Below are 72,089 nucleotides of genomic sequence, written 5' to 3'. Positions count from 1 at the left end.
ACACTGATTTTCTTGTGCTCCCCTGATTTCTCCAGGCCTTCCCTGATTCCCCTTGCTGTGGTGAGCCTCCTGGTCCTTGCTGGGCCAGACTGTGACCCTCCTCGACCTTCTTCGTGGGTTGCCACTGCCAAGGCTTGTTGATGCTCCTGACGGGCAACGACCCTTTAGCACTCGGCATCCTTTGTGGGACATCTTGTATTTGGCTCCTGGTTGTCCTCGATGTCTTCTGGTCCCTGCAGCAGTAGAGCCAAGGTCTTCATCTTCACACCTGAGGCACCTGACATCGGTGGACATTCGTCTAACGAGCCCTTGGTCACTCCTGAGTGAACCAGACGGTGCCCTCTGCTTTCAGATTCCTTCCTTCAAGAATCAACCTGTGGGTTCTACCTGACACATTTCTTCTTTCCCTGGGATAGGTAGCTCTGGTACTTCAGTAGCCACTGGTGGGGTAGCTCTCCAACCTCCTATGTTCCAAAGGGTTTCCTCGTAATTCACTTGGAAGAGTCCTTAAACTTTAAAACTACAACCACAACTCTCCCATTGAATTGCAAGTACCATGAGGTTGTGTTCTCTCACTGCACCCATCCTCTGTGGGGTCCTTACTTTCCTTGGGTGGTTCCATGGGGTCCCAGCGCTTCGACATCCTCTAGACACTGTCTTGACTCGAGTCATGGTTCTTATACCACTATTTTAGTGTATGGTTTAGTCTCCCCCTGGAGCCCACTGTGTATTTGTCCTACTTATGATTTTTTTGTGCTACAGTGGAGTGTGATTTGTGTTTATCTGCGTGTAGCAGATACTGTGAGGTATTTAAGGTGTGTTATAATAATAAATATATATTCTTATAACTACTGTGTGGTTATCATTTCATTTAACCAATACAATAAGATTGCATTCTGGTAAAACAAGCTGCTTAACATTCCTTCAAGACTAAGCCTTAAGGCTGCTCTGCACAGCTACCACTTGGATAGCTTTCTAAGGTTATATTTGACCTCTTAAATCACCATAGGGGTTGTTTGGACTGGTGCAAGGTGCCCACTTTACCTAGTGGACATCATATACCAGACCAACGTCTCACAGTGTGGTACACTGGAGACTGTCATCTCCTCCCTTTCCCAGGGTAACTATGTGAGAAGTGGAAACAATTTAGAACATTGGTCACAGTATCCAGAGTAACATATATATTTATAAATATAAAAACAAGGCTTGGGGGTAAACTCTCCTCACGGATTTTGAGAACTTCGTGCACTCCCCAGAGGAGTGCAGAGTTCCTGAATTCCACCTTCCAGACTCAAAGCATTTTTTGTTTCCATTTGCACACTTGAGATTTATTTCAGCACTCACTCGCAAGGGACAAAATACTCTAGGGCCCCTAGGGCCACTAGCGAGCTCCTGCAAGACTTCAAACTCACTTGCACGGCTACTGATCACGATGACGGCAATGTTGTGCCAATCGCTGTCCCAAATGTATCCATCTCAGGTGGCTTTTGTGCTTGAGAAGCCTGTAGAGAGGCTTTCCAAGTGGACTTTTGTCTACAATAGATCATTCCTGTCTATCAGGCTCCTACCAGTGCATTGTCCATCTGCTGGTCACATTTCATTTGTATTTTGAACTAGAAGGATCATTCTCCTTGTCTGCTGCATAAATTCCATTAGATTTAAGGACTTTGCATTTGAGATTTAACAAGTAAGATCAAAAACTCTTGCATAAGGGTATTGTTTGTTTGATAGAGGGCATCCACCAGTATCTATTTGTACTTTAATTAGTTATTGTGGTGGGTGGCCTGTATTTTTTCAGTAGGGTCCTAGTCATATTTTACATTAAATTTTTCTTCTTTCATAAAGGTAAAATGTTCAATAGTTCAGTACATTTTCTCAATGGTTGTTGAATTTAAAATATTCATTGGTTTTACTATGTGGCTTAGTGTGCCAAAGGGCCATCCATTAGGTTCATGCCAGTGCTAATCATTAGTACATGATAGAACTGTTTCTGTGGTATATGTTGTTTTAAAACATCATTTAGGCTGGAATGGCATTAGATTAAATATACATTGTTGTTGGTTTTTCTTAGTTTTTCACTTTTTTGTGTACAAAAAGTGTATATGTGGGGTAATATTTGATGCCTTGGGAGGATCTTTATTGTACAAATGTATTAGCTCAGTTAATTTTTGTTTTTTCAGCATTACTGAATTAATGGCAGTGTTTTCCTCAGTGTTACCATGCCTTCTTTGTCTGTCCAGTTTGTGTGTGTGTTTGCCATAGGCCACCATTGTTGTCCATAGGCTTGAATGTGTTCTCTTTGTTCCCCATGCCTTTGTGATTACTGTTGTTGTTTGGCCATGTGGCTGGCAGTCCTTTTGTGCATTCAGCCAGTATGCTTTTGGCATAGGCCTCCATGCATTCTTTGTTCCAAATGTCTCCTTGCTCAGTGTTGTTTGAACATGTGGCACTGGCTCGCAGCCATTTTGTGCATTCAGCCAGGGTGCTTTCGCCACAGGCTTTCATGCCTTCTTTGTTCCCCATGCCTCCTTGCTCAGTGTTGTTGTTTGACCACATAGCACTGGCTATCAGCCATTTTGTGCATCCAGCCAGTGTACTTGTGCTATAGGCCGAGAAAGTAAAAGACACAAAATTGATGGCCGGAATGCAGAACAAATCAAAACATTCACCCCCAGTCAAGATCTGGGTTAAATTTATCAATCTTTTTCTCACCATGCGACCCCAGTTTAGATCTGACCATATGCAAATCAGTCTTGACCCTGTGCCTCATGGGGACAGTCCAGCCCGAACTGCCAATCCAGGTTCTCCATAGGCCAGTATGAGTTCTTTGTTCCCCATGCCTCCTTGCTCAGTGTGGTTGTTTGACCATGTGGGACTGATTGGCAGCCATTTTGGCATCCGTTCCCCATGCCTCCTTGCTCAGTGTTGTTGTTTGACAATGTGGCACTGTCTGGAAGCCATTTGGTCCATCCAGCCAGCATGCCTTTGCCATAGACTTGCATGGATGGATGTGACATCAGTGTAATAATATGCTTGAGGATCATTGTAGTATGTATATTAAGAATATGATTTTGACGAACAGTGCTTGTATATCACATGCAGTTTTTGCAGTTTTTCATTTTGCATCTCTCTGCCTCATAATAGGTTTTTTCTCATCCTCCCATAAAAACATTGGCAATTTTTGTAATTAAAGTTCATACTTTATATTTTTAATGTGTTATATTTAAAAAAGTTTGTTATTTTTTCTTATTTTTTTAAATGACATTTTAAATAAAATTCTAAACATTTTGATTTTTAATTATTTAGGTAATTGTTTTTTTTCATTTTGCCTCAGTCAATCCATTTATCCATCCATTTATCGGCCCATCCATTCATCCATCGAGCCATCCATCCATGCAGGCCTGCATCCATGCATTCATCCATCCACCATAAGTGTACAGTCGGGCAACAGCATTCAGGTTTTGTTTTTACTCATAACTTAAATTCCTCCTGGACACTCTGGCTGCGGTGCACTGAAGGCACATTAGCATCATACTTTTTTTAATGATTATTCCATTTCACCCTGTACCACATTCTCTGTCATACGCTCACAAACTTACTTGCATTTTTTAAATGATTATTATTCCATTTACCCATCCAGTTCCCAGAGTGCCACAGATGTCTCCGTTATTTACACAAAGAAAAGAGCTCGAGCTGTGTATTGTGTGCATTATCCTGATTGGGAATCACATTTTATGGTATGGTGTTGTGGTTTGACTTTAAAGTTGTTATTATTTATTACCTAAGTAACCAGCCACACTAATATTGCCTTTGTTTGTACTAACATCAAACTTTAACAATGTCAAGTTTCACTAAATGCTTTTCTTGCTTGTTTGCTTTTCGGTGCACAAGAGAAGAGACATCACCTGCAGTACTGACAAACGGAAGGCCTGTACAGTGACCTAACACGTCAGTCCTCCAATCTCTTCCATTTGTGCAGATTACTGCCACTTCCAACTGAGAGCTATAAGTTGGCACCAAAGAAAGTTGTTCAACAAAAGTGGTCAGTGAATAGAAGCAGCTTTCCACAAATGGCATGGCACTCGAAACCCTTTTCATACAATTTCAAGTGCCTGCTGCACAGGCCTCTGGGAGCAAAGCTGGGAGCAGCACTCCTTCATCAACAGCTCCCCTCCAACCTAAGCCCAGGACCATCTCTGTCAGTGAGCAGCCACAGCAATTATGGTGATGCCGACGAGCAGTGACGTTGAACTGGACTTGTCCCTTTCGCAAAGTAGTACCCAATCATTTCAGGAAACAGACCAAAGTGGACAGCAGTTGCAGCCAGTAATAGTAGATCTTCCTGCAGTTGGAGTAGTAGAAGAGGTTGAGCTTCCTGCAGATCTGGAACCTCCTCTTGTAAAATCATTGGCTCCCAGATCTTCAGCAAGGAAAAGAAAGGCTACTACTCTACCATCTTCGCCAATCACCACTCTGATGATGGTGAAACAGACTTGGAGTAGAGCCCAGCAGAGTCCAGGAGACGCCAGGTGAAGCAGTTCCTGAAAGCCTGCCTCACCTGGCTTAGAGTTATGTAAGGTGATATTGAGCAGGTGATAATGAGCAGGATGACGGCGACGAGCTAGTCATTGTGAAAGGTAACACAGAGGAGTCCGACATTGTTATTCAACATGCTCCGAGGGATGCGGCAGAGGTAGCACTAGCAACTCTCATATTTACAAAGCCCCAGCTAAAACCTGCGCCATCCCCTACCTGCAAAAAGTCAATCAACAACACGCCCACCTACCTCCAGTTCTTCTGAAGGCATTGGCAGTGGCACTGTAAAAAAGTACTTCTCCCCAGTGTGGGACTTTTTTACAGTAGAAAATAGGGGGAGAACATTGCAGTATGCACCATTTGCTACACAAATGTTCATCAAGGTAAGCCTGGTCCACCTCATGGCACTAGAGGCCAAACGAACCATATGAAAAAACTACGCAATCAAGTGGAAGGGGCACCTTAAAAAAATTACTTAATGTGGTCCTGACGGTGAGGAGAGCCGGGGAACTTCAGCTGCAAGTAAAATCACTGTGGGAGGTGATGAGAAAGAAGAGAGTGACATCCTCATGCAAATCAGCCCTGTCCCCAGCAGTACACCATCAGAGTCACCCATCTCATACACTTCACAATGGCACAAGAAGACTCAGATTGAGATGGAGACACCAAGATATACAATGAATGCCCCACCACGAAGCACATTGAATATCCCATCACCTACTTCTCAAAAGTCACATGTGTCAGTTGTCATCCTGGACATGATTACAAGAATGTTTAGGCAGGAGAGGCCCTATGATCTAAACCACCCAAGGACAGGTTTGTACAATTGGAAGCTGGATTTTGTTTTGCGCTGGACCTCCTTCTTTTTTCTTTTGTAGAAGAAGTAGGATTCTTAGAACTTGTGGCAGCCATCTGCCCAAAATGAACAGTTCCAAGTCGGACCTATTTTCCCAGAGTTGCTGCTCCAGCGCTGCAAAATGGTGCACTGGACAAGCTTTGCACCAAAGTGTTGTTCCCACTATCCACCGCTTTACAGACATATGCACCACTTGCCAGGTGACTGATTATATGTGCCTCACTGCACATTGGATCTCTTTTGCAGGGCTAATATAAAATATATCTACAAGTCTTGGCCCTGAAGAAAGTTTTAAGAGCGTTCATTGGCCTGCAACAGTTGGCATGTTCGCCATGGAGAATTACATACAGCTGTAACATCTTTGAGGAGTTTGACAGCTAGTTGTGTCTAAATGGCTGCGACCCAGAGGTTTCAGAATTGAATTTGTTGCACGGATAATGGCAGTAACATAGTCAAAGCCATTGTAGATGTGGCTATTTCAAGGTGCTGTGCCCATTGTATCAACTTGGTTGTGGAAGACTTTCCAAAAAAAGAAGACATAGTCAGCAACATACTAACCACCTGCAGAACAATCTGCACTCATTTCAGCCATTCTTCTAAAGACGTAAGCAGTTGTGGTTTATTCGGCGTGCTAATAGAGTACCAGTTAAAGCCCCAATACTGGAGATGATTTACAATGTTCGAGGTCTGAATGATGGGTGATCATTTTTTCCTGGAAGTGATTGGCCCTTTCACACTTAGACAAATTTACTTACAGGATACACTCCTTTTTTCTGGTTCTTCAGGACCAGAACAGTCACTCTAGTTAACAAACAAAAACCTTGTTCTTCAACAGCAGTGCATGGCATATCTTTCTTGCTTGGGTCATGACTGGGCTGGAGATACTCTGAGTCAGGAGAAGGGTGGAAGAACTCAAGGCGGGACGACCTCATCAACAGCTTGATGCACGAAGGTATCAACTTCAAAGGGAAACCATGACTCTGAGGCCTAATACTCAGCCATGTGGAATGGAGAGAGGTGCATTGATTTGTGAAATGCTGCTGAGTGTGCGAATGTTGCACTGGTGGCAAAAGTGAAACTCTGAATTTCTAGTGTTTTGCTCTGCCTCTGAGTCTTCTTGGTCCACTCTTCATGAAGCTTAACATCATTATGTCGTTCTCCCTGACTCTAAAATACAGTTTCTGTATTACAATCCAAAGGCCTTCTCATCTCCTGCATAAACGAAATGCAAAAGCTGAGCTCAACACCCCTGCTTACCTGCCTACCAGACCAGTCCAGATAGGGCGAGTCCACAAAATTCCACCAGGTCTGTCAAAGGGCAGACGTAGATGTTAAAAAGCTAAAGGCGGATCCCTGTGGGACTCCCGAGGTGAGTGTGAGGCAGACACTATGTTTGATGAGAAGACCTGAAAAGTGTGGTTCATCAGGAAGAAGGATAGCTATGCAAGCGTCGGACCTTGGAGGTCTAGTTGGGTCGGTCTTTCAGCAAGAATTTAATGGGACACTGTTTAGAATGCTGTGCTGAGATCTAATAAAATCAGTGCAGCTGTGCCACCTATATCCAGGAGCCACCTTAGATGTTCTGTAACTCCAAGAAGGTCAGACTCGGTGCTGTACCCAGCTCTGAAGTCTGACTGGGAGGGATGGAGAGCATCCTGGGTCTCCACAAATTAGGTAAGCTGGGCATTTACATGTTTTCCCAAGATCTTGTAGAGGATAGGTATCAATGAAATGGGCCTAAAATTGGACCAGTTGTCCAATTCCAAGTGGGGATTCTTTAGCAAGGGGAGAACCTTAGCATGCTTCCATGCTGTTGGAAGATGCCCCCTCATGTAAAGACAAGTTAAAAGGTTCTACCATCAGCTGCATGAGGTGCCTGCTCAATGCTCTGAATTTGGCCAGGGGGGGAGGGTCTAGCGGCAAGCCCAGTTTTATTAACTGCAGTATGTCCAGAACATGAGGATAATGCAATTGAGGGAGCAATCTAGTGGGCAGGCAGCCTGTCACTAAAGGATTTCTTTCGCAGGTAAAAGATAAAGTAAATTTGTATCTTGGACTATTACTTCCTGGCTGCGTATTCCCATATGTCAAAGTCAATTATTGTGATGCCATTAGGGTTAAGGGCATGTGGCACCACTTCCTGGAAAGAATAAGAGCCAAAGGTCATAATAGGTCACTTCCTGTGTCATTACGGTCAAGGGTGTGTGCTTTCAGTTAAGCTACTCCTGGCATTTTGGTTAATCGATGCCAATAAAGGTAAAGGTTACCCTTTTTAACTTTTGAAAAAATGTAATTTGAAAATGTCCCCTAAGCTCCCTTAAACAGGAGTTAGGCCTTAAAGAAATACATTTGTTGTGTTGTGTTTTTTGGCTATGCCCGCAGTGGTATTGCTATGGGCCCATAATTGAACATAGTGACATAGCTACTGAATTTTTAACAATTCACTTGCCTGTGCTAACAATAAGTGATTGACAGCAATTTCTAAGAAGCCCTTATAATATCTCCACATTTCCTATGATATTTTGCAGGTGTAATTTAATACTGACACAGCAGGTGCATTTATAAATCATCCCAAAATGCCAGTAAATCCATGTTGTTTACATAACACAAAATTAGGCAAACCTGGTGCATTTATTTAAAAAACAATTATCAGATATTTTTTAAAAATCTGCACAAGCACCCTGACAGTAGAGAGGATGAAGCATCATGAAGCATGCAGATAAAAACAATAAAACAATTACTAAGTTATTATTATGTATGTGAAATAGTAGTGAGACGATTCCTTTGATTGTAGACACTAAAAACACCACTGTACTGGCCTCTTTTGACATTAGGTCAAATATCTCATGGGAACAATGTTATAACTCATCTTAAAGGTTATTTCTATTCAAATGTGGCATGGTATTCACAAATGACACCTCATTTAACTATGCAGTCATCACATTAGAATTATATGTTGGTCAACATTTGTGAGAAAGTGGTTTATTTGTTGGGGTGGACTGGTGTTGGCCACAAGTCATAAAGTCACTATCTGGTTAGGCCAAAGGTTTCACTAATTTAAACCTTGGCTGAACCCCTGGTAGCTATGGCACAGAGTAGACAGGCTTAAATAAATGAAAATGTATAAAGCATTTAGATGTGCCAAAAAGATGAAAGCTTGCACACACAATACAATAATAATCTCACTCCAATGAGGCAACTGTGATTGAGCATGGGTCAGCTATATCAAGTAGATTGGACACGTTTGGACCTAGAAGTAGGGAAGTTTGAGAAACACTTCTAGGTCACAATCTGAAAAAGGACATTGTCATTTTTCTGAGTAAAATCTCTTCTCAAAGTGGAACGTACCTGAAATCAGTCTGAAGCCAGTTGGATACTTTTCATGGTCAGTCCACCTTGTAGATCCGAGGAAAACAAAGTTGTTGTCAGCTCCAATTATTCACAGGAATGTCACATTTGTGATATTCCTTGAGCAACCCAGGGTATCAGCCTCATGATCCTTAGATACCTTAATTTCCTTGAATTTCAAGAGGAAGGGGGTCCTTCTCACAGGTAACAAATACCAGGTGCAGCCGGTTTAGTCTGATTGGTATACTTTCACAGGTCTATCAGTGTTTTGAGGAAGTCTAGGTCGAGGTCCAGCTTTGTAGGATTCACCAGCCTGTGGGTGGGGGACACCATAAGACAGTCCTACATCCTCTATGACCAAGGGAGTGTAGGTTCTTAGGCCACCTTTGCTGTAATTCCTGCTCATTTTCCTACAAAGAGGCCCTAAATAAAATATGTTAGGACAAATGCAAGATGGTAAATCTCTTCAGCCACACTTGACTAGGGCCATGAGGTTGGGAGTGTTAGTGGGATGTAAACTATTAAAATTCTAGGAGCATATTCTCAAGGAGCTATCGCTGAGTTAAATGCACTTTAGCGCAGCCCAAGACTTCGATAAATTTATCACCCCATTCATAAACTGGTGCTAATAGCCCAGAGCACCAGTTTACCTGCGATAGCAGCCGCAAAAAACATCGCCACAGATGACCCTGGCAACTATCGCTAATGAGATGCAGAGTAGGTGTTCCCGTGCAAAAAGCCACAACAACACCACTCCACAACATTCGCAACGACCAGCCAGATCAGCGATAAGATCCCAAAATAGGCGATAAGGCACGTTAGCAGCAGGAAATTAACACCTGCTCTGACCTGGTGCAAAGTCGGACAACAACCGGCAAAAGACAAGGGAGCACAGCCCAGAGCCAAACATGAAGAACAACAGATGCACCCGGGATACTGAACATGCAGCCTGGAGCCCCAATAGGGCAACAACACCCACCACCACCACCCCCTGGACTCCCCCTGAACCACCCCGCCTCCTTCCCGGACCAACACTGAGGCAGCGCAGACAAAGACAGCGACTTGCTGAAAACACACCAACCTCACACACCCAACACCTGGTAATGTCATTGCCCACAACAGGCTCAAAAAGATAACTATCCTACGTATCCTGACCACCATTGCCCACAGGCCGATGGTACCAACACAGTGGACAACCAACATCCCTCAGCAGACAAAGCTGCTGGCTGTGCCGCACCTGTTGGCCGCTGGGACCTTCCAACCAACAACCGCCAGAGTCCGAGGAGTCTCACAGCCAGCCACATCCAAGCCCCCCAACTGTCTTGGATGCCATCATCAGCTTGGTACCACACTACCCATCCTTCCCCCACAGGTACAACTGTAGACCAAGCAAGGCATCAAAGCCACAGCTGAATTGTCTCATGTGTCAGGGGGCAATTGAATGCTATAATATCCTACTTGTGCCCCCTGGTCACACTGCACACAATATCCGCAACCGAAAGCACATGCATACCATCACTGTGCGGGCAATAGTGGACCACCCGGGAATCTCCACCAACCTCGATGCCAACCACCCATTCCGAGTGCATGAGTCCTACATCTTCCTACAGCCTATCATCACCCGGTGCTTCCTGGCTGGCACCTACGTAATGTGCTGCACGTTGGCAAGTACCAAATGAACACACCACACACCTCAACTCCACAACCATGCAACTCACAACACTGGGAATGCACACGTCACAAACTCACATACAACATGCCAAACAACATGCCCACCCACCAGACATGACAGCACAACTCACTCTGGCAAACTGGGCCAGCCATGCACATAAGCCATCAACTGCATGGCACCTCAGCCACAGGATAGCAGATTGTGGGAATAGGTGGGGACCAGGCATGTGCGAAGGAGGCAACTGACCAATGAATGACAATGTACACAATGCCAAGTGTGGTGTCGAAGCGATGGCCAGACTGCAGTATGCAGACCACACACATATCCATGTCGACATACACCGCTGGTGTATGCAGTGCAGTGGACAGTGGACTCAACCATGTGACCCCAGCCAGTGGAGAAGATCCCGGAAATGTAGCTTGTTACATCCCCCCTGTAAGCCTGAGCGGAATGGGCTGGCTAGGCATACACCAGGCACGTGTAGGGGTGTGAATAAAAAGCACTTAGCTCTGGGGTGGTCCTCTTCCGGAATGCCCAACGACTCTGCCAGGGCGGTGCCCCTCACACCGCCACGAGGCCGACACCGTTGCCATGAGCAGTGTTGCCTGCGTTCCTGTGCGCCTCCTGCCCACGGGCCGCAGGGCCCCGTACCAGTCCTGCCAGGCTCGGCGCACCCAGACCTCAATGGACACCTGCCGACACCGGCGTGTGTTGATGAGGGCCCATCACGTGCCGGTGCAAGCTCCAAGCCAGAGTGCCACGAAACTGGCAGCCTCCTCAGACCATCATGGCCTCCACGACACCGGCCTGCTGTACTCCCTTCTCGTTGAGGTACTCCACCTGCATGCACAGCGGTCTTGATTACACTATGGCAGAGAACATAAATTATGGTAGATTTTATCTCACTATACTCCCATCGATGTGGTGCCACCAAGTCTGTGCATAGCAGTCCATCCACAGGTGACCGTGGGCCCACGCAGACTACTGCCCTCAGGCCACGCTGTGTTCGAGTCGTTCGCACATGTGGGACTGAGTTTTGATTTGTCAATGGCAGAGTACATATCATTGCATGCAAGGAGAGGTGTAAGAAGATGACGCGTTTCAGTCCGGAGGGTAAACGGATCATCGTTATGGAGGCGATCAAACACTACAGACAACTGCCCTGGTGTCAATAACTCTGTGCATCGCAAAACAAAGACACATGGCTATGTGCCCTTGCTGACTGCTGCTGCAGGCGAGTAGGTCACACATTTGGGAATGAGTCTTGACCATACATTGTCTGAGTATGCACATTAATGCAAAGTTTACATCACTGTACTCCCTTCGATGTGGTGACCTCAAGTATGTGCCTGGCATCCCAACCACATGTGTCTGTTGGCCCTTGATGGCTACACCGTCGGCCTACACTGCGGTCCAGCAGGCCTCAAGCCAATCCAATCCAGTCCATACCAGGCAGGACACGTCATCACCGCTGACTGAACACCCGCTCAGCTCTGGTGCTTTTGCCTCCGTCAACCACAAGTCACACCCAAATGTCATGTCAATGTCGTGTGTTAGAGTTCCAGGAGGAGCTCGCTGAACCCCGTCTGGCCCGCGCTGACTGCTGCCTCAGGCCTCCACTGCAGTCGAGTAGGTCACGCTATTCAATTTCAGTCTCAAATTGTTTATGGTTGACTTGATGTCATTGTACAGGCCTCAACGCAGACTGCATCCCCTTTCAGCCCCGGTGCCACTAAGTCTGTTCCCTGAGACCCATGGACACTTTCTGGTTGAACTTTGGTGGCGACTGAGTCCATGGACTTGGGATTGTCGTCACCATCATGTCGGTGATACTGACTTTGTGGCTAAAATGATGCTGTGGCATTCCACTCGTCCATTTGCTGCTTCCGGACAGCTTCCATCCTCTGCATCATGCCCTGGAGGACACCTTCCACTGTACCACGCAACCCTCCACCACATACACCTCGGACATTGATGAGGACCCGCTCAGCTCACGTGGCCCATCTGACTGCACTGCAAGTCCCGTGGTGGGGTGCCTGAGCCGGCCGCAGTGCATTCGGGGCCACTAACTATGTGCTGGTCAGGTCCGGGACCCCTTCTTCTGAGATGTTGGATGGCCTCTGAGGCGATGGCCTTGGGGTCATCAACGTGAAGAACCAGAACCTTTTGGACCTGGCGGCGCAGGGTACGCCCTCTGTCTTCGGAGTTCACCTGCTTCGCTACACAGAGACACGGGACACTCTGTCGGCGTTAGAAGATTGGATTTATTTAGCTGCATCTAGTACAGTTATCCTAGAAGTACACAAAGTAGGTTCTCAGGAGACTGCCACTTCACTCTGTGGCGCATCAGATTAAATACTATACAATACATAATTATTAACAAGACACACGCCCCAAGCATAGAAGAAGAGAGCCAATAGGGTAAGTGGAAAAACAAAGCGGAACCAGTAAGAAAGGTTCGTAAATAGAAATATCAGATGACTCGAAGAGACCTCTCCTCCAACTGTGTTTGTCATCCCACCCCCGAACTAATTCATTAACAGATTATAACTAACTTGCAGGTGGTGAGATACGTTTGTGTGTATTGGAGGACAGTCATGACACAAGAGAATGCTAGCAGGAGACAGTGAAGGCCAGTCGATAAGATATGATCGGGAAAGAATAGTGTGAGCCTACAGATAGTTGAAACAGGGATTAGGAAAGCCAGACAAGGATTAGTGTACTCGGCTAGTCCAAACACCAGCTTCACAAATAAAGGCCGAGGACGTATTTCGACACCAAGCTACGGGAAAAGCAGAATAGACTTCGTACGCCGTGCTGCCTGAGTGATGGCAACACAAAATGGCGGCGGGTCACAAAATGGCGGGTCGATTCGATCGTGATCGAAAATCGAAGTTCCTCAGACCCTCCTTTTGCCAGAACTCAGGCAAGATAGACTCACGTTAATCTGAGTCCACATCAATAGCCATGAGATCATCAAGCTGTTGCTGTAACATCATCCTTATGTTTTCTGTTACTTGAGGTTTGGGTTTTGGGATGCACATGGTAGCACAAAGATCACAGATAGCGGGACCACAGTGCATACAAAGGCAACAAGAAAATTCAATAGTCAAGATTATTCCAAGGAATGTCAATGCTTTCCAACCCCATTTGGACAGTAGTCCCCAAAACCATTCCATTAAAGACCAATCTCCTTCGTCCTTATGAATAGACTCGGAGATTATGTGCAACTTGGAGATAGCTTGGTATACTGTTGGAGCGTCATTAGGAATGAAAATACAACAGCTTGACCTGATCAATTTACATACTCCACCACGATCGGCAAGAATAAAGTCTAAGGCAACTCGGTTTTGCAAGGTCATAAGTTCTGCCTGTAGTTCTGCCGTGATATTACTCAAGGCTCCTACAGTGATGTCTATTGTAGTCTCTACGACACGGACCAATTGCCTTATATTTCTGCTGTTGGTCATTGGACCCCAGAAGGGAAGAAAACCTTTAAGGAAATCTCCTCCTTCTTGTCCCGCGGTGTCTTGTGAATCAATAATTCCTCGGCTGAGACGAGTTTGGTGATAATTGGCAGAAGCAGTGTAAGTAGGAGGAAGAAGGAAAGCTATGTAGCAGGTACCAGAGAAATTCATGGGTAACCAAGTATAAGCTCTATCATAGCAAATTAAATAGGTGCCTTGAGATGGTACTAGAGGAGGCAAGTTTTGAGAGGAATAAATGTACGTGTAGGAGCAGTTACTCTTTAGTGCAGTATCAGAAGAGCGATCGTTTATTTTTAAGCAGAAGTTACCTTGATGCAGTATAGTCCAGATTGGTGAGGATTTCTCCTTTCCCATTTTATTATTAAGACTCGACATATATTGGGTGACGTTCCAATTGGTGTATGCTTTCCTTTCGTCGATGGAAATCTTGCTGTTCTCCATGATTTTAGCCATAACTACCATACCCTTAATCAAGGAACTATGACTAAAATCCGGATAATTAATTTGTGAAGCAACGGACCGTCTAAATTTGTTTTGATATGCATTGGAGAAAATGACAAAGAATGCCCAAGCAGAACCCTCATAAGAAAAAGGAAGAACTAGATATGGTATTCCTTTCTCAGTAGTATGTGGCATAAGCCCACATACCCAACAATCAGTTGTGTTAACCACTAATTGATACTGGTGCAATAGTTCGACAAAGGAATTGTTGTAATACTCGGTTCTTCTGACAAGTTCATGTGAAGGAAAAGTATGAAAGAGGTGTGGAGAGATAGTAGAAGAAGGCAAAGAGGAAGAAGGGGAGGTATTTCTTGGCTGCAACACATAAATTATCCAACCAATAATCGCCAAAGCAATACATAATCTTATAAAAACACATAGAGTTATACTATAATGACTGTACATTATTTTACAAGATGCTTTATTCATTTCATTTCTTCTCTCTTTATTACTTGGTGTAGTTTCCATTTTCACTAGTGGATGCTCACGGCAATCTTCCTCAATCACTGAAGTCACAATGCTCTACCGTCCTATGACACTGAGGATCCTGCAGACCTATTGTCACTACTCAGGTCGTGACCTAGACTCCTACCGTGACCCTGCAACCTAAACAGAACACTACACAAGGGAGAAGAAAGTCTTAATTGTTCTTTTGTCTGGGCCTGAGGTGGTAACACTCCTTCCCCAGAACATTCTGATCTCGAAACAATGTTCTTGGTTCAGTCGTATTCAAGCGACAATGCGATGGGATTGCTTCTCGTCGTCCTCTTTCTCAGACAATGTCCCATTCAGGTGTGCATCGCTAAAGGGTGCAAATCGTGGAACTGTTTCGCCTTCACAGTCACCAACCCCTCTACGAACCCACTGATCAAAAGGCAAAGGCAAAGGTACTTTCTTGCAATGCACACCGTGAATCCAATTTTTCTTTCCTTCAACTTTAACTGCTGTCCTTGTCGTTAGTAGGACCATTCGGGGCTCCCGCCATCTGGGTTCCAAATTCTTTTTCTTCTGAAAGTTTCGGGTGCGGACCCAGTCACCTGGTCGGATGGAATGACCTGGGTCTGTGGAAGCCTCCGGCAAAGCACTCTGAACCTGTCGATGACGGACATGCAATTTAGTTGTAAGGTCATGCAGATAGTCAATCAACATTGGATAGGGCAAGTCTGAGAACTTTTTAGGACGAGGTATTCCCCATACGTTGGCCGGACGGCCAAACACCACTTCGTAAGGGCTAAGTCCCAGACGAGAGTGTACTGCAGTTCTGGTGGATAGCAGAGCTAACGGCAAAGCATCAGGCCAATTAAGTCCTGTACTTGCTTGAATCTTCGCTAATTTCAACTTCAAGGTTCCATTATAACATTCTACTAATCCCGCTGACTGTGGGTGATTTGCCGCGTGGAACTTTTGCTTGATTCCAAGACCTGCACAAACTTTCTGCATGACTTGGTCAACAAATTCGCTCCCATTGTCACTCCAGACAATGCGCAGCAAACCAAACCTGGGAAAGAACTCTTTTAGAAGGATTTTAGCTGTGGATAAAGCTGTGTTATCTTTCAAAGGGTATGCTTCTATCCACCTCGAAAAGGCACATACTACCACCAGAACATATTTGAGGTTGTTGCATCGATCCATGTGAATGTAATCGATTTGCAACACCTCAAATGGATATGTCGGAGGAGCAAAATGACCTGCTGGAGTGGGGGTTCCCTTTCCTGGATTGTACATAAGACAAACAATACAATGCTTTACTACATTGTCTGCACATTTTGGGATATTCTCGTTTTGCCACACTGGGGCCAAAAGTTTACAAATGCCTTTTGCACTTAAGTGAGCTGGACCATGAGCCATAGTAACCACTGGGAGTACATAAGCATCCGGTAACAACCAACGTTGATGTTCGGAGAATTCTACCCAACAACCCATTTCATCTAACATTCCCGTACTTTCTCTCCACTTGCTCAACTCTCTTTCTGAAGGCTCTTTCTGAATCGCTTTCACGCTTTCCACTGTATTCTCACACATTCCTCTCTCTCTGACCCAATTCGCAGGACCTGCCATATACATTCGACTCGTTGAATCTCTCGCTGTTTTCTTTGCTATTTCATCAGCAAATGCATTTTCCCGTCCAACATCATCCGTAATCTTCTTGTGCGCACTGCACTTCACTATCGCTATTTGGATGGGTAAAGCAAGTGACTCAAGGAGATCAGTCACTAACTGGCCATGCTGTATCTTAGTGCCATGTGAAGTTAGGAAACCCCTCTCCCTCCAAAGACGCCCAAAATTTAACGCGACATCAAAGGCATACAGCCTGTCAGTGTACACGTTCACTCTTTTCCCTTTTGATAATACACAAGCTCTCGTCAGTGCTATCAACTCTGCTGCTTGCGCTGAATTGTGTCTAATGCAAGCAGTTTCCACAATCGTATGTAAGGTAGTTACAGCATAAGCTGAAACCGTATCTCCATTAGGCATCTTGAAACAAGAACCATCTACCCATAGAGTCCCATCCGGATTCTCTAACGGTGTGTCTCTCAGGTCAATTCTTCCTTTTGTCTCTTCCTCAGTACGGAAGAAACAATCATGCTGATCCTTAACACTCTCCTCATTTGGAAGGGGCAACAAAGTAGCTGGATTCAAGGTATTACATCGTTTGATGTTTACGTGACTAGCCAAGAGCGTCAGCTCATAACCAGTTAAACGTGCACTCGTGAGATGCTGTGTCTTCGTTCTGTTTAGCAAAGTATCCACTGCATGTGGCACCATGACAATGAGAGTGTTATCTAACACCATTCCAGCAGACTGTCGGATAGAAATTGCTGCGGCTGCTGTGGCTTTGAGACAACTGGGAAATGTCTTAGCTACAGGATCTAATGTGGCTGAAAAATAAGCACATAGCCGCTGTCTATCTCCAAATTGCTGCGTCAAGACTGACAACGCACAACCTTCTCTCTCGTGAACATACAGCGTAAAAGGCTTAGTGTAATCTGGGGTACCCAGTACAGGAGCAGAACACAGAGCAGTGCGTAAATCAGTGAAACTCCTTTGGCACTCATCAGTCCAAGGAAGGGGCTGAGGCGTAGCTTTTAAAGTGAGTGCCAACAAAGGTTTGGCAATCAATGAGAAGTTAGGGATCCACTGTTTACAATAAGAAGTGATACCCAGAAAGGCACGTACTTCCCTTTGTGTGGATGGTACAGACATTCGTGCAATCGCCTGAATTCGTTCTGGTGTCAATCGTCGTCCCTCCTTTGATAGGAGATGACCCAAGTAGGTAACCTCTCGACAAACATATTGCAGTTTGGAAGGTGAAACCTTGTGATTCAGCTTAAACAAGTGACGTAACAGTGCAACAGTGACATCTTTGCAGATATCTTCTGAATCAGCGGTGACTAACAAGTCGTCCATATATTGGATAAGAGCAGCACCAGACGGCAAGTGAAAAGTATCCAGATGACATTTCAAAGCTTGGCTGTAAATGGAGGGATTTTCACAGTATCCTTGGGGTGCGCGCTTAAACCGGAAGCTTCGGCCTCCAAGAGAGAAACCATAAATGTCCCTACTCTCTTCTGCAATAGGAAAACTGAAGAAGGCATTCTTTAGATCAATAACAGAAAACCAAGTCGCTGTGGAAGGTATCATAGTCAACAAGGCAGTGATATCTGGAACAACAGGAAATTGTGGAATCACAATTTTGTTTACTTCTCGCAGATCAATCACAAACCGGTACACAGGAGGCTGAGAAGGATCAGTACGTTTAAGAACAGAAAGAATAGGACTATTGCATGTATTACCTCTCGTTACTTCAACCACACCCTTCCGAATTAAGTCATGAATGATTTCTAAAAGCGCTTTTTCACCTTCAGCAGAGATTCTATATTGTGGGATGCGTGGTAATTCAACATTGGGCTTGAGAGTGACAACATAAGGCGGTATCTCAAGACAACCCACATCGTTCGGACCCGTGGCCCAAAGTGCTGTTGGAAGAGAAAGCAACTCAGGAGGAAACTGATCTTTAGACAGATACATTGGGGAGATCTACTTCTGACCTAGAAAAAGATGTGCGCCTGAAGGAGAACAATATATTGTAGCATGCATTCTTTTCAATAGGTCTAGACCCAACAGATTCTCACCACAACCATTCGGCGCCAGCGAATCCTACAGAAACAATCCTTAAGCCAGACAAAGGTGCCCCAGGGAGTTTAGAATGAATAATAGAACTTCTCATTGCTCCAGTATCTAGAAGAAATGGCTCTGATACACCCATTGTAGTGACGTTGACATAAGGACCATTTTGATCCACTGGGATTGGCACAACTCCCTTACTTTGTCCATGGCTGTCCTAGTTAGCATGAAGACTCTCATTCTCACCTTCAACATAATGATCTTCATTATAATACTGAGTAGATCTCACATTCTGCTGATCAAAGTAGTTCATGGAATTGGGAGAAGGAAGGGCACGCTGTTCTTGAGTTAACATACCTCGACCTCTACCTCTGTTTGCTGACTGGAGGCCAGCACGACCTCGTGGAGCAGATAATGCTCCATTGCGCTGCAATAAAACCGGACAACTACTCTTAAAATGACCTTCCTCTCTACAATAGGCACATTGATTAGGACCTAACAAAGGTCGCGGAATGTATGGCTCAGGTTTCTGATACAATCTCTGAAACTGCGGCGGCTGCTGAGTCTGAGGCTGAACATAACGTGGAGGATAGGCTTGCTGCAAGAGAACCTTCGTTTTTAAATCTTTTGTCTTTTTCTCTTGCTTTTCTTTTTCTTCTTTATCCCTATTCTCGTAATATTGTGCAGTAGCCAATATTTGGGCAGAAGAAGAAACAGCCCAAGAACTTTCTGAATCTTTTAATTTGTGTGACAGCTCGGGAAGCAAATTGAATACAAATTTGTCCACGAATAATCGCTGTCCACCCTCGGTAGCCATGTCCGGACCACTGTGATCGATAAATGTCTCCTCAAAACGAGTAAAGAAATCAGAGACACTTTCATCTTTCTTTTGTTTGCATGCTGCTAGCTTATCCCAATTCACTCTCAATGCAGGCATCATAGTTTTCATTAACGTAATGATTCTACCAGGAAGTTCCAAGATCAAAGCGTCAGGCTTTGCGCCACCCACTTGGTCTATATCTGTATCAGCTATAACATTCCAAGTAGCACCTAGTTCCTGTGCGTGATCCTCTCTACGAATCTTAGCCCATATTGTCTGTGGGACTACATTACCCATCAGCATATCAATATCTGCTAGATTCATAATACAAGCATCAATTGTCTGCGATAATTCTTTGTAATAACCTGCAGGGTTCTTACGAGGATCTGGTAGAGTCTGCTTAAGGGCCAAAACTTCAGACCTTTTCCAAGGCACATGTACCCATATACGGTGAAAATGAGCAGGAATAGCAGGGTTAGCACCTACAGCTGCAACTGCCTCCTTCCATACTGGAGGAACCTCCTTCATAGGATAATTTTTCGACGTCAGTTTAACCGACGGATCGGAATCAAGAAAGATCTGAGAGAACAATAAGGATCTATAAGAGATGAGTGTCCTTACAGCTTCCTCGACTTTGGAACCTACAATAAGTCCTTTTTCAAAATCGGCTTGAACATCTAGCAAATCTTGTGAGATCGGACTCGAACTCACATCTTCCCATTCTTTAATAAGAATATCGCACATTACATTAAAGACATACCTTTGCGTAGGCGCATTCCATTGCAAAAAGGTAGGCATAATATCAGACACACTATATTGTGGACCCTTCTTGATCCATCTTCGTGCAAGAGAATCTAGCTTCTCTTGTTCCTCAAAATCTGGAAACTGACTACGAGATTGTCTTCGAGCAAAAGCCGGAGACGCATTAAAAGCTCCAAAGAAAGGAGATAGAATACTAGTAACAGAATCTGTGAGACGCTTACGCACAGACGGTGAATTAGACATTAGAACTGGAGACAGAGTATTAGGAGAACTAACAGGAGAAGAACTAGAAATTACAGGAGGAGCAGAAGGCAAAGGAGAGCTAAGATCAGGAGATGAAGGCAAAGAAGTTGAGACTAATGGTAAAACCGGCAAGGGCGGTAATACTGGAGGAGGCAAATGCTGAAGAGCCGGAACTGGCGGAGGTACCACTAGCAGCTGAGCAGGCTGTAATGGCTGAGGTACATTGGCATTTTGCCCATAGGGCGGAGGCAACCTCAATAAATGGGACATTTGGGGATCTTCTTCTATATCTTTCTTATTATCAGAAGGTGAAACAGGCAACACTGGATAGCATTTATCTATCGACATACGATGTTGTCTTTCTGAAAATTCAGTTGCATTGTCAATTTCATCATTTTTGAACTGTTGGGCAGCTTGTATAATCGTCATACCCTGTGCTTTCCTAGCTCGTTTTGCTTGTTTGATTTCTTTCTGCTTGGCTTCCTTACGCCAAAGCCGAAGAGAGTCAAACAATGCCGGCCGGGCTTTTCTTTTGAAGAAAACTGTTTCTAAATTATCTAACACATCAGGGTCAAAACTACCATTTTCTGGCCATTTAAGTACACCATCTTTCTTTGTGTATCGAGTCCATGTCTCGTTAAAGGCAATGGGGCCGATACCATGTTTCGAGTAGAGCTCATATGTGGGAGTTCCAACCGAAGGAATCGGACAAGAGTCCTCAAGTCGGGAGTCCCTCTTACAACCAAGACAACAAATTCTTCCAAACTTAGTCAGACCAGGCATTTCGCAATGTCTCTGGACTGTTCACAAACTTCAAGGGAGTAAAACTCAGTTTACACAGCACAAATGCACTTACCCTCGACTTTAGTCCTTGCAATGACTAAATCTAAGAAACCTACATCAAACAAAGAACCAAAATTGTGGGCGCGACACACGAAAATACTTAACTTAACTAAGGACGTCTTCTTCCACCAACAGAGGCCCGTCTATCGTCTCGCTTTACCATACATCATCAAAGGAATGGGCCAAAGCAGGGCGGCAGTCAGGGCAGCGGTCGCCAGTAGCCGTCAGGAAGGAGTAACCGCACTGCAAAAGACCTTCGGACCACTTTCGACATACAGGGGTCGCTTAGTGTGGCTCGCGAACCCTCCGGAATTTACTTGCGAGGTTCCTCACGACCTTCGAGCAGAACCGGTACCACTGAAGCCGCCCTTCGTTGGGCACCAATTGAAGAACCAGAACCTTTTGGACCTGGCGGCGCAGGGTACGCCCTCTGTCTTCGGAGTTCACCTGCTTCGCTACACAGAGACACGGGACACTCTGTCAGCGTTAGAAGATTGGATTTATTTAGCTGCAGCTAGTACAGTTATCCTAGAAGTACACAAAGTAGGTTCTCAGGAGACTGCCACTTCACTCTGTGGCGCATCAGATTAAATACTATACAATACATAATTATTAACAAGACACACGCCCCAAGCACAGAAGAAGAGAGCCAATAGGGTAAGTGGAAAAACAAAGCAGAACCAGTAAGAAAGGTTCGTAAATAGAAATATCAGTTGACTCGAAGAGACCTCTCCTCCAACTGTGTTTGTCATACCACCCCGAACTAATTCATTAACAGATTATAACTAACTTGCAGGTGGTGAGATACGTTTGTGTGTATTGGAGGACAGTCATGACACAAGAGAATGCTAGCAGGAGACAGTGAAGGCCAGTCGATAAGATATGATCGGGAAAGAATAGTGTGAGCCTACAGATAGTTGAAACAGGGATTAGGAAAGCCAGACAAGGATTAGTGTACTCGGCTAGTCCAAACACCAGCTTCACAAATAAAGGCCGAGGACGTATTTCGACACCAAGCAATGGGAAAAGCAGAATAGACTTTGTTTGCCGTGCTGCCTGAGTGATGGCAACACAAAATGGTGGCGGGTCACAAAATGGCGGGTCGATTCGATCGTGATCGAAAATCGAAGTTCCTCAAACGCCATGTGTCTGTGGCCCTGCGCTGTCCTCTGCCTCCTGCCTCAATTGCCGCCCACCAAGGCTCACACATCAAATTGAGTCCTGACCAGCCCGGACGTCGTATCACCACAGGAGGCACACGCCACCACTGCCAGGACAAACTCCAACCACCAACTGCCAGTGTTGAAACGGTCGTACTGGCAGACTGAGGGAGTTGCCCGCACCTGTTGTGGATGCCATCTTCTGCCTGATCCCCTGCTCAGCGCTCCAGGTGCCACTAGCTCTGTGCACCATGAATCGTCATTTATTACTGTTTCGTTCATGTGCTGTGAAGAGCTCACACAGCAATGTCACCTCAGGTAGTGTGGGAGAACTGGGACGGCGATGAGGAAGATGATGCAGGTGTGACCCCCCCCACTGCAGCTGCATCATGAATGTCCAGAAGGGACACAATCCTAGACATTTTCTTCACATGAGCACGCTCAGCTCTTGGGACCCAACCGCAGCACACTGCAACTCACGGACACTTCTGTTTGTATGTTGGGTGACCTCTGTTTTTGCTCTGGCTCCCTCCATGTTGCTCAGCAGTTGACTCTGTTATGCAGGTGTTTTCTGTTTCCATTGCACTGGTGTCCACTGTTCAAGTTGTTGCCAGCACCAAGCACTCCGTGCGGGCTGCCTTGTACTCACCCCACACACATCCAGCACAGGCGTCACTGTACATGTGGTCCTGCCAATAAAAGGGCCTGGCGCACGTGCCCGTAGCAAGTTTAACATGATATCCGCGTGTGTCCCTGTCATCTTGTTTTATGCATGAGGGCCCTGGGCCCTAGGACATTACATTGTGCTGTGTACAGTGGATGCAGACATGTCACCGCAGGTAGTGGGTTAGAGCTTGGACATGTAGCTTTGACGTCACCCACACAATTCATAAGGGAAGTGGACTGTGCCATCATATGCAGAGCCAACGTGGGTGTGTGACTGATATGTGCATGCCCCTGGATGTGGTTCTGTACTGGAAATGTGCATCTGCATGTGTCTCTATGGCAGTGTGGGTTTCCTTTGTGGGGTGTAGGTGGTCCCTGAAGGGTAATAGACACCCACGTATGTGATCTAGTTCGCCTTCCATGGGTTCTGATTTCACCCGCACCTGTTGGGCCACCTCCTTTTGGCATTCTGACACCTGGCATTGGGGTGCCATGTGTGGGTCGGTGAAGTGTTGTGAGCCTGACATGCTTGTGGGTGCTTCATGCTGTGTGGTCTGTTGCAGGGGCTGGGTTCTCCTCTAAGTTGCTTGGCTGCCCTGGTTCTGGTGGTGGGTTGTTTGAGATGTCCATAGGCTGTTGTAGGGCGTCGGTGTTGAAGGTGTAGTGGTCCTCTCCGGCATCACTGATGTGTGGTCTTCTGTGGTCTGCTGGAGGTTTTGTGTGTCCCTCTGCAATGTGAAGGGGAGATGCATGTTGACATTGTGTTGACATGTGCACTGGCGCATTGGTCTTGTTTACATGCAGACTGTATGACAATGTACATTGTGACTGTTTTGGAGGTGCAGGATTTAGATGCGGGACGGTGTACATTTGGACTACATGGCGGGTGTGAGGTTTTATGCGTACATTTCCATTTCACAGTTTAAAACTCTGTCAGATGTAGTGGGCCTGTTTCTGCGCGTGTGTGGAGCCACTTGTGTCCTCTGTTCTGCAGTGTCGGGGTTGCACATTGTAACACATTGTCGTCAATGTGGATGTGCTGTAATTGCTATGTGTGTGTGCTGCAGTGTGCCACGGGATGAGGGACATGATCCAGGGTCATTGTGGGTGTGCAGTGTGCTCTGTTTATTTGTGCATGTGTGCCATTGTGCCCATCTCCCCCGTCCCCCCGTCCCTGGTCTTTACTCACACTGTTGATGTTGTGTCAGATCCTCCCGAGCTGTGTCCGCACTCCCGACTCCTTGCACAGTCCCCGCACTGTTGACTGTGGCCTCCGTTTCCTCCAGCTCCTCCTGTGGCGCAGGACTCCCACCTTCTGTCGCCATTGCTGCCTTCCTGTTAGCAGCGGCTTTGTGCCTGGTTTAGATTTTCACGTCATGCCAGCGCCTCTTGGCCTCCTCCATAGGCCTCCTCGACACTCCGGCTGCATTCAAGGTAGTCTGATTGTGGGTCAGTTGCTTGTTGTGTTCTGTCACCTCTGTGACGCTGGTCTTGTTTTCCTGCGGACTGCACCCGTCTTCTCCTTGGCCTTCCCCGACCCCATTGTTCCTTGCTGGTGGTCTGTGGGGCTGGTGGGGTTTGCGTTGGCCTCTGTGCTCGGTCAGGGTGCATCCATGTTGCTACCCACTTTGGCTTCTTTCTGGTGTGTTGTTTTTGTTGCTTTTATAGTGCATTTTCCCGCCAGATGCGTGGGTTTTGCAGGGCTGCCGCTGGTTTTCGCTGCTTTTTGTTTCGCGATTGGCCTCATCGCAGCTTTTTTGGCGTTCATGTTTCGCATTTTGGCAGTGTGGCGTTGATTTTAGCGTGGTCAGGTGACTCGTTATCTGGTGACTAGTGCACGGTACCGCCGTGTTGTAAATACCTGGTTAACACGGCTTAAATTTCCCGCGATGGACTGCAAATAATTAGGTTTCCTGGCAGCTCAGGAACTTTCTAAAAGTTACTTTTCCTTACTATTGATTTAATTGGGTTTTAATAACTATTAGAAATAACGGTTTAGATATTTTCCTAGCTGGTCTTATTCCTGAGATACCATATGTCCATTATTAGCATTTTAATCTCTACTCTGGTTTTCTACAGCTAGACATGCCACAGTGAACGAAGATGTTCAGTGTTGGGACATGGTAACATACATTTTCCACACAACCACATTTTAAATGCTGTGCACGCTACCTTGCAGGCTACACGACATACATAGGTGTGACTAACTAAAATTTCAATGAGAAGTTTTTACATGTAAAAAAAGGGTTATTTTAATGGATCGCACTGCAGGTTTAATCTGCTTCTGTCAGGCTACAATGGTAGGTCTGAAGGGATGTTTTCCCTGTCATAATGTGATCTGCAGTCCATAGGTGACAATTAACTTTCCATTCCATGGGTGTAGTTTTTGCACCATATACTATGGATTTATACAAGAATTAAAATTGTCAATCATGGATTAGACAACATGTTTTAGGAGACAGAGCACTTAAACTGGGCACTTGGGTCTTGACAGCAGTGCCACAGTGTGTAGAGTCTAAAAACTAGCAACAATAGGGGTGACCCCATAAAAAGGGGCATTTCCTCACAACATTATATTAAAAAAATAACAATAAGTACCAATAAAAAATGCAAGCAAACCTTAATATAATTACTCTGATACTGAAAACTGCCATTCTGACTGGAATAGCCATATGAAATGTGTTGATTTAGTATTAATTGTGCTCACATTTGCTAATGTAATGCATTATTGTTAAATTCAATAAGAAGTGTACTGTACTACTTTTAAGTAATCTTGCTTCATAAGCACAGACTAATGAAACACAGACACTTTTCTTGTAACACGCATACTTTACTCCGTGGGCATTTTATATTGTACAATAACATCACTCCAATGGTTGAGAGTCAGCAGTTTTTAATCTCCTTACCAAGGACATCCGCAGAACTAATTAAAATACAGCCTTCTGAAATGACATTTACAAACCGCTGGCTGTGATAAAAATATTGTTATTGAGCGGACTAATAAGTAGATTACTGACAACGTAATTGGCAGACTTTAGCACTTTGTGTTTAGTTATTGGTTTCTTTGTATAGGCATGTCAAATGTTGTTCTTAAACTCTATTAGAAGCCTAACAATCTAGCATTTAAAACGAACATTATAGATTGTAAACTCTTACTGTGGTATGGCTGTTTGTGTTGATTTTTATAGCAGCCAAAAACATAGTTTGCACTACAGAGTTAGGCAAATAAGGTACTATAGTATTTTTTCTTTGCCACGCATGATCATATGTTTTGCAGTTTACTGCTGGGCCTATGCAGAAAAGACGGAGCATTGGTTTTCGCTGTAGAATACTCATACATGCAAAAAAAAGAGCAGAATAGCACCATCTTATCACGCAAAAAGCACCTCAGTATAAATCAGCATCACCTGGGACATTTATGTGTTCTGCCCAAATACTCCACTATCTCCACCGAGTGCTAATTTTTTTTTTAAATAACGTCATAGAATATTGTTAGGTTGCACGTAATTGTTTGTGCTCTGAGGCAGCAAAATAGAGAAATTCCTTTGACATGCAAGGAAAACAGTCCCCATGCATTTGGGATATTTTTTTTTTGCTTTTTCACAAAATGGGGGTTTGTTTCTGAAAAGCAAAACAAGTTTCGAAAGCTTTATTCGACAGCATGTCATAAAAGCAAATACATCCTAACAGTTTCATAAATACTAAGATAAAATAGTTTAAAAATGCATTAAATCATTATGCTGGCGAATACATCAGATAAAAACATCATCGATGAATAAGAGATCATAATGATCAACATTAAATATAATCAATAGACATTTCTTGGTAGCAAAAACACTCATTAATCAGCTTCAGAGGATTTCAAAGTACGAAGGCGCAATATCCAAGCCCACCCCAAAAATTTAGCAACGGCAATTACCAAGCAGGGGGAGCAATCAGATTCGAAAATTCTTAAAGCTTCCTTATAGCTACGTGTACCCAAATTTAGGCATGCTGGTTTTATCCATCTGCGGCGGGGGACAACATAAAGCGGACACACAAACAACAAATGGCCGGCATCCTCAATCAAGTCTGGACAATGATGACATTTATTGTTCATTGGGAATGACCATTTGTGGGTAAAAGCTTTTACAGGGAGAGACCCTACTCTGAACTGGAAATACAATTTCCTGTCCATAGGGCTCTCTATAATGTCCCAATATGCCTCATAAGATGGTAAAAATTTTTGAATGCTGAACATGCTATATCATCATGGATATCCGCTAGGTACTCAGCTATATATCATAAGTGCACCAACCGCATCGACGGCTGCCCCTTTGGCACAGAGATGCCCATCAGGAGGTAGATATTTCTCAATAGGGGGTGTGTGGCACGAGTTCTTACTTTGACTCAGCTCGATGTCCGGCCTGCCACCTAGGCCTACATGATGCCCAGTGATTGAAAACTGAGACATTTTAAAGATATGTTCCACCCCTTTAGTCCACCCAGATCTTAAGCATTTAAACAGCTGGTTAATGGACCTTTACCATGAGTCAGTTTCATAACCTGAGGTTCACCCACGGAAATGTTCTGGTAATTGGACTGAGTATCTTTACTCCTAGTGTCTGCCTTTTAAGATAAGGCCACTGTGGTGCAGCTAGGGTAGCACTGGGTTGTTTAAATGTGGACATTTGTGGACACACATATGCGCGCTGCCAGGTTGAGACTACTGTTGCACACAGCTCGGTAATTGCACACAGTTAACATGAGGAACCCTGCCAGGTTAGGTGCCAACGAGAAGTACAGCTTAATATATTAGTTGGCATTAAAATAGAGGTCAGTAGGCTTTGCTGGAAAATCTTAGTGTCACTGTATTATACACATAGGTGAAATCTTTCTTAAAGTGCAGTTGTGCTCCACTTAGGCCTACACAGTCCAGCAAGGTGTATACATATACATCTTATGTGTTGTCCAATTGTCATAAAACTCTGGCTTAGCCCAGAATCAGATTTCATGCTTTTTCGTACTCCTGCTGGGCCAAGTTAATTACCCTGAACCCCAACTGAATAAACAAAGGTCTCCCCACACAAAGGGAGAAATTATCAGTGATTGACTCAGGTCTGAGGAAAATATGCATCTGCTAATTAGCTGTCACACTGCATATGTGTTGGAACAGCCCAGGCCCACTAAACAAAGGAGGAAGTCCTGACATTGGGAGCCACAACAGGAGGAGATGTTTTAGAGGGAAGGTATCTGTCAGTAATGTCAGCTAGGTTTGGAGTTGAGGCCCTCATAGGAGCTCTTCACATGGAAAACTTGGCAACTATATTGAATTGTTCCAGAATGCTGTTCAGGATGGTTGGACAGGACTGGAGGGATGATATAGCATCGGTGGTTTGGCAAGGAAGGCCTGGCATCTGGACCTTTTTCGTACACTTAAAAGCCCCACCAAAGGGAGAGACAGTAAATAATACCCAGGACATGAATGGCAACAACACCAGAATCATTGTCAGTTGGAAGGCCAAGGCACCTGTTGGCTCTAATGGTCTAAGTGCTCAATTTACAGCTGTCTCCTAGGACTAGAAGGTTCTTTCCGGGGTTAGTATCACTGGCCTCCTAATGTCCCCTGAGGACAGGTTGGGGGAAACGTGCTTCACTGACCCCCAGATGTCATGCAAGATTTCCAGGAGGCCATGAGGTTTGTGAAGGGCAAAGAAAATAAGAAGGCTGATGCAAAGAGCCAGTGTACACTGCTCCCCACTAAGTGCGCCCTTTTTGAGGCTAGGAGTCCTATTGAGTAAAATGATGCCAATATGCGGAAAATCAACCAAAAGGGGGGCAAGTTACATGCATTTAAAGATTACCCATTTTAGCATGCCCTGAATATTATTACCTCAAGAGCAGGGAAGTGCACCTGCTGGCTCCTGTGCAGGAAAAGGAGCAATGTTGGCAGGGCAGGGCAGGGAGCCAGCTAGGCAGCGTGGGAGTGGGCTCCTCACACTGACTGAATGTGAACTAAAGTATGTGGGTGCCCCGGTCCTACCCAATCCATTAAAAAAGGAGAAAATACTGAAAAATGATGTATGAGGCAGGACGTATAGGCAAAGCTACTGGCGCTGTTGGTCAAATCATGATCAACTTTTCTCGATTTAATCAGAAATCATAAAAGTATACATTTTATGAAAAGCACCAATAAACAATCCTAACCAATATAACATCAGTCTGTAAAATATATTTTTTCGTGCACTGCAAAACGTTATGCATATCATTTGCAACAGAGTATCAGACTGGCTGGGAACGTAACATTTGCAGATACAAAAAAACAGGATATCATTGTTTAAAATTCAGGTTTATAAAATCAGTATAATATAACGTTTCCTTCTATCCTTAAAAAGGTTGAAAACGATCACGGTATGTAAAGTGCTCTGAGTAGAAGTTTTATCACACAAGCCTTTCGATAGAGTTTTAGACCAGTCACTCGGAGCCAGAAATGTCACCAGGCGGTGAAAAGTATTTAATCTGAAGCGGGTCAGGACAGAATTATGTTGAGAATTATGAACCAACTTTAAATATGGTTGCAAGAAACAAAATGACGAGAGTCAATTGATTCCTAAGAACTCTCTGTTTGTTTAGTTTGATCGATAATCTCGCTTCCTCAAACAGTTCAAATCTTTCCTTGATACAGTCTGCAATGTTTCTGGCAGTCAAGAAATTCTGGGTGCCCCAGATCGTAGCAAACAAGGCATTTGGAGAAATGCTGTCAACATGAGGCAGTCCTGGTTCACCTTACTTGATTGAAAAGAGTGTCAAAACTGGTCCACGCTTTGTGCCACAGCAGGATGGGACAAGTTCATGCTATGTCAGCTAAAAATAACATCCCCAATTCTGAGTGGTAAACCTGAGACAAGCAGTTCTGGGGTACTGACAATGATGCTCTAAAAAAGAATTCTACACAATTTGGAGGTGATTGCTTTCACAAAGACCCCTAGCTCAGGCCCCATACAATGCTGTAGATACACACTTAGGGCCTGGTTTAGATCTTGGCGGATGGGTTACTCAGCCACATGAAATGAAATAACAGCATTTGTAGAGCACACAGCTACCTCTGGAGAGGGGCCATCGGGAAGATTAAGTGAGCTATTGCCCAGAGTCACATGGTTTGAACCATGAACCCCGTGGTCCAGAGTCAGGCACCCTGGACGCTGTGCCACACCACTTTCATTTGTTCACCTCAATGACAGATATCTCATCCACCGAAGTGTAAATCCCATTATATCTAATGGGATTTATGTTTCAGCAGACAGAATGCCTGTCACCGTTGTGACCGAGTAACCCGTCCACCAAGGTCTAAATCAGGCCCTTAGTCTTGTATATTGTTAAAATTTAATTGACCGGTTTTTTACCAAATTTGTGTGAAAAATTAGACAAAGCAGCAGCTGATTTTACCAAGTTATACATCCTAGTATTAATGGCAACCTACCATAACCCGCTCTGTGAAAACATAACCCACAGATATGAAAATGAAGTAACAACACTTAACTTGGCATTATTAATAAATAGATTGCAGACCCATGGGGGTCATAAGCATGGCATTGTCTGCATAGAGGTGGGCCGGAACTGGACGCTGCACAATTTGGGGTGGTCCTTACACCTTTTACCCAGCAGAATTCCCAAGATGTTAATGTATGGGGTAAACAAAAAGGGGTCATGAATGCATCCCTGTCACACCCCCTCTCCATAGCGAACAATGACATACATTCGACCTTCAGGCCATACAGGACTCTAGCTGTGCTTCCTGAATACAGGTCCATTGGAAAAAAAATTACAGCATGATCTGCTCAAAAATCTTCTAAAATGGACCACAGTTTAACATGAATAACGCAATAACATGTGGTTGATAGGTCTGCAAACACTAGGAACAAATTGCCTTTTCTGACCATTGTGCATTTGCCAATTAACAGGCTCAAATTTAAACACTCAATGGTCTCTAGGCATTTGCAGAAGCCGTATTAAATGTCCAAAAGTATCTCTTCACTTCCGGCCCACCCCTCCAACCTGTATAATTTAATACCTACTCACAACCTTTACCAGAAAGTCAAGTAAGGATTCTTGTGATCACTTTTATTGTAGTTCGGAATGATTAAGGACTCCAGTCAAGTACACAACAGCACTTCAACAGCACATGCTCCTATCACCACAGTTAAAATAGGCCCCATAACAAAATCTTCTCTTTGTAGAGGCCCACTGGAATTCCATCCAGGCCAGGGGCCTTGCCCTCCTTCCTGAGCATCAGAGCCCTATTTACCTCAGCAAGGGAGAAACTCAGATAAGTAGCCGATTCCACCACAGAAAGTGGTAGGGAAACCGCCTGCCAAAGTGACAGCGAACTGCGGTTAGAATAAAGTTTTGCATAATATGCCACCCACTCTGCTTCAGTGATAGCAATGTCAAGTGTGGTTCCCCCTCATCTCTCAGGAATAGGAAGTTAAGAACATGCCAGAAGGCTATACTATCTCTAACTGGGCTGGCGTCAATAAGTGACTCCCAAGTTTCAGCCTTTAAATAATTTTCCTTTCCTTTAATACCAATCTTTATTCTTATTTATGCATGTGCCCCTCTCTGGCATACCTAAACTTTATGTAGGGCAGTTTTAAGGTTCTTATGTGCCTTGGAACAGTGGGAATCAACCCATCCCCACTTAGAAGGTTTTGGCAGGGGGTTCTCATCCAGCAAAAGATTTTTGATCCCTCTAGAGATGTTAACAAAGGCACTCAAAATGGCATAAGGGTTAGTTTCTTTATCCAGGCAATTATAATAATCTTCTACCTGTTTCATAACCAATTTACTCAAAAAGTCAGTCGAGTTAATCTTCGACCAATATATTGAAAGACCATTTCTTGAAGATACTTTAATGATTCCTATATGTACATTAGCCATAGGCAGGTGGTTTGGCTAAGAGCTAAAATTTAGGCAAACACTCTGAGGATAAGGGTCCCTAAGGGCATTCAAATGCGTGGTAAAGTTGAAAAGAAAATGCCGTCCTCTAAAAAATGATCAAATATACTCAATTAACACATGCTTTATTTATTTTTTCGGAGTTTTATATAGAGCAAACCTGACCCGAAGGTATCAGGTATCAGAGAGATTTGCATGAGCACCAGTTGCTTTACACGAGGACACATACATTTTTTTGCCTTGAATCTCAGAATGTTGCGCGTCATTGCTGTGACTCGAACCCGGTTCCCCAGATTTGAGTTTGACCGCCCTAGCCGTTAGGCAACAACCTCTTACATTATTACCCCTACCATTAAACTTACAGTTAAAAGGAGCCACGGGGTACTTAGTTCATTAGCAAATGCCAGGTCATACTTATACACCATTTCATTTAGTTGATCCCCATATTCAGTGTGATTAACATATGTTTGATCTTGATCTCATATGGCTGTCATACCACATACCTTTTTTAAGGCATGGGACACAAACATATATAAAAAATCTCCAGCCAATATCATTATGTACTCCTTCTTCCTCCTACAGCACAAAGACATAAGATCATTTTCAACTGGCCTAGTACAATCAACATTTACCAGGTAGATGCATTATTATAAAACTTAACCAGACCAAGTTAAATTTGTGTAATAGATCCATTGCGATCATTTGATAAAAACTAGTAGAGGACCAGGTAGTTATCCTGGGATGTGGCAAGTAATTGGAAATCTAAATACTCAGGCTGCCTTTTGCTCTACCAGCACTACATACCACTGACGGTTGGCGGAAGGTTTTGGATCCATTGACATGAAAGGGTCAACTGCCCAGGTCTCCAGTACACACAAGATATGACAGTTGGATACAAAAGTTGTCCAATCTGGGTTTGCAACTCTACCACATAGACCTGCCGCATTCCAAAAGCGTGCACTATAAATTATGGTCTATAAAGTCTGCATCTTCCAAGGTGCCCGAAAAACAGCTCAGCGTATTACTAGAAAAAGGTATGCAAATAGACCAAGCCTCTAAACAATGTGTAGGACCCTCTACTAAAGATATATGATCATAATTTAGAGTGAGTTAATCTACCCCCTCAAGTTTCTCCAATGAGGAGACACAATAGTGGACTGCTGTAGGGGGGGTAATTATCCTGAAATTGCACAGATGATGGTCTTAGTAAGACACTATGGTGAGTGATGAGGGTGCAGGACAATAAAAATACGAAAGCACTAGTACAGAAACATAGTGAGATGAGAGTAGTGGATCACCCATTTGCTGTGGAATTGTCTCCATTAGGCTCAGTGATCTAAAACTCAAAACCATATATTCTCCTGGGAACCTTTTTAAACTCCTGCCAACCCAGCTCACTGTTTTCACCATCTTAATATCATCAAAAGCAGCCACCTTAGCCCTATTCTAGTAAACGCCCAATTTCAGGCTTTATTTCTTAGAGACTGCCAAGACTCAATAGATGTAGAAGTTAAGGGGAGGCCACTAGTTTATATGACAACATAGGTTTTAACTTCAGGGGGTGGATCAAGAAAACCTAGAGCACCAGAGGGTCTGGGCTCTATCACCTCCCTATTACTACATGTAGTAGGCGATGGGGGCAGAGACATATTGTGTGAAGCAGACAGATGACCAAAACCATTTGCAGAAATCTGTTCTACACTGCAGTGAGGAGAGATAGTGGGTGGAAGAGACATGACATTTCCTAATAACAAGTGTGAGTTGGCATTTAAATTAGCATTAGCATTAGAATTAGCTTTCAGTAAGTCTAGGCAACTAGTGGATGTAGTTTCCACATGCATCAATCTTTCCGCCAAAGAAACAGGAGCAGGCTTAACAAAAACTTCAAGAGCCTGTACAGTGTTGAGTAGCATTTTAACGTCATACTGCATCATCCCAGCAGTTGTTAATCTCATTTTTGCCCCTGCGGAGTTAGATTTCAGTTTGGAAGACAGTGCTGCCGAGATTTTGATGTCCCCCAATGTTGTGTCAGGAAGTTTAGAACGTGGTTCTGTGGTGTTCATGAGCTTCAAGGGAAGATATGGTATCGGTAATAGCTGGACCACTTGCAGCTCAGGCAGCTGAAACCTGGCCACTCTCAGCATGGCCAAGACTGCAAACAGGGCTCACTGTAACACAGTTAGTGGAAGAATCCTGCGAGAGAGCACTATTCACAGCAGTCAGGTCGAGCTGGTAAGAACTGATTTTCTCTTCCACTGCAGAAATCTCTTTGTTTAAAGCCCCTATAGCACCAGCTATATAACTTAAGATAGAAGAGTGAGTCTCACAGGATTAGATCTGTTTTGCCACAGCTGACAAATGCTTCCTCTTCCCCATGATGAGGTACAGAAAAGTAAAATGTCCCGAACAACAAGACTATGGGGCAGATTTACAAGAAAGTGATGCATCTGTACAGATGCGTCACTTTCCCTGCGCCACCCTTAGAAACACTTGCGCCACCATAGATGCACCATATTTACAATATGGCGCACTATGGTGCAAGGATTGACAGATGGATCAGAATTTCTGACGCATCTGTTGGCGGAAAAGTCATGAATTTGCTGGAGTCGTGTTGCAGGCATGACGCAACTCCAGGAATGCGTGTTGAGGCCTATTCCCACTACACTGCGTCACTACTTACGCCTGCTTGAAGCAGGCGTAAGGTTTTGACGCAGTAGCATCCTAAAAGTGGCGCCGTGAAATATTGTAGATTTCACGGAGTCACTTTTACGAGGCCTTCCTGCGTGGGAACGCCCACCCTGCATACATTATACCTGATGCAGGTATAATGCGACGCAGGGCTTTACAACGGGACGCATCTCCCTAGATGTACCACGTTGTAAATAGGCCGCATTGTTTGCGCCGCTGTTGTGTCAAAAAGTGACGCAACTGCAGCGCAAAAGTCACGCAAGGGGCTTGTAAATCTGCTCCTAAGAGAATAGGCCAAGCCTAGCCTCCTCTAGGCTCTGACAGGCGCAGATGGGCCCACCCATTGGCCCAGGCGTTGCCCAAGCCAGCCCACACGCGTCCAAAATGGTAAGACGCCCAGGTCCACTATAAAGCACTTGCGGTCAATCACAGGTGTAGGTGATGTTATGGGCCGCCTTTCAGCCCGCTGGACAATGAAGTCATCATCAGCCCTCAAGACCAATGTTGCCGCTCCCACGTGGCGTGACTCCCAGACATGCTATATAGTGCTTACATTCGATCACAGATGTAGGCGATGTCAGGACCCACCTCTCAGCCTGTTGGGCATTGTAGGTCATATCAGCATTCAAGACCAATATTGCCACTATCGCATGGGGGACACCCAGGCATGCTATATAGCGCTTATAGTCACAGGTGTAGGCGAGGTCAGGGGCCTCCTTCTCAGCCCCCCCGGACAATGTAGTCTATATCAGCACTCAAGACCAATCTGGGTGCTCCCGGGCGGCGTGACTCCCAGACGCGCTATACAGGACTTATGGTCATTCACAGATGTAGGCAATGTCAGAGGCTGCCTCTCAGCCCACTGGGCAATGTAGACTGTATAGGTGCTCAAGACCAATGCAGCTGCCCAGTTATTAATAAAATATACTTGTTATGTTGAGTACGACTAAATAATACCCTGTAAGGGCCTTTGTTTATGTTCCTTTTCTTCCTTGTAGGTAAAGGGGCACCACCAACCTACATAGACAATGTTGTGATGAGACTGCAGGGTGTGCAGCAGCTCCTCAGGAGGAATTAGGATAACATTGTGACCCTATGTTTCCTGGGTCATAAAATAGCTCGTAGAGCTTGAATATTTTCACACAGGTTCTTGAGTTTAGGAATCCCTAGTGTCCGGTCCTAATAATGCTTTTATGTTGCCCGAGTGTATAAAAGAAAGACTCAGACACATTGCATTCATTGTCAAATTTAAAGTAAAATAATTATAATTTTTGATAAACATTGCAATGGTTTAATGAACAATAATGAATGTGTTTTACCGTGCAGGTATTTGTTCCTCTAAGGTGGTGTCTCCTTGATATAAGCAATAGGGGTGTCCTGTATATTGATGTTCTACTTCACAAGGCCAATAGGCCCCTTAAATTTAGAGCTTGCATCTGGTATAGGTGGCATTAATTATGATTATGGGGTTCAGGTTCCAATATGTTGTCAAAAGCAGGCCTGGGCATAGTTCGCGGAGTTTACTACGGGGAACTTCACGAAGTTACAAAAAAAATCTGCGAAGTTCCATGAGTGGCAAAGTGCAGTGCGAACTGCAGTTTGTGCTGGTATTCTTGCAGTTTGTGTAGAAATTCCACGCGAGCGGCAGCTCGTGCTAGCGAACGTACCGTTCGCGATCGCAATCTTACAGTTCGCGATCGCGAGCGGGGAAATAACTCTGCTGCACATCGCGAAGCGGAGTTTTCTGCACTCCCACGAACCCCGCGGAGTGCACAAAACTCCGCAAACTCCACGAAAGGAGCGAAGTTCATCACCCAGGCCTAGTCAAAAGTGATGCTAGAATGTCACCAAAGGTATTTCCATCTGCCTGATGCATATATTTATGCATTAATGCATAGTATTTAGTATTTGTGTGTGCAATATATATGTATATATATATATATATATATATATATATATATATATATATATATATATATATATATATATATATATATATATATATATATATACGTTTTCACCAAGTACTCACAGGTACCGTTGCACTCCCGTCAGGAAAAAATCACCGCACAGAGTCCATCCGTCATTCAGTGAAAATAATCGTTTATTCTTTTCTTTTTATCAGTTTCCAGCCAGCAAATACCCTACGCGTTTCAGCGATACACTCGCCTTGGTCACGGGTAAACAAAACATTTTGCCAAGTGGTTTTTAACACGTTACGTATAACGTACCAACATAAATAACGGACTGTCATCCATAAGGTTAGGCTCCAGTAAATCGGCGGCCATCTTAAAGCAGTATTCTCTAACCAATAAAGTTTCTAACAAATCAAGTTTTTGATACAACATTGAGGGTAATAGTGTTAACAATAGAAATCTATTGCATCAAACTCTAAGAATTCTAAAATTAGAAATCTTGAACACAAATAATGTTATCCATCACCCCTACGAACATGGATATTATTAACAGTTACTGTTGAGAAGACGGAACGGAATGCGCCCCATTTCTTCACACTCAAGCACCCGTAAAATTATCTCTGCGTGTATTGTCAACAATAAGAGGAGAATTAATCAATTATATGAAGATGATCTGTTTGCATTTTCACAAAAAGGAAAGCATTGATTGTCCATGTGGACTATAATATATAAACTTTACTTTCGTACTTACCTGTATGAATTTACTATGATTTCACCCACTGGGGTTTAATGATGCTGCGAATAATTATATGTTTTTAATTGAAGAGAGGTCCCTTCCTAGATTACCCACTTGGGTAGAATAGCAGTATTCGAACATGTGACGTGACATGGATAGACGTTGTTATGAAATCAAGTTATGACAATCTGATCTTGAATGTGCACAGAATAATTACAAGGGTTGTAACATTATTCAGCCAATTGAGGATAATATAATTGATTAATTCTCCTCTTATTGTTGACAATACACGCAGAGATAATTTTACGGGTGCTTGAGTGTGAAGAAGCAGGTGAGGTCCTGGTGAGTCCTCCCATCGTGGATCGCTCGCTGCCTTGGCTACCTGCACTTGCTGCCCACCAAGGGCTGGCTCTGGAACCCGAGGCCGGACGCTGGGTGACAGCCTGGTATGAGCCGTGTCCCTGGTTCGGCGACGCCGCCTGGCTGCCTTGACCCTGCTGAAGGAATCTCATCACCATCCTTCGCAACTCGGGTTCGGCCGTGCCCCTCCCCCCAAGAGCTTCAACCATGATCCTGGCCCGCGCTTGCTCCCTGGCTGCCTCAAACCTATGGTGAAGAGTCCTCACATCCTTGGCAGCCCGGGAACGGTCATGCTCCACCCCTAAGGAGCTTCAGCTTCAACTGCAATGACACTGGATGGCAGCTGGGAGTCCGCAGTAGCCAGCTCCTGCTTTTGCCCAGAGGTGGGGTGGTCTCACATCTCTATCATCACGGGAAAGACTGGGCTCCTCCCCCCAGGAGTTTTCAACCGGAGGCTCTTCACTCTTTATTTACCGGCCACCACAATGTTTTCTCGACCGTTGGCATGGGGAATCGGACGGCCTGCTGAGCGCACCATCAACTGCAGGCAAGCGCAGGCTTCACACGTCTGGGTTGAACGCGTCTAACTCCTGCTGGGAGGCTGGCCCGATGAGCGGGGAGCTCACACCCTGCAAAGAGAGCCGTATTGTTAGCGCTGCACCGTTGTCAATATCGCGACCCAGCACTCACTTAGAGGAGGCTCGCGTGAGATATGACTCCTCCTGCCCCCATTAGTAGTCACACAATTTGGTTGTGAATCATATCAAAGTGAGCGCCGGTCCACACCAAACAAATTATGTACATATGAGTTTTTTGCGGGCTGGCACTGTTACTCCTTTAATTTTTTTTTATTACTCTCTCCTCCACTTTACCATACAAAATGGCAGCAGAATTTAAAAACATGGAGAAAAGACCACTCAGGGAAGGATCCTAGAAGACAGAGCCCTGTGACCCATCCCTATTAGATGAGATTGAATGGGACAATCAAAACAACAACACAATTTGAAACTATAACAGGATCCCCCCCCCCAGGACATCCCATTAATAGAAAGTGCCATAGGACTAAATATAAGCTATCTTCTACAGTAAATGGTGCGGCCATCTTGGACTGACCCACTCTCTATGGGTTGACCCCTAGAGGATTCAACGTCCCGACTCTTCTCTCCACAAATGCGCAGTTGAGAGATTTTCTTCTTACCAATATCTACCTCAACTACACTGTTCTTGCTTTATGACCCCTTTGCAGACCTGAGCCAGTCATACTCTACCCCCATTTGCCTCCCTACATCCCATGACCAGATACCTAACCTCACCTACTCATACATTCACCCCTCACTCATCAGTAATCTATCCATTCCCACTCCCTCCCCTACAGAATATTCCCCATCAATGCAACAGGACCAGACACCCTCATCCCCCATATGCTAGCTGCCCCCCTCATGTCACGCCCTACACTAATCTATTCCTTCCCATCACCCCCTTCACAGAACATTCCCCATCAAAGACATAATTCCACAACCATGCCTCTCCCAAACCCTACCTCCTCTGAACTGCACTCCGCTCCCATACTCTACCCTCCTCCCCCACCGCAACATCCTTTCACCCTATATCAACCTACCTCACGTAGTCCCCAGTACATGCCCTACCCACAATAACAGTGACAATTATATGATGGAACGCCTAGGACAACATACTCACACCATTAATTACCCCCTGACCCCACAAAAAAGCAGCCAAATGCTTTAAACATAAACTGTTAAATTCACACCCCGAAACACTAATCTCAGACCCATACTGGTCAACAAACAAAGTTTACTTATCTAATGACTTCATCTTCTACACTAAGCAAAGAGCCCAATGAAGGAAAGCGTTCCTCGCCATGCTCTTGATCTCTTCCACCATAAAAACTGCACATGGGTTCATGATCTCCATTATCCCCTCCCCAATTTACAAAGCCTCAGCAACAATCACCATTCATCATAATGGTATTGTCCGCATACAATCCTCGGACCATAGCCTAAACCTCCTAGACAACATTTTTCCGCTCATCAAGAATAAAGTAGCAAGACCCCATCCCCCCTCCCCTGCCGATCTCAATCTCAGTATGCCTACTAACTTCCCGCCTAAATACCCTCAAGACATCTCCCTCATATGACCCAATTGCCACAAACACCTATCTCAGACCCATCAGACACCCCTAACTCCAACTCTACCCCAACACCCTTAACATTCCCTCTACATTCAACACTCACTCAACTACACCACACTTACATCTGCCTCACTCCCAGAGAGATTATATACACTCTCTCAAGCACTCCTCCACCCCTAACACCATCAATACCGACACTGTCCCAACCACACCACCCATCCACCCATCTCTCACCCCTTTACCTCCTGACACTCAACCCCACACCCCTCTCCTGACAACCACACGACCTGCCCACACTACAACGACTCTGATTGCAATTCCCCCCTATCCTCATACATGGTCTAAGCACACCTCCCTTACCCACAATCCAAACATTATATGTGTCACCACTCATACCAGACCCCAGACTTGACGAGATATTACTATCACTAAAAGTCAAAGATGACATCCAAAACCTACATGACCGGATTCTACATGAACCCAAAGTCAAACGTGCTGAACAAGAATCTAACATCAACCTCCACAGTGACCACTCCTTACTCATTCAACAGTTAAACAAACGCACTTTTAACCATCAGCCCCTAACCTGGAAAACAGTACCCTACACCAATGCCTTAACCCGTCTGATCTGAAGGATTAATCATTTGTCGACTAAAGATATATTCTCCCTACTCCACTACAATGACTTCCCGCAGCTTATCCTCAGCACAGAGCACACAGTTAACTTACTTACACATTCCCTAATCCAAACCATCCCCTCCAATACTCACAGAGTTACAAAACACAATTCAAGAGGCATAGTTCACCATAACCTTATGCGAGTCCCCCTCACACAAAAACCCAGCTCAACCTCCAGTAAAGCTTGTCTTAAGTGCATACTTCTAAACTGTAGATCGGTCTCAAAACATGCAACCGAACCGATATAGCTGACCTCATACTCACCCATGAACCTGATCTACTAATACTGTACGGAAATCCTGGTTAAACAGGTCATCCACGCCCATCATCGATATACTGGTAACCCCCAACCATGTTATCACCAGACTTGATAGAAACGACAGGCCAGGGGGTGGTATAGCCTGCAAACATCAATGCAATCTATCAGTGAACCAATCTCACTCACCTGCACTATCCTCCTGTGAATACCTCTGTCTAGATATCACGAGCAACAACAACCAGTGTGTTCGCTTCACACTTTTTACCACCCACCAGGAGATAATCTCACCTTCATAGAGCAACTCATGGATATTATTTCTACAAATGCTGGACAACAAAATACTCAAATATTCCTCAGAGACCTCAATCTCCACTGGAATGACCTTAATGACCCAGCGGTCAATAGCCTTAAAGCTTTCCTCTCAGACCTTGACCTCACCCAAATGTGTAACAGCCCCACACATGATAAAGGCTCAATACTAGATTTAGTCATTTCCAAGGCAGATACCATACAGCTGGAAACGATCCTCCCATGTGATTGGTCTGACCACCACATCATCACATTCCTCATCAATGAACCAGTAAAATTACTCTCTGTCCAACCCACGAGAACTAAAATATGGAAGAGAAACCTAAAAAAGTTTGGTGCAGATTTAGCGAACCTCCAGCCCAAACATCTTACTCCCCCCTGAAGGCCTAGCAGATGTTCAAGATCTGACCAAACACTACTTTCACTCCATAAACCTGGTTCTAGACACAGTCGCTCATTTACAATGGAAGAGATGCTCCATAAAAGACTCTAAACAATGGTACAATGGCAGACTCAATTAGGACAGAAGATCCCTTAGATTAATTGAACGACGTTGGAGATCATCTCCTTCTTCCGAACACCTCACACTCCCAAGAACCATGAGAAATTCCTACTATAAAAAGATCAGACATGCAAAAGCAGTCTTTTTCAGTAATCAACTAGACCAAGCCAAGAACTGCCCAAAAAAACTATTCACACTAATCGAATCTCAATCAAAGGATACACCTCACCCCCCCCAAACTAACCCAAGCTGACTACCCAGCTGCGACAAATTTGTCTACTTCTTCACTATGAAGACATAAAACATAAAGACGGAATTGCTCAGTGACTTAATAACCCACAGTGACATCCACACGGAAAAAGCATCATCTCCCCAGGAGCCATACCTAAATGCTCACCAAAGCTTGACCTTAAAAACAATGCCTCCTGGTCCTCCTTCAACACTTACACCGATGAAAGCTATACTAAAAATACTCATGTCTCTCAATCCCTCCAACCACTTCACAGACTCCTTCCCCTCAAACTACATGAAGGATTACATTCCCCTGCCCCTATGAGCCAAGATTATAAATACCTCTCTCCTGCAAAGTACTATCCCAGAATTCCTTCAAACTGGACAGGTATCCTCCATCCTAAGGAAACCGACAGCAGACCCCTCGGATTTAAATAATTACCGCCCAATTTCCGACATTCCCACACTGGCCAAACTCTTAGAAAAACGTGCTAACATATAGCTTAACAACCACATTGACCACCTCAACCTGCTTAACCAATACCAATATGGCTTTCGGGCAGGGCACAGTACGGAAACAGCCACGACCCACATAATAGATGATGCACTAAAAATCCTTGATCAGAATGAAGCCTGTTTGCGGTTCTTGCTAGACCTATCTTCGACTTTTGACACCGTCAAACATGACAACTTGCTAAAACTCCTGAAACAAAGAATGGGATTATCTGGTACTGTTCTAAACTGGTTCAGCTCCTTCCTGCAAAATAGATCCTAAAGATTCAAGGTTAACCAATCATTGTCCAAGACTGTCCCAGTCACTTTAGGAGTACCACAAGTTTCTTTTCTCGCGCCTAAACTTTTCAACGTCTTTATGGAACCGCTAACTGATATTCTCAGCTCCCCTAATGTCCACTATCACATGTACGCAGATGATACATAAATATATTTAAAAATCCACTCCTTAGAGGACATTAAATCTTTCAACCTAACGCTACAGAAAACCAAAACCTGCCTGGCCGAAAACCATTTTTAACTAAACACTCTCAAAACCAAATTCCTCCTAATTGCTCCCCCTAACCAATCGATCATCATCCAAGACTGGGTGATACACCTAACAGCCCTCAACTTCCAACCCCTCATCATAGACTCAGAAAAATCGTCGGGAGTTACTCTTGACAAAAGCCTAAACATACAGAAACACGTCAGCACCTCAACAAAAGGAGCACACTTTCAAATGAACACCTTGAGAAGACTCAAACCCTTCCCGCAAATGTCTTCACAGTGGCAGGTCAAGCACAAGTAATTCCAAGAGTGAAATAATGGAGCGCTTACCTTTGCGGTCTCCCTAGAGCAATGATTGCCCCCCCTAAAAGCTTCAATCAACACAGCAGCTAGACTCATCACTGGCTCAAAAAGAAACTGTCACATCTCCCCTGAATTTAGTGCCCTCAACTGGCTACCATTCAAAGCTAGGCAGACCCTCTAGAAGGTCCAGTAACCTTCTGCTGAAACCACAACGATTCGCCAAGAAGAAAACTTATAACCGTGCCTTCTCGGGTATAGCGCCCAAGATTTGGAATGAACTTCCTTCAGAAACCAGACTTAACCCATCTTTTATCTCCTTCAAAAAAGAAGTGAAATCTATTCTCTTATTGAAATTCACTTGAACTTGTATATAACTAATAATACAATTGTGTGTTTTCACTGAACTGTTTGTTACTTGAACTTCGTATATAACTAATAATACAATTGTATGCTTTCACCGAACTGTTTGTTTCCAATAAATGCCTGTAAAGTTCTCTGATACCCGCAAGGGTCTTGTTCACGCTCTATAAAACCTTCAAAATAAATAAATGCACCTGCTCAATCCAAGTAAAATCCAGTTGAAGATTGTCAGCTGGAGTTGTCCTTGTTATTGATGTTGCAGGTAGCCCTCCCAGCACTTTCTAAATGTTGCTCATCAGGGAGTCCACTCCTTATTCTTTTATACAGGCAAAATCCTTTTGTTGTGAAGTGTAGTGAGTGCAGCAGGTGCAGTCCTTAAGAGTGCAGTCCTCTCTTGTACAGTCAAAGGGTACGACAGGGCATTCCTTCTTCTTGAGATGTATCCTGTGGGTCTTTAAATGGTCCACAACAACAGACTAGGGTCCAGAAGTTCTGACTTGACTCTTAATGCTTTGGGACAACAATTCCCACAATGCACTTGGTCAAATCCTTTAATGTCCAGGTGAAGTTGGTCAGCTGGTCGTGTCTTGATGGAGTTGATGCAGGCAACTTCTTCAAGCTCTTTTGTACCAGTTGCTTTCAGGAAGTCCACTCCTTACTCCTTTTGATGCCAGGCAAAGTCGTCTTTTGTAAAGCAGGCATAGTCCTTATCAGTGTAGTCCTCCTATGGTGCATACCTGGAGTCAGTAGGGCAGTCCTTCTTCTCTTGCTATTTCCAGGAAGGGATCTGAGTTGCCTGGCGGCTCTACCATATAAATCCAGGTTGGGTTCTGGGCTGGCAAGATGGGGGGTAACCTTGACCAATATGACAGAGGGTGCCACCCTCGGTGGTGACCACTTACCCTGAAGTTTGGTATTTTGTTTTGTCCCAGAAAGCATTGTTCCACAAACATCACAATGGAGAAACCCCCCCTGGAGATTCAGGTCTAGCTAAGCCCACCCACAGGTGTGACTACCTTTCCCCCACACGCCTCTTCCAGCTCCTCTCCTATTTCAAGTACTGGACTGCAATCTGGCTGGGGTGCAGAAGTGGGAGTGGGCTTGGTTACTGTTCTCATTGTCTTTATCCTTTTGAAGAGCAGTTTGGCTACCAAGCAGCCTTCCTGTCCTGGCATCTGCTGCTGCAGATCCCCTCCCACCAGATGTCTCCTTTGTCTCAGCCCAGGCCACTTCATACCTCATTAAGGCAGCTTGACTCAGCTTGTCAGAGGCGGGCCAATCAGAAGATGCTGCCACAGAGCTAAATTGGGTAATTTGAGGAAAGCAGTTCTATAACTGCTTTCCTACAATAGTTATAATACATCTAACCTTGGCTAATTGTTGGATTCATTACAACTGTTATTTTGACACTTTAAATTAATATTTTAGCTCACTCCTATCAAATGATAGACTTTATTAATGGTAAATAAACTATTCCTATGTTAGCCTATGGAGCTAATGTGCTACAATGGGTAACAAGCATTGGAAATACAATAGGTCTCACAATTGCTTGAGTTAGACCTATTAGCGATGTAAATGACAATGACTTTTACCAATGTAGTATGGAGTGGATGCATGTGGTTCCAGCAATGATGTTAAGAGACCTCCAGAAATGTTTGTATTCTTTGCAAGCATTTGGTTTGACTCTTATTTCAAGTTTTAGTTGAAGGGTCTCTGGCAGAGAATAAACATCACACAGTTGCTGTAACCCATCACAGAGTATATCCCAGAACTGAGGCCTGACAACCAGCAGGTTCACAAGCAGAATGCCTCAATAATAATTACATTAATCCATAGCATCACACTTGCCGAAGCATAATAAAAAGAGAACCAAACTTTTATGTAAATTGTTCTATAGAACTTGCATCCAAGTGATGTCCAAACAAACTTAGAATCTAAAATCACAAGTGTTTGAACTGTTTTTACCAGCTTTGCCCGCACCAGAGGAAACCAGAGGACTCCAGAGCCCAAGAGGAACCGCGGCAGGAGCCGCGTCATCTTCGCGCCATTCGGCGCATAAAAGCTGCTTTCGCCTCCCGCAGCGCGAGAGTGTTTGAACTGTTTTTACCTGCTTTGCCCACACCAGAGGATCCCAGAGGACTCCAGAGCCCAGGGGGAACCGCGGCAGGAGCCGTGTCATCTTCGCGCCAGCCGGCGCATAAAAGCTACTTTCGCCTCCCGCAGTGTGGGACGCGCGCGGGGACACCTGGGTGAAGCCCGGGCCAAGGGCGGACCCGTCTGAGCCAGTCTGAGACTGAAAGAGACTAGACTGGGCCACCCCTCTTTGGTTTGCACAGTAAACTCTTGTTCTACATCAACGGACGATTATTGAAGTTTGTTATTCAGAGGTTAAGAATTAGAAATATGAGTAAACGGAAGGTGGGAGCGGGGCTTGTGGGCACGCTTGATGCCTTTCTTTCAAGGGCAGAATCTGCATTAATGCACAAAATCCAAATTAAAGAACGTAGGTTATCATTCAAACCACGAATGGCCCGTGGCGCCTCCAACCTTACTGCACCCACCTTCCAATTGCTTCCTAACTGCACTAATGTTATAGCAACACAGTTCAGCCAGCCGCCTACGCTGCAATCTGATTTAGTGTTAATTACTTCATCCATTTCATCCAATTTGGATTGCTCTACTATGTTATCCACGGTTACTACTAGGGGTAAGAAGCATATCGGGGCTGCAGGTAATGAACCACCTTCGAAAAAAAGGAAAGGCCGAGGACCATCGAAGCCGATTCCCCCATCTACAAGAGCAGCTAAAAATAAGTTAGTTACAAAAAATGTGAGCTCACTGTCTAATGTTAACCCCGTAACTGTCACATGCCCCCTTACTGTTGGCGCTACTGGTGCTTATTCACTATCTGTGTGTAATATGGATGAGCTTTGTGCGCAGATAGAACTAAAATTGTTAGCTTTGGTTGATCCCCTCCTTAAGAAGTTATCTTCGATTGAAAATAGACTTACAAAAATAGAGCAGGGCATTTTTAGTAGCCCACTCGATAATATTAATGAGCAGAGGTGCTTGGTACTACAACGCAATTGGTGAGGGGAAACGTCTTAGCTCCAAAGGGGCTTCAAGCAAATAGTCAGTGCCCGCCATTAGTAACTCCCACAGAGACAGTATTGACTACAGAGCCCACACAACCCATTAATGCTCCCCAACTGTTGACATGTACCTCACAGCCAGGGACGAGTGGTCCTAGGGGCCGGCATTTAGAGCCTCATGCTGCCCAAGTCCAGAATTACCATTCTTTTCTCCATCTCCCCCCTTACACAGTTGTTATGGGTAATGTCCCAACGCTTTCATCTGATGCACACGAGCATTGGTCCACATTAAGAAATAAGGCTCTACACTTGCTGGGTAACAGGATTGGCTACAAAGAACATTTTTTTCCAAATTTAAAATGGTTCATGGAGTTCCCTGAGTTGGGAAAACTGACAAGTCTCTACCAGTTGACTGTGTCGTTCTAAGTTTTAGGTCGCCAAGTCTGGTCGAGTATATACTTGAGAGGGCAGGGAACTGCTTTATGAAGGAGGATGACATAAACATCTTTCCACTGGGTTTTTTCTAACAACCAACCAATACGCTCAGGGGTAGTGAGATGAGGGGGTTATTTAGAACATACAGGCCACATGATTTCCTGGTGACCACTAGTAATTGATTTGAAATCTGATCCTCCTTAGAGAATATAGATTGACTGGGACTTACAGCTAATTCCCCACTAGTTGGAACATCAGTCTCCAGGCGTCAAATGAGGATAGTCTTAGGACTGCGTATTGTTGACTCTGCTGTAATATCTGTAGCAGCCTCTGGAAGGAAAGTTGTAAACGTTAGCAGTCATGATATAGAAGGAGGAGAATGCCAATATCAGATGAAGCCTAAACATGGGGTTGGTTAGAATATCCCCCTCCACTCACCTATTGAAAGTCCCTACACTATATCTTGTACGCCTAGGTTGGCAACAGAGGTGAATGTCCATGTAATTAATTCCCAAGAAATTATCAGTAACACACCACCCAAGGGCAACCAAAGCCACATATGACCATAGCTTCATGGAACTTTGCAGGTTTATCCTCCAAATCCATCTCACCTGAGTGGTCATCATACATTGATAGGTATGATTTCTGGTTATTCCAGGAGACCTGGTCCCTGGATCAAATCTATCACCATGGCTATTTACATTTTTCAAAAGCTGCTTTGGGTGGGCCAAGAGGGAGACCTATAGGTGACCTGACCTGTTGGGTTAGACAGCAAGTGGGCATATCGGTGAAGGAAGTATTCATTGATGGTCCAGAAATCTTCACCATACGGATTACTATGGAGCATGGGCCCAATGTCCTGATCTTCAATATCTATTCAAGACGCCAGCCGGGTGGCAGGGGTTCAAGTGTGGTTACTGCCCTCGATAGTTACCTGGGAACTTCGAGGGGCATTTGTAACTTAATAATCGCTGGTGATTTTAATTGTAGCTTTGAGCCCCTGGAGCATGAGGATGGAAACCTTAGTGTAGAGGAGGACGCAGAGTGGAACATCCTGCAACTAGAACTATGTCACATTAAAAAATGGACAGAGGCTGCACTACAGCTAAAAGGGCTGTGTCTGGAAAGGGGTTTGAGGGCAGCTAATGGGCGAAAATAGTCAGATAAGAAGGGGGCTCATACCTTTGATAACAGCTCTACTAGTAGCTGAATAGATTACATCCTTCTCAATGTAGAATATTGGTCATCTGTTTTGGACATGGAGGTGCAGGTACGGACCGAAAGTGATCATAATCCGTTGGTCCTTCAAGTGCAAGCTAGCGTTTTTTTTTTTAATCCTCAAACCAGGGCTGTCGAATATGATACGGCTGAGGTCATGCTTACTAATAATACGAGGAGAGTTCAATTGGCTAGGATTATCGAAAATTAGGGAGCCCTGGACCAAATGAAAGATCTGGTTGCTTGTGCGACCACTACTCTTCTTAACTGTGATTCCCAGAAGGATATTAATTTTATTTTCCCCCAGGTCCACAATGACTTGTTCAAGCAAATGAAACACTTTTTTATTAAAAGTAGTAAACCAATGAATAAACCTTATGTAAAGGCGGCTTCTTGGTATAATAGCTCATGTAGACAGGCCTACAAGACCTTATCCAGGGCTATTAGATCTAAGGACATGGGTGATATCAAAAAGGCTAGAGTAAGGTATAAGAAAGCACAGCAACAAGCAAAGAAGGAGTGGGACGAGAACTACTGGCAAGATTTGACCACAGCCAGTAAGGAGAAAAATATGATCCAATTCTGGAATCTTGTAAAATGGGGCAGTGGAGTATCAAATCAGACACCAACAAACCATGTTGCCCCAGAGCATTGGGTTCTACACTATGAGGCTCAGTTCACTGCCAATAGTGGTAGTGACGATATTCCCTTGCGGCCTATTCCAACAACCACTCTGTGCTTTACCAGTTTAGAGGTCGAATTAGTGTTAAAATCGATCCCAAGAGGCAGGGCCCCAATCCCTTGTTGTATACCCGCCGACCTGTTTGCTTATGGTAAAGATCATTGGGTATCTTACATAAAGTTACTGGCTAACGCTATTGCTAGTGGTGCTCCCATTCCTGAAACGTGGTCAGGTGCTGAAATCATACTAATCTATAAAAAGGGTGACCGCTCGCTACCAGGCAATTATTGGTCAATAAGCCTTATTGATTCAATTTAGAAGATAGTTGCCAGGCTTGTTCTTGGTAGAATCCAGACCTGGATAGACGAGACAGATATTTTGACTCCTCTTCAGGCAGGGTTCTGACCACATACAAGCACCCTTGACAAGGTTTTTAGATTTGTGCTTATCTACTGGTGGGTGGTTATTATAGGAGGGGGTGCTATTTATGCGGCTTTTATTGATTTAAAATCCGCATTTGACTTAGTCCCCCACACGAAAATGTGGAACGCCTTTGTGGACATGGGGATGCCACTGGAATTTGTGGCTATTTTAGTAAAATTACACAGTTCAAACTATGCACAGGTACGTTGAGGAAAGCAGGGAAACGTTACAGAGAGGTTTCCGGTTTCTAAGGGGGTACGCCAGGGGTGCGTTTTAGCCCTAACCCTGTTCTCTTTGTTCATAAACAGAATAGTTCAGTATTTTTCCACTCACCCCACAGATGCCTCTGTGTTGGCTGGTATGAAGATACCGCTGCTCCTGTTCGCGGACGACACCCTAATAATATCAAAGACTCAACAGGGCTTGCAGGCCGCCCTGTCCCGCTTCAAGGTGTTCTGCCGCGACCATGAACTAGTGGTAAATGTGGAGAAAATGAAGTTTATGGTGCCCCACAAATCTAAAGTCATAACTGGGAGAGTGTACATGAATAATGTCCCTCTGGAGCAGACCGATGTTTTTACTTACTTGGGCATAACTCTGGGCAGGAAATTAAATTGGAAGCCGCAGATCGACATGCTGGCCTTACAATTTGCACAATTAGCTGGTGTATTGACCAGAGAGTTGAGGCATTCTCAGACTTAACCCATTGTCCCAGCTTTCAGGATTTATAACTCCAAAAGCAGCACCTCAATTTTATACGGTGCTGAACTTTGGGGTTTTGAGGATCTGACCTCACTGGTAATAGCTCTAAATAAATGTGTTAGAACACTAACTGGCCTCCCGCAATCAACCCCACTCCTGCCACTTTATCTTGCCTTAGGCTGTTATAGTATTGAGGACTCAGCACGTGTCAGACCTGTAGCATTTTGCAGAAGGCTCCGGACTACTCCAGAGTTATCTCTGTATGCCAAGGCTCTTCTTGAAGTCCGGGGGTTGGGCCTCACATATAAGATCTCTTGGTTTAAAAACATCAAAACAACCGTGTTAATATGGGGATGAGCTTTTTGTGGGATGACCCTACAGCTAATTTATTGCCAACTAAAAAAAACCTCAAGGAAGCGTATTGGAATATGGTTAAAACTAAGCGGTTCTCATCTATCACGTGGCCCACCCTCACTAAAGAATTCCTGGAGATCAAGTTCAAGACCAAGCTGGAAACCTATTGGGACCTTATTACTTGGCCAATAGACAGGAAACTGTATCATCAGTTCAGGGTGGGCTCGCTTCCCATAAGATCTCTTACCAGTAGCTGGCATCCGTCAACGGATGATAAATGCTTCTCATGCCCAACTGAAATTGAGACAATTGTGCATATCATGTTTGTATGTCCAGCTTGCAATCTACCTAGGATCAAATGGCTCAAACCCCTTTGCAGTGATATGGGTACAAGATTAGCGATGGAGGCCTTAAGGATCCTAAGGACAGATACCAAAGATTCGATAGTGGTCGCAGTAGCAAAATTCTTGAGCTGGATGTGGGTTATTTGCACAAATAAGATGACGGCATACTAACCCTGATAGTTTTACTCTTGAGGGCTGAGGGGACTTAGAGTGGGTATGTCGTCAAAATTATTTGCTTTTGTGATTTTGTCAATCTAAGACATGTTCATTAGCTGACCCCTAATTCATAATTGGTCCCTATATTACGGACCAACAAATGCAAATAACTGTACTGTTATAGCTCTAGTGTACTGTATACTTTTTATGTGTTTTTTACACTTTTTAAAACTTTTTTTATAATATCTTTTGATATCCTATGTATTAATGTTTTTTAACATATTTGTAATTATAATTGTGGTTTTTACAAAAGTCAGGTTGATTGCAGATCATATATTACAATCCAACTTTTATCTAAACAATTAATGTATTTTGTCTTTTATGATTTTGTAAATCAAAATAAAGACTTTATTGACTGACTGACTGACTGACTGACAAAAATCACAAACTATCCACATAAGCACCATGGAGGTCAGAAAAGTTGTGAATAAAAATAAATCAAGAAACCTGCATGACAAGAGGTTTCAAACTGCAACAACACCAGGCAAGGGCTGTTGTGCTTTATAAATTCTGATTGATTTGATTGACTGATTAACCCTCGGAGTATAACTTCCTCTAAAGGCATCTAAGTATTTGTTTTGGCACCAGAGTGCTGAGTGCATAGGAAAAGTGTGCACTTTGGGGGTTGTCTTCTAGAAATAAGGAGAAAGGTGAAAATGTGCTGCACTGTGTCCTATGAGAAGGAAAACAATGGGATGCAAATATAGAGACATATAATCTCCCCTTGTGAAGTAGGTATAGAATGCAGGTAGGCCCCAGCAGAGATCACCTGCACTTCATAGCTGATTAAGCAACATGTATATCTAAACTCCTCTGAGCTAATGCAAGAAAGGGCCACTGCCCCATCTGCCCACCTTGGGCGGTCCCCAACCCTACATCAAAAACAAAAGATCCCTAGCTTCTAGTGGGCATTTTGCCCCCTGTTTCCCCCCGGGGAAGTAGATTGGGGCTACTGCGGGGAAGGGGGCAGAAAGATTGGAATTTTGCTGGGGTTGGGAGCATTGACATACACAATTACACTAGCCTCCAGGACTTGTGCTATTTACATGCTATTAAACATGAGGGCATATAGAAACACTATGCTGTGTATGACTTTTGTGTTATCACTGATTTTATCCGGGATGTTTTCAATTATGCCATTTACCATGTCATAAGTGATGTGTCATGTGAGAGCATAAGCAGTTTTTGGTGAGAGAGTAAGTTATAGACAGCTCAGTAAACTATAAATGGTGAATTACAGAGTTTTTTTGTTTTTTAAATGTTGGGCCCCCTTAATCCAAACACTGTCGACTGATCCATTTCATGCATTTGTTTTCCTAGCTTAGACTATCTTCATAAACCTCTTTTTAATGTACTCAAGTATCTTAGCAAATGATCTCCTTATCACAAGATCTATTCTATTATGATTTGGACTGGAGAACTTTAGTTCTGCAGCTCTACCAAATCCTACAGATCCTTCACTGAATATTCAGAAATGTAGTGTGCTACATTCAATTGCTTGAGAGAGTCATGTGAATTGAATTTTTTGTTAGGAAAGTCTTAAGTGTGAAAGTCTAAAATAACCAATGCTGACATTTGATTGGCAGAAGAGCAATGGAGACACACAGGGTTGGATTCAATTGCTTAAATAGATGGAAGGTTGAGCAGAAATGGTAGAACAGTGTTAAAGAGGCAAAATGTGATGGAGAAACTCTTTATTAAGATAATCAGGCACAACTTCAACTCGCAGTGAGAGTGACCCGCAGGACCAGGACAAAAAGAGGTTCCAAATGCAATGGGGAAAACGGAAATGGAGAGACCGAGGGTAAACAGATATTAACACTGACAATATAAAGAGGGCATATGTGTAAAAGGAAGGTTACATTTGAAAGGATATGAATAAAATCATTTTTTTTAACAGAAGAAGGAAAGAGACATAGAAATCCAGCACAATACATAAAACTGTTCTCAATTATAGTTGAAGACATTAACTGGAAAACATAATTCTCGTGCCACCCCTGAGCTTGAAAACCACCTGGACTACATGAACATTCAGGCTGCTCGTAGAAGGTAGACACTGGTATTTCAATGCAAAATGTTAACTCTGAAAAGGAGGCACTGCATTTTGCAATTCTGTCCATGTTCCACACCCTGCCATATTTAAGTCTCACCACATTAGTGGTGACTTTAATTACTTTAAGTGGCTTGGAAAATTTACGCATACCACACTTCTTAGAGTCAGGAGCTTTAACCACCACCCAATCTCCCATATTACATCCTCTTTATTTTACCCCATGTGTGCTGTCATAGCTCCTTTTGTAGTCTTCTTGATGATCCTTGATACGCTTATTCACAATTCCTTGCTGGACCCATCTGGTTTCCCCACCACCCAGCCAATTGGGAAGCATTTTAGTGCCAGGCAGTCTACCCTTAAGCACCAAAAAAGGTGAAATGCTAGTAACAGAGTTGGGGGCAGTGTGATAGGACCACAGCAATTTTTTTATGGCAATATTTACTGATACCCCAGAGATTTGAACTAACTGCTTTTGGGCAATATAGAGCAATTTTAAGGTGTACAATAGATACGTTCTTTAGAAAATCATTCATCTCAACAGAGGTGAATTGAACACCATTATCTGTTATGAGGGAACTGGGTATACCTTCAATCGTGAAAGTGTATGACAATAAATCAATCATGTCACGGGTAGTAATATGATTGACCACTCTAACAACAATCCAGTGGGAATAGTAATCCATTAAACAACAATGAACTTGCCAGACCACTTTGAACCATTGAGAGGAACCATGATGTCTAGTCCTAATTTGTCCTATGGTTTGGATAGTACGTCACTGGGAAAAGGGGGGCCTTCCTAATGTACTTTCTTCTATCACTCATGGAGCATGTCAGGCTATCCACAATTTTCTCCCAGAGATCTCCTGGAGGAACAATTTTCTCACCTCTCATAATCATGTCCTTGTGAATATGCAAATCATGTCTCACCTCCCAATAACTGCGGATATCCTCATTTAAACAATTAGGTTTTGGTGGTACCCGTGAACAATATTGTCCCTTAAAGCAGAAAGAATGGCATAATTTTCTGAACACTCAATCTACTACTCCCTGGAGATACCAGGGCTGGTCACAGTCAAGATAGGTTCATCCACACTATCCTCATCCATACTACTACCACTCTCCATTGCAAGTCCCTTTTGGGGGTAACCGAGAAAGACAGTCTGTGACAGAATTCCTGTTCCCTGGAACAAAGTCTATTTTGAAGTTATAACTCCCCAAGTCGAGGAACCACTTGGCTATGCAAGGAGTACACTGCTCTCTTCCCTTGCTTGTGAAGATGTAAGTAAGAGGTTTGTAATTGGTTTTTAATGTGAAAGGAAGGCCCAACAAAAAAAATTTGAAGTGAGTAATAGTGCAGAAGAAAGCTAACACTTCTCTTTTGATGATGGAGTAATTCATCTCAGCATTCTTTAGGACCCTCGAAGCGAATGCCACAATTTTCTCTTCCCCTTCCAAAACTTGTACAAGAGATGCACCCAACCCCTTGTCACTGACATTCGAGTAAAGGAAGGTTTTATGTGTGGTGTCAAAATTACCTAAGGATGGTGTACCAATTATGGCTTGTTCTTTACTTTCAAATGCTTGAACACAGGGACCATCCCACACAAAATGAGCTCCTTTCGAAATAGCTGTCTTAAGCATACAGTGGATCTAGCAAAATTCTTCACAAACTTTGCTATATATTCTACTAAACCAATGAAAGAGTTTAGCTCATCTTTGGTTGTGGGTGGTGATGCCTCTTTAACTGCCACTACTAGGTCAAGTTCAGGTTTACTTACATCCTTGGAATATGATGACCAAGATAATCAACAGAATCCATGCCAAACTTGCATTTACCTAGTTTGATAGTTAGACCAGCATCTCGAAGAGTCACTCGAATGTTCCTCAGGGTACTGTCATGGTCATGCAAAGATGCTCCATACATTTATAAATCAAACTGAAAATAAAGTATATTGTTAATGTCCTTCAATAATTGGTGCATCACCCCTTGAAATACTGCTGCCACAGAAGCCAGGCTGAACAACCTTCCGCCAATCCTAAAGGCACCAAATGGAGTAATGAATGAAGTTATGGATTTAGACTCTAGATGAACTTCAATTTTGGTGATACCCTGAAGAGAGGTCAATCACACTAAAGAAACACACCTCCCCGATCATACTGATCATATAGTTTATCTTTGGTAAAGGTTACCAGTCAACCCAGATGTTGTGGTTCAAGTCTCTCAAATCGAGTCCAGTTCTCAACGGAGGAGGTTGGAAGGAGAGTATTGTCATCGCTGGAGTGAGATGGACCTGATGAGTGTGGCAGGTGGTCATTGCTGGAGGTTTACGTTGGTGGTCATTGAGGGCTGTCGATGCTGAAGCACGAAGTGCAGGTCTTGCATTGCTGGTCATCATCGCTGTGGCATAAAGATTCTGGTTCATTGGAGCTTTGCATTGGTGGTCAGTGCATGTGGCAAGATCTTGGCATGAATGGGCCTATTCAAGGTTGCAAAGAGCCTAAAACTTCAGGATTTCTCTCTTTCTTCTAGGAGGAGCTCAACTAATACCACACCAATGGTCCAGGACCTGAGATGCACCTCTTGGGGATAAACAACTCACTCCAGCAGCAGGGCACAGGCAGGTCAACTTGAAAGTCCAGGCGGCTCTAGTACAGCAATTCAGCTGGGCAGTTGCAGTGAGTCCTCTGGAACTTATTGCAACCCAGTATCTCCAAACAGGAGGTCAGTCAGCTGACCCTTGGAGTCACTTCAACCTGGGGAGAAGGGTGCATGTCCAGTCTTCCGTCTTAGATATCAGGGCAGGCCTTAAGCAGCAGGACAGTCCTTCTTCTGCAGTATCCACATGTCTAGAAGGGTTCTGAAGAGTGGGTCTGAGGTAGGCCTGGGCGGTAAACTTCGCTCCATTCACGGGGTTTGCAGAGTTTTTGGCATTCTGCACTCTGCGGAGCTTGCAGAGTGGAGAAAACTCCGCTTCGTGATGTGCAGCGGAGTTTTTTCCCCGCTCGCGATCGTGACCAGTAAGTTCGCCAATGTGAACTGTAAGTTCGTGAGCGCGAACTGCCGCTCGGTTAGAATTTCTACCCAAGCGGCAGGAATACCAGTTCGCACTGCACTCCGCTACTCGCGGAACTTCGCAGAGTTTTTTTGTAACTTCACGGAGTTCCACGTAGCAAAACCCCACTAACTATGCCCAGGCTTGGTCTGAGGCTCCCTATTTTATACCTGGTGCCCACTTTGAAGTGGATGTAACTTCTGGAGTCTTACCCGCACAGAAATGTCTGTGATTTCCTGCCTCGCTGTCCTGGTCCCAATCTGTCTTCAGTCACTATAAACAAGTTTGAAGTCCTTTGTGTGTGAGCTGGGGCAGTGTCTTTGAAGTAAAAGTGTGACAGGTGATAGCCCTGCCCCCTCATCAGCCAGGAAGGCTCATCCTGTCAACACTCAGACCCTCTACTATGTGGCTATCTGAGAGAAATAAACACATTCTAATTGCCAACTACACTGTAAGAAATTGGGTTACTGGTTGACTCGGGTGTGAGTCCTGGTAAAGCACCAACCACAATCCTCAACAGGGTAAGGCACAATAAACTCCAAATTAACCTGTGCTCAACCCCCTGGTAGCTTGGCACAAATAGGTCAGCCTTAACTAACAGGCAATGTACAAAGTATTTGTGCATCACTTCATAGAGCAAAACAGTTTAAACACCACACAAAAAGATCCCACAGCAGATTAGAAAAATAGAGCATAATCTACTAAATAAAACAGCACCCAAATGACAAAAATCCCCAAAATTAAATCATAGTTATGAATGTTTAAAGAATAAACTGTAAAATAGCCCCTAAAAACAGAAACCGGCAACCATGGCTATCTGGTTACACTGGACTGGGTCAAAATCAAAAGTTCAGACTGACCGCACATTAGTCCCGCTTAAGTTTTACCTTCTCAAGTTTTGTGTCAAGAGTCCTATTCGCGTTGGAGAGGGTCATCTATTTAGCGAGTTGGTAATAGGTTATGAACTCACAAAATAGGGTTTGTACATGTAAATAGGCTATTTAGTGGTCTCAAATGGCTGATTCTTTGTTTGTGACTGCTAAAACCTTTTGTACCTGTGGCCCATGGATAGAAAGAGATAGATATAGTTATTCACAGCTTTGAAGGACTGAGGTTCAATATTTAATTTATCAGCAATTCAAGCCTGCATCCTACTACAGAAACATAGAAACACACACAGTATGGGGAACATTTAAGGGAGGCTCAGGCAATGCTCACGGTTTGTTTATTAGAACAAAATCATTAATTAGGTAAACAAATCGCAAGGAACGCCTCTACATAATAAATGGTAACATCACAGTTAATGCATGAGACATTTTAGGGTGTCACCTTAAAACGTCTCATTCCCAAAACTGTGTGATTCTATGTTTCTGTAGTAGGATGCAGGCTTGTGTCCCACTGTCAGTATCTTCGTTTGTATATATCTTAAAGAATTGCTGATAAATTAAATTTTGAACGTCTGTCCGGCTGAACAAGTTTAACCAATACAGCACTGATTGGGTCTGTATTCATTGTTGTTTGTCTATCCCTATTTTCCAAGGGACCACTGTAGTGTAAAATAATTGATTCCCGAGGTCCCTGGCTCACTTTACTTGGGTCCCCTTGTTGTTTAAAAAGTCATTGTAGAGAATTGCAGTTCACAAAAACGCAGATCTGTGTTGACCATTTCTCAGCCCTCTATGCTGTTCTATCCAGAGCAGCTATACTATCTCTGAAGCATTTATACGAAAATACTGCAGATGATTCTCGCAGATCCAAAATTATGCAGTGCTCTCTGCATGAAACACTGAATGCAATAAAGACTCAGAACCCCTTCATCTATCTATCTATGAAGCACCTGTAGAGCGCACAGCTACCCATAGGCATCCCAGAGCTGATAGTGCACCAAAGAAACATCAGAAGAGATTTCCTTTGTTCCTCTATTAAAGGAAAATGTTCTGGAATAACCATATCTTGATCATTTCCCTGAAGGGAAGTAGCTCAATTACAGAACATAGAGAAAGAGGAAGGGTATTCTACAGCCTGGGCACATTATAAGAAACAGAACATCCTCCAAATCTTTTCCTTCTAACTTGGGGTACTTTGGCTAGGTGAACATTAGAGGAACGCAGGGTTCTTCAGAAATGGTAAGAGGAAAGCAGGGAGTGGCAAATCAGAGGCCCATTGTCTGAAAGTGGCCTATGGACAAGGCAGAGGGATTTAAATGTGGCCCTTTCAGCCACAGGGAGCCAATGAAGAGAATTCAGAGCTGGTCTTGTAGATTGATGCCTAGGTATGTTGCAAAGCATCCACACTGCATAATTCTGTACCACCTGAAGTTACCTTGCTGTGACCTTTGAGGATCCCAAAGAAAGGGAGTTACCATAGTCCAGGCAGGTGAGGCTAAGGGCCTGAACTAACCATAGTCCAGGCGGGAGAGGATAAGAGTCTGAACTATCAGCCTCTTTGCAGTGAAAGGAAGAAGACGAAGAATCTTCCGAAGCATTCTGCGCATGCCGTAGCAAGTGGCTGCAAGCTTCACTGGCTAATAGCCAGACTTGAAATATTTATCTAGCCGCATGCCAAGGTTCTTGATAACATTTTTAAGTGGTGGAGGAGGACCTGGACAGCTCGTCCAATCCAGTGTCATACCTGGTTCTAAGTTGTTGCCCAAGAGCATTAGCTCAGTTTTGTCCCCGTTAAGCTTGAGACAAGAACGTTCCATCCAGTTAGACACCTTCTCAAGGCAAACGCCTAGAGAACAAGGAGGAGAATCTTGGTTTTTGGTCAAGACTAGGACTAGTTGCATATCATCAGCATAAGTGACTATTGAGATGCCATAGGGAAGGACGATATATATTAAATGGAGTCGAGCTCAGGGAGGAACCCTGAGGTACTCCACATTTTAAAGGGAAAATATTAGATGTGCAACCTTCTTCAAAAAACCTGAAACATCCCCACTTTAAGGAAGACCTGTCCCCTAATTTGGGCCACGTACATTAACATACTTTCCAATGCTATTTTAGCTGGGGCAGACATTCCTGTCATCTGGATAAGTGCAGAGATCCTACCAGTTTACAAGAACTTACTATTAGCCTGTTGGACAATGCGCAAAAGGTATTTTGTGAGCCACTATTTTTTATACTTCGAGATTGGATTGTTGACAAATATATTTCTCCACCCTACAGGCTGGCTTTAGACCTAAAGTCAGTAGATCTGACAGGTCTTTCACTTCACAATAGAGCATTGGAAGAAACAGATATTACAGAACTAACGCTTATATGTGGCTTTATTTATTTGAGATCAGCCTTTGATGTGGTCCCTAGAGCATTCTATGAATGACTCTAAAAAAGATGGATATACTGAGTAATCTCATGGACATATTAGTGCATTTCCTACTGATAACTATGTCGAGGTTTGGTTGAGGGAACAAAGGCAAGGTGATGGATCAATTTGATATCCCAAGAAGTGTTAGGTAGGGCTGGGTATTAGCCCCCACATTGTTCTCACTTTATATAAGTGGTGTAAATAAACATTCAACTGATACAGTGAATGGCTCACCTAAATTGGGTGTCATTAAGATACTAGGCTGGTTGTTTGCAGATGATATGTTATTAGTATTACAAAAACCCTGTCGGCCTTTAAATTCTCTTGAACAAGATATTATATTTCTGCAAACAACGGGGCCTGCAGATAAATGATAGCAAAACAAAATACAGCTTTGGTTATTTGGAAGCGGGATTTCATTACAAGACCGGAGACTACATTATGCAATAACTTTTATTGCGCCGCTCAAGATGCAGCCCTTTAAAGTGTAACAAATACATCATAATAAGAACATTCCAAACAAGACAACAGAGTCCCATGGTAACCGCTAGACTTCCTCTTTTATTCGCTGCTGGTTATAAGCGGGATTTTCCCACATGCTGTCCTTTAACCCCCACATAACTTGAAAACTGACATTACTGTACAGTGACGCTGCTGTATTAAAAATCCACAATGCAACAATTTCAAGGGCAGTGACACCAGCCTTGCAAATATATTGCCTAAAACTCCAAGGAGACACACTATTGGGCTGATATCTAGGGTACCCAGAATGCATATGGTGTAATTATGAAAGAGAACACATTTGTTAGATCCCTTTCAAATTGACAGGCAAATACTCACTCTTTGTTATGAATCTGACCTAAAAGGGGTGAATGTATGACATTGTTCTGCATTCTGTCCATCAACTGTTGTTTTTGCATTTGTCACCCTGAGTGGGACGGGTATGCCCAGACGTGGGTCCTGTGCTCTCCATGCCACTGAAATCAAGCTATCCGGGGCTGAAGAGGGGTGAAACCCCAAAACCAATCCTAGGATGCTTGTTTCCAGTCCAGGGAGGACCTGGCTTGGCAGTTCGGGCTGGAATATTCCCATGAGGCACAGTGTCAAGACTGATTTGCATATGGCTGGGTCCAAACTGGAATGGCATGGTGAGCAAAAAAACAATGGATGTAGGCCCAGATCTCTGTACTGGGGTGAATGTATGACATTGTTCTGCATTCTGTCCATCAACTGTTGTGTTTGCATTTGTCACCCCGAGTGGGACTGGCATGCCCTGACATGGGTCCCGTGCTCTCCCTGCCACTGGAATCAAGCTATCCTGGCTGAAGAGGGGTGAAACCTCGAAACCGGTCCTAGGATGCTTGTTTCCAGTCCAGGGAGGACCTGGCTTGGCAGGTCGGGCTGGACTGCTCCCATGAGGCACAGGGTCAAGACTGATTTGCATATGGCTGAGTCCAAACTGGAATGGCATGGTGAGCAAAAAAAATGATGAATTTAGGCCCAGATCTCTGTACTGGGGTGAATGTATGACAATGTTCTGCATTCTGTCCATCAACTCTTGTTTTTGCTAAAGAGGATTTGCAGCAAAGCGAATCATAGGCCTCTGTCATATTGATGGAGGATCTGGCCCACCTCAGAATTGATTACCTACATGAATGACCTATTTGAGCTTATGCCAATGGACACGGATTATATCCTTCCATGGTCAAAATATGCACACAAAAAAAATGGATGTGTGTTCTGGGACAGCAATTCTTTCGGGACAATCTGAGCTGTATAAATTGGAGTTCAATTAACGTGCTGAAAGTCAAATATTGGTCTTTGAGATCAAAGAAATTGATTAAAGACTCAATGGATGGAGGATTAACAGATATATATTAGCATTTTAAGGATATATTTACATTTCAGCCATTTTATGATAATATACTCCTGGCCTCTGAAAACATTCTTTATATTAGATTTCCACCAGGCATGCTCCCATCAAACAGTTCTATTGCTAAATGATGTTAGGGCCCTACAGATGTGGCTTACTGTCCATTTTGTACCAATGTGACTGAAATTGTGGAGCTCTTTTCTTCTTCTGCCTTGCCTACTAACATATAAGGAGAAGATGGATCTGTCCATTATGTGTAGATCTTGTCGTAAGGAGATATTGGATGACACTAAGGATCTTTAAATCAGACTTGCGTACCATATTGACTTTGGCCTCAGTGGATTCTTAAATTGGTTGTGGTCCATAATGAAACAAAAGATGGACAAACAAATACAAGCTAAATAAATGCTGTATTGTAAACTGTCATCTTCAAGGGATCATAAAATTGTTATTATTAATTTTGTTCTGTTTTTATATACATATGTGCTGTTTTCATATGTGTGTTTTATGGGATTTCACCCGGAAAAATGTTGATTTACTGATATAGATATTTATATATGGGGATATCTAAATACATATCACCAATGAAAACAAACAGCACATATTTGTAACAAGCACCTTGCAGTGTTGGTGAAGCTTCGGAGAACAGCACTAACTCGGTTATGATCATACATGTCTACACACCCGATTCAGGTGGGAGATACCCATTTTGAAGCAAAAGAAGATTTATTTTAGCTCTATCCCACCTAAAACTGTCTCTGTTTTAATATAAATCAATGGGAAAAAACATGTCTTCAATTTTGCTCATATTCTTCAACTTTCCTGCTCTAAAACCTTAGCATGTATTAATATGCATAACATTTTCAGCCAATATACACTGACAGACACCCCCTGAATGCAATTAATAGGGGGAAGTTGATGAGCAGCAAACAAAAGAGTTCAATGCTTTCCAGATAACACATTGGTTCCTATTTCTAATAGATGCTGTCAGAAATTGGGTTTCTGGCTTAGGGGGTGTGAGCCCTACTCAAGTAACAGCCAAAATCTTTGTCAAGGTGAACCACAAAAAAGTCACTAAATTAACCTGTGCTTAACCTTTTCGTAGCTTGGCACCAAAGCAGTTAGGCTTAACTTGGAGGCAATGTGTGAAGTATTTATGCAGAACACAAACAGTAATAAAGTGAAAACACAAAACGCAAACAAATCCTGCACTAATTTAGAAAAATTTAATAAAATTTAATAAATTATTTGACACCAAATAATGACATTTCAATGAGCTGAATTTGAGATATGCAATTTTATAGAATTAAGATAAGTATTGTGCTTAAAAGCACAAAGCTTGAATCGTGGTTATCTGGTCATGCGAGACCAGGTGAAAGTCACAAGTTCAGGCTGCCAATGACAAAGCATGGGGCAGATACAGGTACCACATTAATCTCACTGAAAAAGATACCCTCTAAATTCTGGCTGGTGCGGCGAAAGCTCACCAAAGGCAATCCCATCTGCACCCTTCCGCGACCCGTTTGCGACCAGCGGTAGGGAACCTGGTCCTTCAACCCGCCTCGGCTAATACTCCAGCACCCTCCATGCTCTCAACCCTGGATGCAGCTACAACTACCAGCTTTCGACGCCGAGCAACACCCAAGGCCCGATCTCCTGTCAACACTGCTGCTGCCCTTCACCCACCTCCGCACCTCAGCAGCAGCCACCAGCCTAACATACATCACCACTCACAAACCACTCAAGTGCATCCTCCTCAACACGTGCTCCCTACACAAGCACACCATAGAAATCTGGGACCTCCTCAACACCCGTGTGCCCAAAGTTTCCTTTTTCACAGAAACCTATACCAATGCCATCTCCGCACCCAACATTGCCACCGCCTTTCCTGAGGGATACAAGATCCTCCTGAAAGACTGCCCCACCCGCCAAGGAAGTGGTGTCGCCATCGTCCACAAAAGCACCCTCTGCATGACAACCACCGGCCCGGACGACACTACAACACCAATGGAACATCTCCACTTCCAGATCCAGACCAACGCTAAAACAACTCTCCATGAAACCCGCATCTACAGACAACCGCCCCTTGTGCTCCTTTCACCGACACCATCGCCGATGTTATCGCACCCCACGCCCTCGCCTCCACTGACAACATCCTATTTGGAGACCTAAAATTTCACCTGGACAACCACGATGACCCCAACACCACCACCCTCCTAGAGAACCTCGCCAACAAAGGACCGAAGCAACTGATCATGGCCCCTCACGCATACAGTGGGATACACACTCGACCCTGTCTTAGCAGAAGGAAACAGCATCTCCTACAGCCACACCACAGAACTCCTCTGGACAGACCACCACTGCATCCACATCTCCTTCAGAAAACCCACAATACACAAGCACACCCACTGCCTACCCCATAGAAGCTGGAACAAAGTCACCGAAGACCAGCTCACCTTTGCCCTCATCAGCATCCCACCACCAATGACTCCAGATGGTAACACCACTGCACGCAACCTTAACCGCTGGATCACGAACTGCACCAAGACACTCGACCCCCTCAAGAAAGCCACAGGATGACACATCAAGAAAGCAAGGTGGTTCACCCCTGCACTCCAAGAATCCTAGCGCTCCTCCCCACGACTCAAAAAGACATGGAGGAGTGACAGAACCCTGGAAACACGCACCGCTTAGAAAGCAGCCACCACAGAACACCACCAACTCATCAAATCCACAATGAAGAAATTACTCCAAGACAGTATCCTCACCAACGCCCACAACACCAAAGAACTCTTTTCCATCATCAAGGAATTTGCCAAACACAACAGCAAAACAACAGATGTCCCACTCTCCCAAGACCTCTGCAACAGTCTCAGCACCTTTTTTCACCTCAAGATTAAGATGATCTATAACAACTTTGACAACCATGACTTCCGCACCACTCCACCTACCACTCCCAGCGACGCAACCCAGCAAACCCTGCTCACTTGAACCCTGCTCATGACAGGAGACATCGTAAAGACCATGAAGATCATCCACCTCGGAGCACCCTCCGACCCCTGTCCACCCCACATCTCCCACAGAGCCGTCATGGCCATCGCACCTGAACTATGCAAGATGATCAACTGCTCCCTCGAAACCACCACATTCCCCGACGAATGGAAACATGCCAAAGACAACCCCCTCCTGAAGAAACCATCTGCAGACCCGACGGACCTCAAGAACTTCAAGCCCATCTCCCTGCTTCCATTCCAAGCTTGGTCATCAAAAAGGCTGTCAACACCCAGCTAGTAAACTTCACCGAGGCCAACAATGTCCTGAACTTCTCTAAATCCAGATTCGGCAGCAACCACTGCACTGAGACCGCCCTACTCACTTCCACCGACAACATCCGCTCCCTCCTCAACCAGGGCCAAATGGCAGCCCATATCCTCCTGGACCTCTCAGCTGCATTCAACACCATCCCCCTTCTCCAACCGCACACCAACCACCAGACTCCACGATGCCAGCATCCACGGAAAGGCCCTTGCCTGGATATGCTCATTTCTCACAGGCAGAACTCAATGAGTCAGACTCCTGCCCTACCTCTCTGAACAAACAGAGACCAGATGCGGAGTGACCCAGGTATCCTTCCTCAGCCCCAGTATGTTCAACATCTACATCGCCCCTCTCGCAATCCTCTCCCTCACCAATGAACCCAACATCACCAGGCACAACTTCCAAGAAGGGATGAAAGCCATTGCCACCTTGATGGAGAAGAGCTGCCTGAAACTCAACTCTGAGAAAACAGAAGTCCTCATCCTTGGCTCTACCTCCTCTGCATGGGATGACACCTGGTGGCTCCCTGCCCTCAGATCCCCTAACACACTGAAAGACCACATACGAAACCTCAGCATAATACTTGACTCATCTCTCACGATGAACCACCAGATCAACGCCGTATCTTCGGCCTGCTTCAACACCCTCTGCATACTCCGAAAAATGTTCAGATGGATCCCATCCGAATCCAGAAAAATGGTCATGCATGCCCTCATCAGTAGTAGACTGGACTAAGGCAATGCTTGCTACGCCGGAATCAACAAGAAACTACTTTGCAAACTCCAGACCGTCCAGACTTCCCCCTCCACCTTCAGCAAGTCCCTACACTGCTCCAGTTCTGGAAGGACCTCAAGACCTGCCTCTTCGGACGACACTACAGAGCCACCCCCTTCCCCTAGCGCCTTGAGACCCTCGCAGGCGAGTAGCTGGGCTTTACCAACTTTAATTGATTGATGAATTGATTGGCTTAACTAGTTCTTGCTCCTCTGCTGAAATTACAGCCATACTGATTTTTGAAGGAATAGTGCTTTCTGGGAGAAGATTATGCAACACTTTGGAGGAAGTGGTTATGCTTTGGGCAGTTGTCCTGCACCTCATTGGACAGTAGTGCCTTCCTGCTTGATCCACGAGAACAGTGAATAAATATGTGAGAGGTGCAGAGCCTCTCAGATCTGTTGATTGAAACTAAGCAAAGAAGAAGGCTTGCCAAGCTGCTAATAGATTTGTATCATTAGGACCCTTCAAGAGGAATAGAGAGTAGATTTCCTGCAAGCTACAGGTTAATAGAGCTCACCTGCATCAACTCCACCAAGAGTACCTGCCTGGAGTGCATCCAGTGGACATTTAAGTGTTTTGGCCAGGTGCATTCGGGGAATTGTGGTCCCAAACTTTCCACACTTTCTTGGAGTTTTCAGACCCTTGGATTGTGTTTTGGACCCTCAAGAAGAAATTGAGAAAGAAGTTCCAGAAGTTTGGAGACGTTTGGCTCAACTTTGGGATACAACTACATAAGGTGACTGATTACGAGAAAGTATTTATTCTTTAACAATTCCAATCTCCAGTTCCCTACATTGGATTTTTGTCGTTTTGGTGTCATTTTAAAGACAAAACTATTTTTAAAAAACTGGTGTGGGATTTTTATTGTGTGTTATGTCTAAATTATTTTCTGAATTGGTGTATTTAAATGGTCTACATACCTGTCTCTAAAGTTAAACTTTCAGCTCGCAGCCAAGCTACCGAGGGTTGAGATTGAGAATAAATTGAGACCTATACTGATCCTAGACCATGTTAATGGCCTTATTGCCTGTGGTAGATGCATATTTACCACTACTAATAACCCAATTTCCAACAGGATCAGTCTGATTTCAAGTGGTAGGGAGTTCGAAATTATTGAAGCAATACCTGGGAAGGTTCTGTTGCAAGTTTTCTTGTTATGGAATTTCTGTGGTTTTAGCAACAAGGTACTGGTGCTTCTAGAGGATCTGCATTCGCCAGATAACTCAAATGTTTGTGACAAGTGCCTTGGGGTGTTGTAGTGTAAGGCTATATGGGTCATGCAGGAAACATTTAACCTTATCCTTGCCTCATTTGAGAGCCAGTTTGCGGATTTTAGATCAGGAGTGATGTGTTTGCTTCTTTTTGTTCAAGTGATGAGGTAAGAGAGGCCCTTAGAGACCCCAAATTGGATATAGAAAGGCCACATAGGTTTGCACTTCAATAGTCCAGCCTGAGAAATACTAGGGCTTGAACCGCTGCCTTGAAGTTGTCATGGGGGAGGCAGGGTTTTAATTTCCTTCAGTTGTTTATTTGGTAGTTTGCTCCTCTGTTGGTACTATTGATGTACTCGTGCATGTTCAGGTTCTTTTCAAGTGTTATTCCCAGAGATCTGAGGGAATCTGTTATGTGTGGTGAGCAGTTAAGAGCAGTTGGTTGCTTCATACATAATTCAATCTTTGGAGAATGCTTGGGTGGGACGATTAGGAGGAATTCAGTTTTGAGGGAATTTAGTTTAACCCCTTCGCCGCGGCACGAATTCCGCCGCGGCGCTGGGGGGGTTCGGGGTCAGCGTGGCGCCGCCATGCTCGTGACGGAACCACTCCGTCATGAGCCACGGGCGTGCTGTGCTCATGACGGAGTGGTTCCGTCACGACTCCGCCCACTCGCATTATTCGCCCGCACAGGCGGGGAATCAGCGCCGCGTGGGCGGAGCGGCCGCAACGGCCGCAGCATGACGGACCCACTCCATCATGAGCACACGGCGCCCGTGGCTCATGACGGAGTGGTTCCGTCATGAGCATGCAAGGGGTTAAAGTGGAGCAGGTCAATCAGCTTTGGGTTTTTTGTAAAGTTGTGTTGAGGGACCTAATATCTTCCAGGGAAGAGATGTTAAGGTACACTTGAGTTTCATCAGTACACATGATAATAAACGTTGGAAACTTTGAGAATTTAAGCTAGAGGCATTATGAATAGGTTAAAGAGAGGACCCTTGTGGAATCCCTATTGTGACCTATGTGGCATTGGACAGGGACTGGTTAACATTGATTCTTTGAGTTCTGTTGTGGAGAAACAAGGTGAACCAATTTAGGATGGACCTGATAGCCCCATCCTCCATTCAAGTATGTCTAGGAGACTATACATGTTTAACTGTATCAAAAGCTGACGGTACGTCTAGGAGAACAGAAGGCAGGATTCATTCTGATCCAGTGGCATACCTAACTTGAGGGGTCCCCCTGCAAGGTACCTGGAGGGCCCCCCTGCCAGACTCAATCAGGAGCTGTCCAGCTGGAGTACTGTGCTGAGAGGGCTCCCCTGGACCTTGGGGGTCCCCTGCACTACAAGGGCTGCGGGGACCTGTGTTACACCAGTGTTCTGATCCAGTAATTTTAGCACGTCTACCAGTTAAAGTTCTTCAAAAACCTAAGAGAATATTTAAATGAAAGAAAGGGATAATGTTCCATTGCATTCTTTGGAAATTCATAACTGGATATTTGATATTAAAACCTGATTATGAGCGAGCATTCTTGCTTCTCAAACGTCATTAGCAATATGTCTGCTCTAATATTGCTTCTCAGGCCGTAATTGCTGTCAGATACTGTCCTCACTTTAGCATAGCTTTCACCCCTACCTGAGTAATATAGCATTTCAACAGGCATAACGCCACTATAATAAGAACAGCAACCTGCTGCCACTGCATAAATGCACATACATAGCTGTTAATCTAAAATATCTCATTAATGCGAGAACGCCAACAGTATGTTCCTTAAAGAACTGCAGTTCTAGCCGTTTTAGCAAAATGGATTCCTCATCATCATAGCAAGCAGACTCTGCAGGTTCAGAGCTGTCACCCTTTAAAGCCTTCATGTCCGGGGCTGCTTCTTCCGGGGCACTCCCAGCGGTCTTTGAAGTGGGTCAGACTGAGCCGGAGCTGTTCTGAAATGGAGAGTGGCTACTTGCTCTAAGAACCAGGAGGGCTGTGAAATGACGATATTCAAGATGAGTTTTTGTGCATCTTTTATCTCTGAAAAGCTTGAATATGTTGTTTGTGGTACAGAAATACGAACCTCAAAATAAAAGCAAATTAATAGATACGAATGGAAGATCAACTGATTATACATAAACCATCAAGAGAAATAAGGGATAGAAGGGCACATAACATAATTACACTTTTAGATGGTGTTAGTGGCTAAAATTACTTTGTATTTCAAATAGTTGTAGATGGGATACGCTGCTTGCAGCAATCGTCTGAAAGGCATCATGGTAAATGTAGTCCTTAATAGGGGTGCTTCGCACAGTCACTCAGGGGTTGTCACACCCAGCGATTGATAATGTTGCACACGTGTTTCCTGCTTCATTGGTACTCATCAACAAGAAGCAATAACGTTTGGGGGTGCTTGTCATGCTGTTTCATTACATCAGATTTCGTATCAAAATAATCACGCAGGTGTAGTCCCAGTGTTTGTCAACCAGACAATTTGAACTGAGGGGGATGGGAGCACACTGTCTGCCTGCGTCAGTCCTCCCAAGGCACTTTGGTGAATGCTGTGCTCAACCGTGATGATACCCAGTCACTCAAGTCAAGTCAAGCAAGCTTTATTCGATTTCTTTTTTAGATAATCATAAACACTCAGTAATACACATCATTATAACCGCAAAGCAGAATATTGAAATGCAGATCATATGTACAATATATACATTTAGATTAAATTGTATTCTTGGTTACCTGTTTACATTAAAATAGTTTTTCTGCATATTAGTACACCTTTGAAAAGCCGTGTAAAACATGCACTTTCTAAAAATTGAAGGGCTATAAATGCAGGTCGGCATTGCCCAGGTACTCAAGTGTTTGCCATCCAGCGTTGACAAAGCCTTTGCTGGATATTCTTAGATGTCTGTTCCATGCTTTATCCATCTTTGGGGTGCCTGGGAAGCTGCTTTCAATATATCCGTGTCCGTATCACTTCAAGCACACAGGTTCATCCCCACAGCTTGTTAACCAAACAAATTGGGTGGGTGGGGGTTGGGGCGAACACACTGTTTGCCTCTCGGAAACAGTCCTTTAAAAGCAGTCCTGTGGAGGGATGGACGGAAATAATTTGTGGGAGGCTTGTCAGTTTTGTGAATGACAGTTTTTAATGAGCTTTATCCACAACAAAGGGAAAACCAAACTTCCAAGTAAACACACAAAAAATGTCCTTAGTAATAATCTCATGTTTTTTTAAAGATACCAGTAGTGTCTGGTAATGTAATTTCCTTTGTTCTCTCTTTGTCAGGTCCACCTCGGGACAAATCAGAACCTCACACCTCTGCACCATCGTCCTTTCACCACTGAGTGCTTTTTCCCTAAGTGACGTAGTTATTTTCACTGGGTTCCCTGTGCTCTTAGCTCGTTAAATAATGCTGTAGGCCCCCCTCACCAGCATTCAGCGGAATACAAACAAAAAGACCTTAGTCCTTATGATAGTTGGAGTTATAGCCCAGAACATAGAAGAGGCTAGCAGCGGGAGAAAGAAAGAAAGAAAGAAAGAAAGAAAGAAAGAAAGAAAGAAAGAAAGAAAGAAAGAAAGAAAGAAAGAAATTCACCTAGTACAGAGCTAACAGCCACTCACCCGGGTCCACCACTATCCTGATTGGTGGCCGGCCTCTCAGCAACTGTTGGTGGCTTCCACCAATCGTCTGCCCAAACGTCTTCCTCCTCATTGCTCTCCATGTCTCCTCCCCTCTCAGCATTCTCAGCATCGGGATGCTCGTCCCCCTCATGAGGCCACCTTCCCCAGGAGGAGTCTTCTTCCTGGTTTACCCAGTCTCCCATGACATTGGTCCTTTCTCCTCTCACTGTCCCACTGTTCCCCTCCTCTTTCTCATTGTGTTCTCACATCTTCTTTACTCTCTGCATCTTTTCATCTTCTCGTAGCTTTTTGTTTGCTTTTCTGCACCCCTCCCTTGTGAGGAGAGTGACTCATGTGTTACTCTCCATTCAGACTCCTACCAATCCCCTCCAGTGTGTGTGTCTGTTCATCTTTTCCATTGTTTTGTCTGTCTCCGTCCTATCTCCTCCCCTCTGTTAACTCTATCTCCCTTGTCTCTTTCTAGGTTTTGCCACTGCTCCTGATGTGACATTGTGGTACCCTGCATTCTTTTCCCAGGTAAGTGAACCAAGGCTTCCTGTGTCCCTTCACAAGTCTTCATCAGTGTTAATGCTCACAGTCACTCGGGTGGTCGCCACCTTGTAATGCTGAATAGTTTTTTCGCATGTGCTTCGAGTTTAATTGGTGCTGATCAGCAGGAAGCAACCACGTTTGGTAGTGCTTGGAAAGCGGCTTGCAATATATCATTTTCTGTACCACTCCAAACACACAGAGCATCAGCAAGGTTTGTCTAACAAAGGAATTTAAATAGTGGTTGAGAGGAGCACACTGCCTGCATTAAACTTCCCAAAGCATAATGGTAAATGTAGCCTTCCATATTGTTACTACTCACAATCACTCAAGTGTGTTGCCACCTGGTATCAGTACAGCCACTGCTGGATATGTTTGGATATGTGGTATCTGTTTAATTGACACTCATTAGCAAGAAGTAGTCTGAAAGAGCTCTGGGCCTTGCAACGTAATCTTTATTCAGGTCATCAGAGATTTTCTCCAATTGGCCATGTGGGCCTTTGTAGTTTGATGTGAAGCCAATGTGACTCCACAAGAAGGACCAAGGCTTGCAGAATATAATCTAAGGATTTTATTTTGGATTACCAATGAATCCAGTATATATGCAAGCCAATAATATATTCAATAAATGCAGCAAATAAGCTGAAATATTTCAGTATGTTTCATCCCAACAGAATGAGATACAGAACTGTGATAGCCACCAAAATAAAGAAATAGATTAATGCAAACAAGTATTCCATAAAGAAACATTCCTTCCCTCTTCTAAACATGCCATTTACAGAGTCATCTACCAAGGGTCACTATTTAAGAGGTATAGAAGGTGACAGCATGATCAGGCTTCAGTGTAAGTCTTAGTAAAAAGGAAATAGGAGTTTAGCATAAATCTTCACACTTTGCAAGAATAAGGAAAGCAGAGATGTCTGTATCTCTCAAAGCCTGAAGGGAATCTGCTATGTATAACTGTGAGAACACCAATTTAAAAGTAACAGAAGACTCAAAAATGTCTTATTTCCGTTCACACTACCAGGAACCAATCAAACTGTTTGTCAAGTGCATCTGCAACATGGCTTCAGTTTCTCGGCACATTGAACTGAGACTGTGGTTCTCAGCCTAAAACATCTCCCCATCCTGGTACATGATTAATTCTCCATGTTCACTTCCAGTTTTCCCTTCATGTCTCTCTATCAGCAATCTAATACAAACAATGATCCTTCCACTAGTTAAAGTAAATCATATTAAAGCAACTGCAAGGAAAAAAAGGAAGGTGCTGGCAAACAAAATTCATTTCATCTTATGCCTGCAGGCAGGTGTTACTTTAATTGAGAATTTAATATTCACTTTGAATGCGAGGTCATACATGTGCACATTTAACTTTCAGAATAAATGCAAAACATGAGTAAAAGAGTTCATGTTTATAT

This window comes from Triturus cristatus, chromosome 2_1 (assembly GCF_964204655.1).
Source record: "Triturus cristatus chromosome 2_1, aTriCri1.1, whole genome shotgun sequence".
Classification (NCBI taxonomy): domain Eukaryota; kingdom Metazoa; phylum Chordata; class Amphibia; order Caudata; family Salamandridae; genus Triturus; species Triturus cristatus.
This window is presented reverse-complemented; position numbering follows the sequence as displayed.